Source organism: Aedes aegypti, chromosome 2 (genome assembly GCF_002204515.2).
Source record: "Aedes aegypti strain LVP_AGWG chromosome 2, AaegL5.0 Primary Assembly, whole genome shotgun sequence".
In the NCBI taxonomy this organism is placed as follows: domain Eukaryota; kingdom Metazoa; phylum Arthropoda; class Insecta; order Diptera; family Culicidae; genus Aedes; species Aedes aegypti.
This window is the reverse complement of record NC_035108.1, coordinates 101,399,844-101,471,932: the sequence shown is the minus strand read 5'-3', so window position 1 is coordinate 101,471,932 and position 72,089 is coordinate 101,399,844. Positions and strand designations below refer to the sequence as shown.

The window sequence follows — 72,089 nt, the reverse complement described above, 5'->3', positions numbered from 1 at the left end:
GGATCATTTCTTTGACACATAAAAAAAATCTGTTCACTCAAATTATTCCCCTGGAAACAGATGGTGTGAGAAAAAAAACTGAATCATCTAACCTTGATCGATTGAAAGCATTTTTCGTAGAAATAAACATTCACTCAGCGACAGAGAGATATTTTTGATTCTTTGATCAGTAGATATCCGATTGGGGAGAAAGGAACTTCACCATAAAGATTGACTAAATATGTTTATTCCATCCTTAGAACTCCATGTGTGTTCTGGATTCCACCGCTGCAACTTGTGCCAGAAGCACAGGTTCATTGTCTACCAAAGTAGCTTAATTTCCATAACGAGACGACCACCCACTGTTGGCTGCACTATCCTCGAAGACTGTGAGACCCTTGTAGGAAACATGACACCGAAAAAGGAGGACTTTTATGTTGACGGCAGCAAGTGGATTCTCGTCAAGTTGTTTCTTAGATATATTTTGCACCAGACAGTTGTCACCGAACTGTCGTCCATACTGGAGCATCCTTTGTTTTGCTTCGTATCTGTAAGCAATTCAAAGTGATGATTCTATGGGATGGCGTTTGCAAACCGCAGTCAAAACAAATGATAAACATTTATCGCCCGATGGGCGTTTTAGTTTTATGTCATTGTTTTATCCAAATGATCAAGTCTTACAAATTTCATAGTACCTAGTATGCTCCGATAAAAATATTTTAAAACTACAATAGGTTTGATTGCAACAGGAGCGGAGACAGGGTAGACTTGACTCCAGGGAAACTTGATTCCGCTCTATTTTCTCGAAATCTGAATTCCAAAGTAGTTTTATGCAATTTTTCGATTTTTTTCCAAAGTAGTTTTGTGCAATAAGGTACAGTGGGGGAAGGGCATATTAATATTAAATACTTGAATATGTTGAATGTTTTTGCACCATTGCTTTGTTTAAGGTTATATTCTTACGTCCACACTAATACTATTGCAAAACTGGTACTACACGCACACTAACACAAGCAAACTTGTGAGCCACAAAAATTGATTTATTTTAAAATTGTTTTCTATCAATCAAAAATCCATTGTATCTCTGTCTAAAATCGAATACTATTAGTTTTTTCAACACATGGTGAGCATTTCAGTTCTAGTTGAATGAATCACAATAAAAAATATTTGATTTTAATAAATAAATACAAATATATTGGACATGGTAAAACTAGGGGTAGTTTTTAATGGGGTGGGGTAAGTGGATCAAGTATTATTATCATTTATTGGCACACTGTTTACGAGAATTTTAATAAGTTTTAATATCCGCAATAGACTGGCCCACCTTAGTATGGGAGAAAAATAAAGTTGTATAATTCCACGGGGCAGGATTATTCTTTAGGGTTAGAGGAAGACTTCCTGAAAGTTTCAGCTTATTTGGTCGTTCCATGAGCTGGCGCAATTGAATTGAAGTTAATATGGGATTTTCAGCTCCAACACATAGGAAACAGCACATCATCTCATGTTTGAGTCAGGAAAATTGTTGATCGCGTTCAATTGAACCCAGAATGTCAAAAACACTACTTGATACTATAGCAAACAATATTGTAGAAGGTTGTATGATGATTAAAATTGATAAAGTTGGTGTTTTAACTATCTGAAGTAGATTTGCAATATTGCTTAGTATTCCTTCAACTTAGCTGGGTGGTAGCCACTAAGCGCATCATAGCCACCTATGACGCTGGGCGAGCTGCGGCAAATGGTGCATGCACATGTTTGATTGTACGGAATGCTGATCCAACAACTGGCAGCTTAATGAAAATGAGCTTAAATCCAGATACAACCTTCGGCAACAATGTTCATTAGCGTATCAACTAGTGAATTTGTCATTTTGGGCTCAATTAAACGCGATTAACTAGTGTACGAGACGAAACAGTGACATAGGGTCAATTTTCAATATATTTGAGACGAATATTCCATACAAACTTTGAATTGAATGCGCCAGCTGGGGGAGCAACCAAATGAGTTGAAATTTTGAGAGAGCTTTTTTCTTACCCTAAGGCACATATCTAAGGGGTGCCCCGTTGAATTTTACAACTTTTTTGCTTAAGGGCCGCAAATGTTGTTTTCCTTTAACTTTTTTCATTCCTAGCTTAATTGACTATGAAAAATTTGAATTAATCCACCTAACAGTTTATTTTTAATCTTTCTGGTATAAAACATAAAAAATAATGAATATTGCAAAATTTAAACAAAAGTTTACGTGGTTTATCTAAGCTGAGTTTCAAGTCGCTCATACTCAATACATAACAATCAGAAAAATCGAAACGAAAAACGATTTGAAGCACATTAGTCCCTCATTTGTTATCCACAGAAAAAAGTTTGAATTACATTATTCACGTTAGCTGTACATAACAATGAAGTTGACTATTGATTTTTCTGTATCCACTTACCCCACGATGCCTTACTTATTCTATACGAAATATGACGTCAAAGCTGCAAACCAATGAATCGGTATAAAGTATAATACTTTCGGAGCAGTTTGTTTGTATTAACAACAAAGATCTTTTGAACAACCTAGAAATCGTCTCATATTTTCAGAACTTGGAGATGTAAATATTTTACTTATTTTCAAATGCAACATATGAAATCCGTTTATATTAGATGTTTTTGTTGATTATGATTGTCTTGAAAGATAAGTGTAGGCTAGAAACTATACAATATGCATCCATTATAGTTATGGAGCAATAACATTCTGTTTGTAATGTATACATTTTTCAGAATAGTTATTATTGTTTTTTTTTTTTTTTTTTTTTTTTTTTTTTTTTTTTTTTTTTTTTTTTTTTTTTTTTTTTTTTTTTTTTTTTTGAGACGAATCAGCCACCGTATAAAAGTCTCGATAGTGAAGATTTTTTTTATTTTGCGATAAAATGTGTTAAAGTTAATAAGTTTGCTTGCTTTCATACATGTAGTAAAACAAAGGGATCATGTGGCCGGGGTTCTGCTAAACCGCACCAAGTGCCTAAAAGCTTTATTGGATATTTTACTTTAAGACAAAGTAGCCCGTCATTCGTTTTGGCAGTAATGATGACTTTGCAGCGTGCAATTTCAAAGTAAAAAAAAACTCATTCTTGATAGTTTATATTGACTTGAAAAAGTATCACTGTACGCGCCAACATACATAAAGTATGCTGATACTTTATGTACGAAACCAACTGATTTTCTTTGATTCGAAATCGTGAGATGAATTAGCAACAATCAACAACGACGCGTACAAATTTCAATGACGGTCTACTTCGCCTTAAGGTGAAGATGAATCGAAGCCAAACCTCAAAATTTCAAGAGCACAAATCTGGAGAATCAAACAACCGTTTGTGCTGAAAATTTAACTCACTGGTCACTAGCTGGTGGTGACCAATCGATTAAGTTTTCAGCTCAAATGGGCGTTCAGTTCTGTAGATTTGTGCTCATGAAAATTTGAAGTTTGGCTTCGATTCATCTTCACCTTAAAGTTGCTCCAGTTTGGTGCACTTTATCTGAACAAATTCACAGTTCAATGCGTGAAGTAGGTAACGTAAAACGTAAAACGTAAAACGGGGTAATTTTGATAGTTTTTTTCGAAGAAAACTTGAATATTTATGCAAGCTATTTCAAAGAATTATAATTTATATTTTTAAAACAAGTACTGGCATCCTAGCTATCGATTGCAGTCGAAAAATTTATTTTGAATGGATGATATAATTTTTCATATAATCGAAAGTTGGTTTTCTGTTTTGGGGTAACTTTGATAATGGAGTATGAGCAGGCTTGATAATTCTCCTCAACATCATCAGAGTTCGGTGACATACTCTAGAGCAGCGTGCTGCCAGTGCCTCTTTGCGAGGGAGCCAAAAAATGCTAAGCAGCGAGGCAACGAAAAATGAGCGAGGAAGATGCAGCACAAAAAAAAGCCGAGTTAAATTCCATCAAAAAAGGGTGCTCTCACAACTCCCCGAGGACTGTCTGTTCGGGCGGCAGACTCGAGAGTTCGTTTGAAGTGTGAGTGATGGTGAGCATCGCAACGAGAGAGAGAGAGTGTCTGAAAAAATCCTCGCATTTTTCTGCACTCTCACTCGAATCGCTTGAGGATCTGTGTTGAAAATTTTGAGTTTATTTTTTTCTCCTCAGAAAAACGGCAAAATCGCCTCCTCTTTGCATCGCAAAGGAGTTTCTATCAAGCCTGAGTATGAGTCAAACAAAATTGAATGAATAACGAACATTTGTAGGGCATTGCATACCTCAAGGCGTTTAACGTTATATGGAAATTTTTGACTTAGATTACAAAAATGCTCCCAGTTTGTGAAAATGCTCTTCGCTAAGAGATTTGAGACTGTATTCAACTTCTATGATAACTAGGCTGTCAAAAATAAGTAGCCAATTATTCAAAACTACACCAGATAGTGATCGTAGAGCAGATTGTTTGTAAGCGTTTCGAAAATGATAAAATTGTGTCATTTTTTAATATTCGTATAAAAAGCCTCAAATGTTCTTGATTCAAATGAAAACCACTCTTACATGAAGTAATCCTTATTGGACACCGTCTTGGGAAAAAACCTCTCGAAGGTCACGTTTTCTTTCGTTTATTAACTAAACATTAGAGTGTTTCAAAAAATCGTTTTTGCTCCACACCGCTCATTCAATCCTAGCTCAAATTCTGAGTGTCCTCCCAAAATTTGAGTTCATTCGGATGAAAACTGAGACTGCACAAGTCCTTCGAAGTTTATATGGGAATAACTATGGAAAATGCAAGCAAATCATTCAATCGGTCATAGTTTTTTGACCATGAGCTCTTGAGGATTAGAGCTACATTAATACTGTGAGATACATTCATCAGCTACAACTTTGCTGAAGACCTTTTTCAAATCGGACGCCTCAGTAATTAGTTATTGATTTATATCCAGTCACAAATTCTTCAGCAGTGCTCATTTAACTTCTGAACAGGCAACATTGCTGCACCTGGCGCAAAAGATAGCACGCACAAATCATGGCTACTATGTTTTACGGCATATATCCAGTGATGCCCGCAGAACAGCCCAATAATTATAGCCAAAGTTTTACAACTCAATGAGTGCTGGGAATGGTAATAGTAGTAGGCTTGAATTTCGCGAAAATCACGTGGACCTCTCACTACAGTAGTTTAAAATCGTGAATCTCATCAAGTAGCCTATATTGGGTATATGAATTTCTCTAAATCAGAAGTGTCATTGAAGGCTATAAATGCGGGAAATGCAGCGGGAAATAGAACATTTTTCTACAGTAATTTTGGGTTGCCCTTAGCAACGGGTGTTTTGCAATTTTCAAGGCTCTTTGCCTACAGCAGCGATGGGCGTGAGTTTCACTGGCTTCGCTGACTGTGATTGGCTTTGTTTGACTACTGTAGAATGAATTTCAGATTTTTTCCCAACCCTGCAACTCATTCAAAAATTAATAACTAATTACTGGGGCGTCCGATTTAAAAACGGTCTTCGGCAAAGTTGTAGCTGACTATTGTATCTCACAGTATCAACGTAGTTCTAATCCCCAAGAGCACATGGGCAACACTATGACCGACTGAATGAACTGCTTGCATTTCCCATAGTAATTCCCATATAAACTTCAAAGGGCTTGTGCAGTCTCAGTTTTCATCCGAATGAGCTCAAATTTTCGGAGGACACTCAGAATTTGATCTAGGATCGAATGAGCGGTGTGGAGCAAAAATGATTTTTTGAACCACTCTACTAAACATGGTATCAACAACAAATAAAAGGAAGGGTGAATCTCTGAATTCACTACTTCCTTCCAAAAAAGTGGGATTTAAAACTGTCACTAAACGTGGCAAGAGTGGAAGAAATGACGTTTCTCCGGAATGCGAACTTTCTTCCTGATGATTATGAATCCTCGCATTTCATTGCTCCTTGTAACAAGTATACGCTTTCTAATTTAATATTTATCCATGTATTATATTCGTTAAATGGTTTCCATTAAATAGTATCGCATGTCTATTCGTTTTTATCATTTATTCATATATAAATTCACCGCATTAGATCGTCCCTTCTGTAGAGTTGCAAATGGCATACGCTTGCACAAATGAGTTCCCTACAGCAGTTACACGTGCCTAAGAAAAGAACCCAAGCCAGCCCAAATTGTCAACGCGCGCATATTTGCGATGTCTCTCGGCGGACATCGACATGCCCAAAATCTTTTCAGGATCCAATGACCTTTCCCGTTCGGCTTAGCACACTCCTACCGAACTTAGGGAGAGAATTTGCCTTAACGTGCTAATGCGGCCGTTGGAAAGAGAGGTCGCAATTCCATTGAAGTTTCGGGTCCAGATTCTGAGAATTTTGCACTCGCGAAATTGAACTTCGTCCCATTTCGCGACCTCGAAGCCGAAGGTCACAATATAGCGGGTATCTGATGACAATTCCCAGCCTTGATCGTCCACTTCGTTTCGAACTGTGCACTGTGCTTTATTTTCTCGATTTCATGCGCTTTTTGAATAGCGCCCAAACCGTTGATTTTAGCGATATAGTTTGTTCGGAGAAGTTTCTTGGTATATTAAAGCGCAACTTTTGACGAAAAAAAGTTTTGTGATCAATCCACCTAGCAGTGAGATAGAAAAACTGTTTTTTTTTTCAAAACATTTAGATAGACATATGGTGTCTTCGGCAAAGTTGTAGAATTGTCAATTTGAAACAACTTTGTCGAAGACACAATTTTTCTATCTCTTATACTTTTTGAGATATATGCCGTTGTATTTGAATGGCCCCTAAAAATCATATTTTTTATCATAAACTTTTTTCCAAGATTTTTAACATTTTTTGTGTTTTCTACAAAGTTGTTTGTCATGAAAAAACCCCGTGTTTTTGCTGAACATATCATCACCCTATCTTTTGAAATAAACAAAGTTATTCATGAATTACTCTTTTATCAAGGGGTAGTTTAGGCCTCTATAACTGGCTTCGGCGCAAAATGGCGCAGACAACTCTTACAAATCATGAAAGTACCATATCTCCCCTCTCGGCAGTTGATAAAAACTTTTGTCTATAAGCGTCTTTGCATGGGTTTTTACTATCAAACAAATAGGCGTTATTAAAACAAACTCGACTGATAATTCTTTTTCCTTAAGATATAGAGAGGTGCGATGTTCAGCAAAAACACGCATTTCAAGATGTTTAACAACTTTGTAGAAGACATGAAAAATGTTAAAAATCGTGTAAAAGGGTTACGAATTTTTTAACATAAAGTACACAAATTTGTATGAAAAAACTCGTTTAAAATCATTTTTGTTCGAAACTTTTTACTTAAATTTTTAACATTTTTCATGTCTTCTACAAAGTTGTTAAAACGCGTATACAGTTATCTCCTTAACTTATTTAGTTAATTATTGTGAATTATTTATCGTGTTAAGCAGGGAGGTTTAAAATTAAAAAATAAATCTTTGCTCCATATCTTCCTCGCCATTCTTACGATAAAAGTAATGTTCTGTGAAATTTTCAGCATTTTCTGTGGCGATTTATACTTAGTCTTTTACGAGTGCCTTGCAAAACAACTGAGGTTACGTATGCAAACTATTTAAGACCAATTTCATGACCTACACCAATCTAACATAAACGTCCTATTATAAATCATCGAAATCTCAATAATCACAAGCTTCGTTGGTATATACACAGAACTCGTTGTGTTTGGGAGGAATACTCCTAGCATGTTTGCCAGACTTATGGCATAAATATTTTCCCCATTAGTTTCAGTGAATGAAAACTCTCCAGTTTATTTGTTAGTAAACAGTATTCCACCCATCATCACGAAGTATAGAACTCCCGTCCATAGACGGATACCCGCGGGTAAGTTTACTACACAAGTAGTGACCGCATGCGATCAATGAACTACGACAACGATGACGATGGATTTGCCACACAATTCTTACCTCAATTGTATACAAAACTTCCCCGATGAATGGACGCGTATGCTGGATGACTCCACTGGACCACTCACCGGAACCGGATTACTCCCGCACTCATGATGATAATATTTAATTCTGCACGAAAGAGAGGGAGCGACTTTGTAAATGTTTATGATAGCCAATAGAGTTGTTATGTGCACGGTGCCCCCGAAGCCAATGCCAGGGCTGGTAACGAGTAAGTGTCTAAAGAATAGGAACTTTAGAAACCACTTGTCCAAAAAATTGAATGAGATGCCAAGCTGTCACAAATAAAGAAAAACAAAGATTGAGACCTAAACTAATCAGAACCCAAAAAATGGGAAAAGACCAAGACCCAAGAAAAATATTATAAGGATTTTATTTCGCTTGTAAACATTTACAAGAGATTTTTTGAAATTTCATCAGAAATTACCTATACATTTGCCCTACATTTTCTTCACCCAATGGATTACCTGTTTCTTGCTTTGCTCTTGCCCACAGTTGATCAGCAGAAGTTTTCTCGTTTCATTTTATATGGGGAAAGGCATCTAACTTCGAATTTCTCGTAAATGAAAGCATTAATCGAAAAAATATTTAGTAGGCGTGATAGTCATTACCAATACGTACAACCAGTACCAAACATTTTTTCGAAAATCGTTCTCAATTTGGGAAATAATTCGTTAGATGCATTTCGCCGTACAAATATGTTTCGCGTTACTTTTAGCGATTTTTCGTACATACACACCAGCGCATGTGCGTTACTATGTGGTGAGTAGCGAATTATGACAAGCATGTAACCCATTTCTTGTGGAATTCATCCAGTATTTTTTCACGGAATACCCTTAGATTTTTTTTTCATAATTTTTATCAATAAAATAACAATAGTATTCAATGTTTCTATAGATTGCTTCAGAAATTATTCCAGCTTTTCCAGTTTTTCAAATATCAGAAGTAAGTTTCATCGAGATACATATAAAACGAGATGAATTAAGAAACCAGTTTGCTCAAAAAGTATTTAAGAGACCCTTCCATTAAAAATATAGACTTGGATCCAAATAGTGACCAAATCTCTCAAAAGAGACCTGCTACCAGTCATGTGATGACCGAGGGCTTTCCCGAGCTATTTGATAAACAGTTTTATAATTTATAACAAAATATAAACTGTTTATCCTCCGGAGTGGAGCAAATTTGTACACAAAATGCGTATCGCCGGCGGTCCGGAGGGAGAGCAACAGTTTGGACTTACCGTTGTTGTTGTTTACTAGCCAGGGATATGCATATGATTGTTTGTGATATCTACACTTTTGCTTATATCTCGTGGTGGAAACAAATCACTATCGCGTGCCACCATCATCGGGCACTTGCAATCGGTTTACCATCCTGGCGAGGAAGATCTTTTGTTTAGTACATATTGGTTGAGGGTAAGTTTGTATGTAACCGACTCGTAAACAGCCTTCTCCAAGATTGTTTGTAAACAGATTCCAGATTTTACAATCATAGAAGGAGTCAAGGTTGGCACGAGAATCAAGAATTTGTTTGCGTAGCTGAAGATCAAGGACACTCAGAAGAGTTTTAAACTATTAACGATCAGCGTTCTCTTTTGATGACATATGGTCCAAACGGTCTAAGTTCAATGACAAGAATACAATGCGTAAATGAAAGTTTGATTTTTTTTTTAAATAAATTTATTTATTTATTCACGTGATGTTAAATCAATTAATTTGATAAAACCTCGTTAGCGATGTTACGCCAATTTACTCGGTCCATGACTGTGTCCCTCCAGCTACGATTTGTCCCACGCTATCCGGATCCTGTTGCACCTGATCAAGCCACCTCGTTCGCACTTCATCGCGCTATTTAACACACCGTCCATCGTTGCTCTCTGTTCTTGAGCTGGTTGATGTCATCCTTAACTTCCCTCAACAGGTTGATTTCCTTCATCCGCCTTGTTATTCGTGATCCTCTGTACCTGTGATGCTCTGTGCTGTCATGATTATCTGCGCCTGTGTTCTCCGTGCTTTTCAGATGTTCGTCGAAGTGTTGCTTTCTCCTTTCAACCACTTCATGTCCGTCCATCAAGATTCCATCCTTATCCTCAATTTTTCTACACAGTTCGCTTGTTACAAGTGGCGTTTTTTGTACTAGGAAGATTTATTCTATCTCGCTGTAGCGGTGCTTTCTGCAGTATTGCAGCCCGCACTGCATCCTTCTACTCTAAAACCTGCCTGCATTCTTCGTCGAACCAATTGTTTCATGTCCTCTTTTCCAAGTACCCTGCGATGCTCTCGGCTGCGTTGTTGATGGCTGCTTTTGTGGTACTCCAGCAGTTTTCAAGAGGGGTTTCGTCAAGCTCACCCTCTTCCGGCAACGCTACCTCGAGATGCTGCCCGTATGCGGTGGCGACATTCGGTTATGTCAGTCGCGTTAGGTTATACCGAGGCGGGCGTCGATACCGTACTTTGTTGATGACGACCAATGCCCGTTATGGCCCAAGTAAAAATGGTGCAAAGGTCAAAACTGAAAAAGCAGTTTTCTCTTTTTGAATAGACAAATCGAAGAAAATAAAAACACACAGCTCTTTCATTTGCCAAATAAAAAGGCTGTGTGTTCTTATTTTCATCAATTTATTTTTTTAAAAGGAGAAAACTGCTTTTTCAGTTCTGAATTTTGAGCCATTTTTTCTTGCACCTTATGTGCAACGATCGAGATGGGAATTTGATGACCAATAAACGACGGGGCCTGCCAAGTGGAAAGCGCACTTTCAGCAGTTGTTGAACAATGCACTCGGAAATGTAGCGAGCAATAGGATGCACATTGATGATGACGAGCAAGCCTACTGACTAGTTGGATGGCCTCATACGCCCAATGCAAAAGAAAGGGCACAGGATGGAGCCAATTTACGAGGAACTGCTATGCTGAATTCGGCGTAAGAAATGCTGTCGCACATCCTGTTTAATAGACTACGACCGCTCTACGAGTCCTTCGTCGGCGAATACCAAGCTGGTTTTCGTGAGGGCCGCTCGACAACGGACCCACTGTTTACCTTGCGAAATTCCGGGAGTATAACTTGCCGAATCACCATCTGTTTGTTGATTTCAAAGCGGGGCGTACGGTTTAGTAAAAAGAAAAGAGCTGTGGTAGATAATGTCTACACATGGTTTTCCGGCGAAACTAATTGGGCGCATGCTGTGTCTGAACCAGCAGATTATAAAATTCTAAATACCTCTAAATACTCAAGTCGGGAGAAAGAATTGAGAAAATATTATTCAGCAGGGAACCAGGTAGAGGTAGACAACTTTGTGGAAGACCATGATTACGCAGTGGAAGAGACCCTTCGGGGCAACTAGAAAAGTGTCGCCCAGGACCGATGAAGCTGGACCTCTACAATACGCACGGCAATGGCTTGATGCTACGCTGTAGCCATCAAGATACAAGGAAAGTACCATAAAACGGGGTAACTTTAAAAGGTTTTTCTTAGAAACCTTAAATATTTATGCATTTCAAAGAATTATAATTCATTTTTAAAACAAGTACTGGCATCCTAGCTATCGGTTACAGTTAATATAATGCCAAAAGATTTATTTTGAATGAATATATAATTTTTCATATAATCGAAAGTCGGTTTTCTATATTGGGGTTACTTTGATAATGGAGCATAAATCGAACGAAATTGAATGAATTACGTAACATTTATAGGGCATTGTATACCTCTAGGCGTTCAACGCTATATGGAAATTTCTGATCTCAACGACAAAAATGGTCCCAGTTTGTTAAAATTCTTCTCGCTAAGAGGTTTGAGACCATATTCAAGTTCTATGATAACTAAGCTGTCAAAGATAAGTGACCAACTGTCAAAGATAAGTGACAAAACTACATCAAATAGTGATCGTAGAACAGATTGTTTATAAACGTTTCGAAAATGATGAAATCGTATCAATTTTTAATATTCATACCATGCCCACACAGTTACGGATCACCCACAGTGACGGATCACTTTGGCGTTCAACATCGGATAACTCGCTCAAAACATAAACGTTGACGTGAAACATATTTTTCCCATGTTATACTATTTGTCTTCTACCATTTGTAATGTTGCACGCTGTAGCCATCAAGGTATCAAGGTATCAGGTATAGTCGTTTTCTGTAAGAAGTGCCGTCAGCATTCATAAGCTCCCACAGGTGGTAAAATTCAAATGTTATAGCATAAAACATGCTCATTCGCTTCGATTTAGCATGAATTCATCTTTGGAAAACATTTTTCTTTATTGTTGATTCTAAATACCGAAATATTAGCACTTCTAACTAGTGATCCATAATATGGACCAGGAAATGATTTTCCAAAGAATGTAGATTTCTGCCATTTTAAGGTGCAAGAAAAAATGAGGCAAATGTCGAAAATGAAAAAGTAGTTTTCGCCCTTGAAATCAACAAATCGGAAAAAAAGAACACACCGCCTTTTTATTTTGCAAATAAAACAGCTGTGTGTTTTTATTTTTTTCGATTTGTCGATTTTAACGCCTAAAACTGCTTTTTCACTTTTGACATTTGCTCCATTTTTCCTTGGGCCTTAAGCGTTGGATTCGACATTTTCAGACAATAGCACTAAAAAAAGGTTTGTAAATTTCATTATTTAGCAGACAAAAATGTGTCGAGAACTTGATGTGGAGCGAAAACTGTTCATGTCTCAGTAACTACAATGCAGTATCACACAAAAAAGGGAATTTCACCCTTGTTTCTAGCTCTAACACTGCTATTTTTTGCAGTAATATGTGACACATTGTTAACTTTCGCCAAATCATGCAATACAGATGCATTGAGTTGAAAATCTCTTGATTTTGCGCACTGATCCGTAATATGTCACAAATTGATCCATAATATGACAATCGATCCATAATATGGTTCTCAGAAACCGATATAGTTTTTAATTTTTATGCAATCCTATGTAAAAATTACACTCAAATCAGTTTACTAACCGAAGTTCCAATTTGAAACGATTCAATTCATGCTTTTAAATTACAATTTTACGTTTTCCATGTCGTTTAATTGAATTTTATAGGTTGGACACCACACTGTTTGATCCATAACTGTGGGGTCATGGTATATAAAGCCCCAAATATTCTCGATTCAAATGAAAACAGTTCTTAGATGAAGTGCCGATTAACAGAAATTATGATATTTCATTTAGTATGTGGTGGGTAACGCACTGTCAAAGTTACCCGCATTATCAAAGATACCCCGTTTTACGGTACACTTAAAATGCAGAATAAGTCATCCAAAATTAAAGTTTTACCACAGTTTTGGACTATTTTCGTGTATAATACAATAAACTTCAAGCAAAAATTCCTATCAAAAATGTGTATTTTTGAACAAACATCACTTCATATTGTTTTGACGTTAACTATGTCTTTCGGCAATATACTGGGTGTCAATTGAAAATCTAAAATTTTGCGACCGTCACGAAATTATGTAAGATTTTGAACGCTAATAACTCAGTCATTTATCGATAGATTTTCAATATTTTCCCACCAATCGGTTGGAAATGTATACAACAATTTTCTCGAACTATTGATTATCGACAATAAACTATTGAAAATTGGGAAAATGTCGACCCCTTTCTTACGCAACCAATCACGTTCAAGCAGTTTTCCACGCTTCTTTTGCGTTCCGCTTCGCACTATAAAAGCAGACCGATTCCTATTTCTTCGCTCATTCTTCTTTTTGCCGTCAGACTGTGAACATGGTCGGCGAGCAAGTCCCGAGTCTCGAGTGCCCTTCGCATTCTCAGCTTAGTTTTCAATGGGACGCGAATGGAACAACAACACGCATATCGAAGCTGCCGCGACTAAAGCCATTTTTTGAAGCACACATCGTCATCGCCACCGCAAACCTCATCGGGCGAGAAGGATTTCAACCTGTGCGCCGTCAAAATGTGTCCGTGTTACGAAAATTCAACAATTTAATCGGCCCTTTTCAGGGCCAACAAATGTGTTTTAAAGAGTTATTTGTGTAATATTCCCTAATGTGTTTACCACATACTTGCTAATATCTCATAGTTCATCTCATAGCATCATACAATAACTGATTTATTACGAATAATTGACAATAGGATAATTAGGGGATGTTTCCGAGGACGCTGCTGCAGTGCCGTCAGGATGCAATAACAGCGTAATGCTCATATTGTGCATCCCTTGCCAAGACATCAGTTTCATATAGCCTATTTCCCAGATAAGAAAACGAAGAATATGACAGGAGGAGCATCATCTGCTATTCTAAGGGCTATTCTAAGCATACCTCCTTCGTTGAACTCGATTTCGTTCTGTTTTCGCTTGCGAGCTAGTAAGAGCTCCTCCAAATATGCTCAGCTCCTCGCTACCAGAGGCACAAAACAGTGGATCATCATGCGGATTGTGAAATTGCTCAAGATTTCTGAATTGACTCGCGCTTCCAGAATTGGCCCTGCGGGAATCGGTGCTCAAAGGCAAGATTTGTACGAGATGGCTGAAGAAAATCGTCCAAAGCTGCTTGTTGGAGCGCCCATCGTCATCCCTACCGCAAACCTCATCGGGCGAGGAAGATTTCAACCAGTGTGCCATCAAAATGTGTCCGTGTTACGCTAACTCAACAAATTAATCAGCCCTTTTCAGGGCCAACAAATGTGTTTAAAGAGTTATTTGTGTTTACCACATATTTGCTATAATCTCTTAATTTATCTTATAGCATCATACAAGGCCAAGCGTTATTACGCTAGAGCTGCCGGTGTAGTAATACATAAAAAAAACAACTCTGCGTCTACCTTGGCCTTACCGCACACGATCCGGCTTGTTTGTACCAGTCATGATGTGGAGCTGGGCCGGTCAGACCATTATGGTGATATCTGCGCTGTAGAGATAACTATAATGGGCTAGCGAACGATTCTGTTTTGCGTGTTTATTGAGCCGAATACCACAACGAAGCAAAAGAAGTTCTTCATGACGCGGAGCTTATTCGAGTATCAGAAGGAAAACATACCAATGATCGTGACAGGAAATTTAAACGCCGATCTTACCAACCAGGACAATATCGAGTTTGTGGATTTCATGGAGAAGTACCTGAAACTCAAACTAGCTTCGGATTCCTCTAAGCCAACCAATCTCAGCGGTTCTTCCCGAGCAGAAGAAAATAACTACTGAATACCAAATTGAGGTATTCCATACCGGATAATTTCCAATACTACATACCTGAATGAGGTATGAATTAGCCCTGCATAAGAGGTAAAATACCTCAAATAATATCTCAAGCATATTCTACGAACACCAAACTGATAACTAGATCAGGTATTGTAATACCTCAATAATACTTGATGGATTTTCATATAAAAATGAAATTTTTCAATTGTAGTTCAATACCTCCAGCAGACCTCAATAGCTGTTTAATACCTCAATGGAGTATTTTTAATTGTTTTAAAGATTTTTTTCAATACCATTATAATAACAAATTGAGGTATTGACAACTGAACAATACCTAATTTTGGTATGATACCAAAAAATGGTATGCAAAAGTTATTGGGGAGTTATTTGTTCCTCCTCGGGTTGTGTCCACATGACGTTCACGCGCAACATTCGGGTGGAAAACAAGAGTTATTATTCTTGTTTCTTCTTTCATAGACCGATTCTTTCGGTGCTACAGTGTTAATCTAACAAAGGGCCCTTTTCAGGGGATTGACCCATTTCGCATAAAGACGTTTCGCATAAGGACGTTTCGCATAAGGACGTTGGGCATAATGGACGTTTCGCATAAAGCAGTTTCATATAAGAACAGGTAGCATTTTAAAGAAGGCATATAATTCTCTTTATGCCAAACGTCCATTATGCGAAACGTCCATCCATAAAATTATGCGAAATGTCCTTATGCGAAACGTCTTTATGCGAAACGTCCCTCCTCCCCTTTTCAGGGCCACTGAATTCTTCAAAGAGAGTTATTAAGCATTGATAAATTGCATTAAGCAAAGAAACAAAACTGCACACATACATCTCTCTTTAATTCATGAACCATTACATTCTGAATTATAACTAAAGGAAGGTTGCAATTATGACAATTGACTATAATACAAATGCAGCAAATCACATGGCGTAGTTACCGTCATGCGGTCATGTCTTGTACACAACCCCTACTGATTTTTTTTTTTTGGCGCTACGTACCAACTGGGGCAGAGCATGCTTCTCAGCTTAGTATTCTTATGAGCACTTCCACAGCTATTAACTGAGAGTTTCTTTGCCAATTGACCATTTTTGCGTGTATCATGTGGCAAGCTCGAAGATACTCTATGTCCTGGGAATTCGAGAAATTTTCTTTTCGAAAAGATACTCAACCGGTGGTATTCACCGGTTCCACGATCCTCAGCTTGGTCTTGCTGAATAACTGCGTGTTTACTGCTTCGGCTTCAACGTTATACATGTTAAACAAAATGTATTTCCTGTTGTATTAATTTAATCTAACAATTAGGTACGTCTCCAGCAATATTCTATCAAAATTAAAAAAAAATGAATCCCTTTACTGTCGACTAACAAAATGGCAGCAATCAATCTCTCCCTTCGCATCAGCCCCACATCCAGATGTTTTCCATCTCCTGAGATCAACTAACGACATCATCCATCAACCAGCCAATCGTTGCTTGTGGTGCACCGTTCGCCTCTACTCATCTCTGATCGAGACTCGAGAGCATGTTACGCGAGGGAAAACCGTCCTCGTTTGCCCGTTGAGTGATCTCTTCTTTAGCCAGGGGGGACTAGGACTGTATCGAAAAGTAATGGATCATTACAATAACCAAAAGGGCCGCTATGGAAAGCATCGATAGCGCCACCGCACTGTGTTTTTTTTTCTCGTTTTCATGCGCTTTTTGAATAGCGCCCAAACCGTTGATTTTAGCGATATAGTTTGTTCGGAGAAGTTTCTTGGTATATTAAAGCGCAACTTTTGACGAAAAAAGTTTTGTGATCAATCCACCTAGCAGTGAGATAGAAAAACTATTTTTTCAAAACATTTAGATAGACATATGGTGTCTTCAGCAAAGTTAAAGAATTGGCAATTTGAAACAACTTTGTCGAAGACACAATTTTTCTATCTCTTATACTTTTTGAGATATATGCCGTTGTATGTGAATGACCCCTAAAAATAATATTTTTTATCATAACTTTTTTCTAAGATTTTTAACATTTTTTGTGTTTCTACAAAGTTGTTTGTCATAGAAAACCCGTGTTTTTGCTGAACACATCATCACCCTATCTTTTGAAGTAACAAAGTTATTCATGAATTACTCTTTTTTCAAGGGGTAGTTTAGGCCTCTATAACTGGCTTCGGCGCAAAATGGCGCAGACAACTCTTACAAATCATGAAAGTACCATATCTCCCCTTTCGGCAGTTGATAAAAATTTTTGTCTATAAGCGTCTTTGCATAGGTTTTTACTATCAAACAAATAAGCCTTATTAAAACGAATTCGACAGATAATTCTTTTACTTTAAGAGATAGAGAGGTGCAATGTTCAGTAAAAACACGCGTTTTTAGATGTTTAACAACTTTGTAGAAGACATGAAAAATGTTAAAAATCTTGTAAAAGAGTTACGAATTTTTTAACTTAAAGTACACAAATTTGTAAGAAAAAATCGTTTAAAATCATTTTCGTTTATAACTTTTTACTTGAATTTTTAACATTTTTCATGTCTTCTACAAAGTTGTTAAACATCTAAAAACGCGTGTTTTTGCTGAACATTGCACCTCTCTATCTCTTAAAGTAAAAGAGTTATCAGTCGAATTCGTTTTAATAAGGCTTATTTGTTTGATAGTAAAAACCTATGCAAAGACGCTTATAGACAAAAGTTTTTATCAACTGCCGAAAGGGGAGATATGGTACTTTCATGATTTGTAAGAGTTGTCTGCGACATTTTGCGCCGAAGCCAGTTATAGAGGCCTAAACTACCCCTTGAAAAAAGAGTAATTCATGAATAACTTTGTTACTTCAAAAGATAGGGTGATGATGTGTTCAGCAAAAACACGGGTTTTCTATGACAAACAACTTTGTAGAAAACACAAAAAATGTTAAAAATCTTAGAAAAAAGTTATGATAAAAAATATGATTTTAAGAGGTCATTCACATACAACGGCATATATCTCAAAAAGTATAAGAGATAGAAAAATTGTGTCTTCGACAAAGTTGTTTCAAATTGCCAATTCTACAACTTTGCCGAAGACACCATATGTCTATCTAAATTTTTTGAAAAAATAGTTTTTCTATCTCACTGCTAGGTGGATTGATCACGAAACTTTTTTCGTCAAAAGTTGCGCTTTAATATACCAAGAAACTTCTCCGAACAAACTATATCGCTAAAATCAACGGTTAAGGCGCTATTCAAAAAGCGCATGAAAACGAGAAAATAAAACACAGTGACCGTAGCCTTGTGTGTTTGACAGAACATCAATGCTGTCACAATGTTAAATCCCATATACGGTGGCGTCGCTGTTCTGATGCGGTGATTGCCGAAAACATTACCTTCTTTATTCATCCTTTAGCAACAATTTTGAATGTTTCCGAAAATTTGGGTCGATTGTTCAAACATTTGTATGGTTTTGAGTGTGCTTCATATACAATATCACGATGCTATTTTTCCATTATTTGACATAGTATAAAGCCTTTCAAAATAATTAGCATGTGTCTCAAAATGATCGAACGCAAATTACAAATACTGTGCAAATATGTCTCAAAAAATAATAAATTAATTTTGACGTATATGGCGAATGCAATGAATCATTTTTGTACAACAAAGAAAAAAGTTCTCAAAATAGTATCATCTTTTTGCTCAAAGAACAAGCATCATGATCGTTGCTAATTTCTTTCCGATACAGTCCTTACCAAACCAAATGTGGGAGCGAATCGAGTGATCAGTCGACCGACGTCACAGAGTCAGCCATGGTGTGAAACTCCGCCCTCATTTTTCATGCCTTGAATGATGAACATGTGCGGAGTCACAAACACATCTCAATGGGTGTTTGATTCGCGTTTGCGCACTTTGAAGGTAGCGAGGTCTGAACGAGGAAGGGAAATGGAAATTCGCTGTCGGTTCATTTGGTGCTCGTTAATCGATGATCGTTTTCTTTGTGTTTTATTGCTGGTTGCTTGAGGCAATGGGGTGTTCTGTTTCACGTTGGGTGCATATTGAGGTTTGAACGCGTTGAACCAACATGTGCTCTTAGGGTTTCGAGTATGCATGACTTACTGTTTGTTTTGCACAAAATCAACCACCAGGATGCCGGTACCAATCTTTTATTAATATTATATCAAACATTACATTCATTTCTTATATCTTGGTGTTCTCTGTTAGAAAACACTATCATCCAAATTTTGTTAAACTAAATTAAACTCGTATCAACATTTTGTTAAGAACATATTACATTTTATTTGCCATAGCAGTTCAGAATTTTTACTTGGGCGTTGATTTCACCTGCATATAAGAGAAAAAATACGCTTTTAATTAACTCAACCTATGTTATCTTTAATATATAACGCATTATACAGACTACTACAGTAGTCTAGTGACACCAATCTCTTTATGCTTTCGGTGATAGCTTGATCTGTTTCTTTTGACATAAAAAAGGTTTTAAATATGGTCACAATACTTACCACAACCATCTTGGAATGCCTGTAGCAAGGTTCGATTCTCACACGGCCATAAACGAACGGGTTACGTTCGTTGAAAAGAGTTAAAAAAAATCTCATAAAACACACTGCGCTGCGTCGTCCATCGATTCAGCATTCAAGAATCACACAGTCTATACTAGACGGAAAGCCACACACGCATCCAATGGTTTGAACCCCGTGATGATCATCTACGAGATCTTCCCACCGAGCGCAAGTAAGAAGACCAGACTCTCTGCTGGCTGGATATTTTCCTGGTCAGTTTGGTCGATTCTAAACGCATCGCGCGATCCGATACTTTATTCCTCCGCAGAAATCTTCGGAACGTATTTCTAAAAATAACAAACTCATACACTATTACAAATAAACAGCGAGCAGCGATCTCCGGGAAGTGTAGAACTAGCCCTCGTGTGTTAAAATACACTCAAATAAAGATTTAAAAAAAAAAAAAAAAAAAAGGGATCTCCGGGAAAGGGTTAACTCCTGTGCGTGTGATTGCGATCGATTCCCGGAGATTTTTTTTTGTGCTGGTTTTTATGCTGCGATTGCCGAAAAGCGGCTTCGTGTCGCCGCCCGCAGTCGGTGTGAGCGGCAGTGGTTCTCAATTTACCTGTTTTGTTTTCAATGGCAATACAATGCTTTCTATCAATGCATCTGAAAACAAAAAAATAAAAAAAGGGTGCCTACCGTTTTGTCTAAAATTCCGAACAGACTCATATTCCGAATAGTCGGTTTTTGTATGGTTATTTGGTTGAAATGTTTCGCTGATATACAGTGCTGTTCTGAATAAAAGCAGCGCATGTCGATTTTCATACAAAATGCTCAACTTTGACATGCTGTAGTTTTGTTCCCTTTCAAGCAATCGAGTTGAAATTTTCTCCACAGAACTACAAATATGCCCAATTTTGTAACAACAAAATTTCAAAATTTTCTAAGCCCCTGCCGGAAAGTGATATACTAGGTGAAATTGTTCGAAAAAATAGCAGTTTTAAAAATTTGAATTTCGGCTTGACATTATAGTTTTAAATTGTACATCACTTACCATTGGAACAATCTTCTCCTACTTATCAAACCTACACCTAAACCGAAAATGTTTAAAATATTTGTAGAAGAAAAATTTTAAAATGAAAAACTGCTATTTTTTCGAAAAATTTCACCTAGTGTCTCACTTTTCGGTAGGGACTCAGAAAAAACTGAAATTTTGTAGTTACAAAATTGATCATATTTGTAGTTCTGTGGAGAAAATTTCGGCTCGATTGCTTGAAAGGGAACAAAACTACAGCATGTCAAAGTTGAGCATTTTGTATGTAAATCGACATGCGCTGCTATTATTCAGAACAGCACTGTATGTCATCAAATCAGGGCTGGGAATGGTAATAGTCGTCGGCTTAGTTTCGCGAAACTCACATGGCTTTCCCGGCTCAGTAACGTGAATCTCATCAAGTTGTTTATTTTTGGTGCATGAATTTTCTAAATCTGAAGTGTTATCACAGGCTGTAAATGCGGGAAATATAACATTATTCTACAGTAATTCTGGGTTGCCCTTAGCAACGGGTGTTTTGCTACTTTCAAGGCAGTTTGCCTACAGCAGTGATGGGCGTGAATATTATTGGCTTTGCTTGGCTATTTTTTATTTGTTTAGTTAACATCTAAACAGATAACACTGAATCTACAATTTCACGCCACTATACTCTATTTGTGGTCGCATCTTTCCATCTTCGGTTCTGCCCCACGCTCGCCATCGATACGCACTTGATCCGCCCACCTAGCTCGCTGCGCTCCACGCCTTCTTGCACCAACCGGATCCGACGTGAACACCATCTTTGCAGGGTTGCTGTCCGGCATTCTTGCAACATGTCCTGCCCATCGTATCCTTCCAGCTTTGACCACCTTCTGGATACTGGGTTCGCCGTAGAGTTGGGCGAGCTCGTGGTTCATCCTTCGCCGCCACACACCGTTCTCCTGCACACCGCCGAAGATCGTCCTAAGCACCCGACGTTCGAAGACTCCAAGTGCTTGCAAGTCCTCCTCGAGCATCGTCCACATTTCATGCCCGTTGAGGACTACCGGCCTTATGAGCGTTTTGTACATGATACATTTGGTGCGGGAGTGAATCTTTTTTGACCGCAGCTTCTTGTGGAGGCCATAGTAGGCCCGACTTCCACTGATGATGCGCATCCGTATTTCACGGCTAACGTTATTGTCAACCGTCAGCAAGGATCCAAGGTAGACGAACTCGTCGACCACCTCGAACGTATCCCCGTCTATCGTAACACTGCTACCTAGGCGAGTCCTGTCACGCTCGGCCCCACCAGCTAACATGTACTTTGTCTTGGCCGGCTGCCACCTTTACAAATGTTCAGCCGACAACCCAGACAACCAATATATACGTATAACGAAATCATCTAGAGGCTTTGTATGTGCAACATTTCACTTATAAGACGCCGCGAAAAGGCCTTCTACGTACAAAAGTGGAGGCGATATGCGTGCATATATTATGTGATGAATAATAACATACAATGCAAGTGTATAAATATTCTACTGAACTAACCTGTGATCTTATGCGACTTAACTTATGATAACAAATGTTGATTTGACAGCTGCTACGGATTGATTCGACTTACTTTGTACGAGTGTACGGGACGAAACAAAATGTACAAATGAACTCAGAAAAGAAGTGTTTTATGCGAGGAAGCTCATCAATCTGACGATTTTATCCTCGGTGTTTTGCGGGTTTGATGTAATTAGTAAGAATAAACGAGTTGTAACGTGAACTTTCATGCAATTTCTGGTTGTCTGGGAATATCCATATCATCCGCAAAGCAAACAAATTGACTGGATCTCGTAAAAATCGTACCTCGGCTGTTGAGCCCGGCTCTCCGCATAACACCTCTAGCGCAATATTGAACAACAGACACGAAAGTCCATCACCTTGTCGTAGTCCCCGGCCTGTTCGCCTAAAACCTTCACACAATTTTGCACACCTTCCATCGTCGCTCTTATCAATCTCGTGAGCTTCCCGGAAAAGCTGTTCTCGTCCATGATTTTCCATAGCTCTTCGCGGTCGGTGCTATCATAAGCCGCTTTAAAATCGATGAACAGGTGATGCGTTGGGACTTGGTATTCACGGCATTTCTGGAGGATTTGCCGTACAGTGAAGATTTGGTCCGTCCTCGAGCGGCCGTTGATGAAACTAGCTTGATAACTTCCCACAAACTCATTTGCTATTGATGATAGACGACGGAAGATAATCTGGAATAGCACTTTGTAGGCGGCATTCAGGATAGTGATCGCACGATAGTTTTCACATTCCAGTTTGTCACCCTTCTCCACTCCTCCGGCAGCTGTTACATTTCCCAGATTCTGACAATCAGCCGATGCAGACCGGCGGCCAACCTCTCCGGGCCCATTCTGATGTGTTTCAGCTCCAATACCATCCTTACCAGCGGCCTTGTTGTTCTTGAGCTTGTTGATGGCATCCTTAACTTCCCTCAATGTGGGGGCAGGTTGGTTTCCTTCATCCGCCGTGCTGACGTAGTCACTTCCTCCGCTGTCGTGACCCTCTGCGCCTGTCTTCTCCATGCCATTCAGGTGTCCATCGTAGTGCTGCTTCCACATTTCAATCACCTCACGTCCGTCCGTCAAAATGCTTCCGTCCTTATCCCTACATATTTCGGCTCGCGGCACGAAGCCTTTTCGGGAAGCGTTAAGCTTCTCGTAGAACTTTCGCGTTTCTTGTGAACGATGCAGCTGTTCCATTTCTTCACATTCCGCTTCTTTTAGGCGGCGCTTTTTGTCCCGGAATAGGCGGTTTGTTGCTTTCGTTTTCTTTTATATCGCTCCACGTTTTGTCGCGTTGCTTGCTGCAGCATTGCAGCCCGCGCTGCATCCTTCTCCTCCATAACCTGCCTGCATTCTTCGTCGAACCAATCGTTTCTTGAACTCCGCTCCACTTACCCGACGATGCTCTCGGCTGCGTTGTTTCTCGGCTGCTTTCATATTTCTCCAGCAGTCCTCAAGAGGGGCTTCGTCAAGCTCGCTCTCTTCCGGCAACGCTACCTCGAGATGCTGCGCGTATGCGGCGGCGACTTTCGGTTGGGCCGGTCGTGCTAGGTTATACCGAGGTGGGCGTCGATACCGTACGTTGTTGATGACTGATAGTTTTGGGCGCAATTTCACCATCATCAGCTACTGGTCGGAGTCAATCTTAGCGCCATGATAGGTTCTGACGTCGGTTATATTGGAGAAGTGCCGTCCATCGATCAAAACGTGGTCGATTTGTGATTTCGTCTGCTGTGGTGATCTCCAGGTGTATCGATACGGGAGGCTGTGCTGGAAGTAGGTACTGCGAACAGCAATGTTCTACAAACTGCTATATACACACTTAGTTTTTCTTCTCGTTGCTCGGTAAATATTCTTACCGGAAACTTACTGTAAATAGATATTTTACTGAAGTTTCGGCATTACAGACTTAATTTACGAATGTTCTTGAATAAATGAAAAAATCAAAACAATGTTTGCAAACTTTTACCGAAATCGTCGTTTCATTTACCGAAAAACGTGTAAATCGTTTCGATTCACCGTAGACTGTAATTTTTTATCATACTTCAGTTTATAGTGCTACAATGCTTTTCCAAACAAATGGTAATTTGAAATTTCTGAGGCTGCCATATTTGTTTCGGAGTGCTCGATCGTATTGTATCCGGTACTGTCTAATACAGTGTTTAAAAAAACTACAGCAGCCGGATTAGTGTTTGGTACTTCTTTCCCGTAAGTATGAGACAAGATTGATGGAATGAAATGTTTACATTATGATATACAAGTGCGAAATTATGTTTCCGGATTGCAGCGTCACATGAACGAGCACGGATGACGGAATCAATGGCACCGGTTTTGTTTGCAAGGGGTGAAGAACTGCAAATGAGGATTGTTTCCTTAACTAGCATAACTAGCATGTTCCTGTGGCGCTAGATTTGAAGCGTGTCCCACCTTCACCAACAGACAAGCAGTTGTATCTGATTAACAACGGGGCAATATGCCAGACGGATCCTCCATAGGAGCGAAACTTTTGTACCACTCACTTAACTAAATGGCTCTGCATTGCTGTAACCTGATAACAGTTGATTTTTTTGTAAATAATTCCAACATGTGCAATAGCAATAGATTTGAAAAACAAAACGCGAAATAAATCGATTTATTATATTTTATATCAATATGAACTTCATTGTTTTTGTTTTTTTTTTTTAATAAGCCCGTTCGTTTTCGACTGCTTGCTGTTACGAACAATGCGTTCGGTAAATTATTTAACAATTCTCTCGGTAATAATTCACGAACATATTGTAATTTTTTGACAGCTGCGTGTCGTTGAAAATTACAGATTGTTCAGTAATACTTAACTTTACCGAAAGCATTACCGAGCGCTCAGCGGTTTATATTTCGGTAAAAAAAATACCGGTGTCGGGGATATTTTCTAAGTGTGTAAGCCATCCAATTTCTGTTCCCTTGTCAGTTTAAAGTCCATCTTCAATAATGAAACAGTTAATCTTCAAACTAGGCTTATCAATATTTTACAATAACATTACAAAATGGCGCAAGTAAAATAATTTTTTTCTCGCTTTTTTTCATGTGTTTTAGCAAACTTTGATAATGACAGTTTTTTATTTTCGGTAATTCATGCATTCTAAATAATGCCTTGCACACTAATGAAAAATTAATATTACAGATGACGCCAGCTTCATGTTAAACCAAATACTCGATGAACATAAAAATACGTCATTTTTGTAAAAATCCGTCCGTGGTTGAACATGTGTATGATCCAAACCATATTTAGTTCAATATGATGGAAAATTACGTTTACTGTAACTTGATGTCATTTTACTTGCTTTAATGTATCAGTCGACACACAGCTTTCGTTTCGTGAACACGTATCATACGAATAGCCGAGTGAAGAGTTTTTATTTGAATTTCTTCAACCTTTTCCGAACGGAACAAGCTCATCCAACTAGCAATATGGAACGCCGTCAAAACTGCGCTGTTATTGACTTCAGCATCATACCAGCAAATCCAAAACCATCACGTGTACATGAATTTATCATCGGTAAAGTGCAACTAGACTGGGCGCAGGTGAAAGGCTTGCAGCTCAACAATGTCATGTCGTGTGTGTTCCTGAAGATGGACTCACCTGAATCAAAGTAGCAATTCGTAGAAAATAACAACATGAAACACACCATGGAATACAAGGGAACAACATACGAAATTCCATTCTTCGTTGTTGATGGTGCAGTCGATGTGATACATGATTTGCCTTTCGACATGGGAAACCAAACCATTGTCAAACACATGAAAACGTATGGGGAGGTATTATCCATCAAAAATGCTAGCTGGCAAACACTTTTCAAAGGCTTTCCAAATGGTGTGAGAATTCTCCGAATGCGCATTACAAAACCTCTGCCGTCGTATGTGGTAGTGGCTGGAGAAATGACTCTATGCACACACAAGAAACAAACTCCCACGTGGCGCCATTGCGGACGTCGCGTACACTACACCATGAAATGCTCAGAGTGCGCCAAATCGCTAGTAGCAAGCACTCAAACACACTGCATGACCAACACAGCATCATCTGGACCTGTACAGCAAGCAAGAGAGTTGAGTGACCATGCACGGCCGATCTCTCCGGTGCCAAGTCGCTCTTCATCTGTTGCCCACGTTAACACCTCTGCCAGCACCTCTGCCATCACCACTGCCGTCGCCACTGCCGCCACCAAGACTATCACTACAATTACCGCTGACACCGAGGACGATCAACTCTTCGACGAAGTAGAAACAAGAAATGCGTCTACGTTTCCACCATCTCGTTCTTCATCCCCACACATCGTCTCTAGACGTACAAATGATATCGAAATTGCATCCGAGATCAGCGATACCGAGATTGATGAGATCAATCCAACTCCGTCTTCTTCCCTAGCCGAGGTAGCGAAAAGGAAAATCAGCCGTATGATGAGGTCGCGAAATACCCCACAGGAAAACTTCAAACGTCCTGGGTCTCCGGGTACTAAAAACCTTGACAACAAGCGTGCATCTAGGTCCAGAAATCAGCATTAGAATGGATTTCGTAAGCTACAATGTAGGTACGATTAACATTAATAACATTACCAACCAAACGAAAATCGCTATGCTGCAGTCGTTTGTACGATCAACTGAACTCGACGTAATCTTCCTCCAAGAAGTGGAAAACACTGACTTGAATGTACCAGGTTTCGATATTGTATTTAACATCGACGACTGAAAGCGTGGAACCGCAATTGCTGTTAAACATCCTCTGCATTATGAAAATATACACCGTAGAATCGATGCGCGTCTGATTTCAATTAAGGTAGGAGGTGTCACGTTTATTAACGTATACGCTCCGGCTGGTGCGCAAAATAAGTCATCCAGAGAATTTTTTTTTCAACACGACTCACTATCTTCAACAGTCATCCGAAACAATCGTGCTAGGTGGAGATTTCAATTCAGTTGTGAATGTAGCAGACTCAACTGGATCAAGCAACTACAGTCCAATGCTAAAGCGTCTTATGTCAGCATCCAAGCTCATTGATACGTGGTCGATACGCAACAAGAATCGTGTCGAATTTTCTTATGTTAGAACTGATTCTGCCTCAAGGTTGGATCGAATTCCAGCAGAGATACAATGTAACCTTTGTTTAGAAATGCATATTTCACAGCAAACGCCTTCAGTGACCATAAAGCTTATGTTATGCGAATCACATTGCCAAGTATTGGACGTACTGTAGGCAGAGGAGTGTGGAGACTAATGCCGCAAATACTTGACGAGCCAGACACGATGACTGAACTTGAACGCAAATGGGTCTATTGGGTTCGATGTCGCCGACAATATCAAACATGGATGGACTGGTGGGTAACTTTCTGGAAACCGAAGCTGCAATCGTTCTTGAAGTGGCGAACATCGATCTTTTACAATGACTTTCGGGGCACTATGGAGATCTATAATGGATGTCTGAACAGAGCATATGTCCAACTACTAGGAAATTCGGAGCAACAGGTTGTGATCAATCGCATAAAAGCACAAATGCTTCAATTGCAGGTGAATTTCTCGACAACCATAAGGAGGTACAACAGTACTTACATAGCTGGTGAACAAACAAGCGTGTTTCATCTTCAAGAAAGTTCATCGCGTCGTTCTAGGACATGCGTTAAGAAACTCTCTACGCAAGATGGACGTATTATGACGACATCGAAGGACATCGAAAGGGAAATAGTCAACTACTTTCAAAATCTCTACGGAAACAGTGAACACAGAATGGTGGAAATTTCGTCCCTCACCGTTCGATTCCTCGTGACAACATCTCAAATAACACCATCATGAGAAGAATAGAAGAAGAAGATGTTCTGACTACCATGAAAGCCAGCTGCTCCAAGAAATCCCCTGGATCAGATGGACTCCCCAAGGAATTTTACCTTGAAACTTGGAGAATCATTTCGAGAGAAATAACGCTAGTGCTGAACGAGGCTTTGGAAGGTAACACTCCTAAAAAATTTCTCGATGGAATCATCGTGCTCGTTAAGAAAAAAGGTAATCGAAACAACATGTTGTCTGGGTTTCGTCCGATATCCTTGCTTAACTTTGATTTCAAGTTACTGTCCAAAATAATCAAACATCGTATGACTCCGTTGCTACCTCTTGTTCTTTCTTCACACCAAAAATGTGCGAATGGAAGCAGAAACATCTTCGAAGCAACCACAAGGATATTCGACAAAATCTGCGAGACTAAGCACCGCAAAGAAAATCGACTGCTGATTTCCTTTGACTTGGACCATGCCTTCGACCGCGTCGATTATCAGTTTTTTTATGCTCGACGGTACATAACATGAACCTCAACCATGACCTGATAAACCTGTTGAGCAATATTTGGAGAAACTCCTTCTCAAAAATTATGGTGAATGACCGATTATCTTCGGACATTCACATTCAACGTTCTGTGAGACAAGGCGATCCACTCTCAATGATATGTTTCGTTCTCTACATTCAACCACTTATTGACAAGATCGTCAACATTCCCGAGGGCCATTATTTGTGCGTATGCCGATGACATCTCGATGTTCATAGACAATGAGAGGATGCTGGAACGTCTAACAAACATATTCAATGATTTCGGTATTGTAGCAGGAGCCTGTTAATCTATTACTGGTACAAAAAGTGATACTATTAAACACGTATGTGAACTCCAAGATCTGGTACGTCACATTAAACGTGTGCCTTCTCAAGAACTTCGAGGCACGAATCGTCACAGAAATTCGAAAATTTCTATGGATAGGTCATCCTGGAAACTTCAAAATCGCTTTCCAAAACTTATGTCTACCAAAATTGAGAGGCGGGCTGAATTTGCAATCACCTGGAATAAAGTCGAAAGCGCAACTGATCAATAGAATTTTGCAGATGGCTAACGAATTACCGTTTGCTTCACAGTTTCTAGAAATGTCGTCAAATCCCCCGTGCCTATCCAGCATCCCTGCCGAATTTCAACATATAAGACTCGTCATTCAAGAAACTGCTTACTTGCCCCAAAGTGTGTTGGACTGCATTTCGGGATATGACTTGTATCAGTACTTTGTTTCGCTGTTACCGAATCCGACTGTAGTGATGCAAGCTCCAAGAAATTGGAAATAATCAGTGTTCCAAACAATCCATTCAAAAATTCTCACGGCGGAACAGAAGTCAACGTGGTATCTTATCATTCATGAGACAATCCGGCATAATGTTCTTCTGCATCACCAGAATCCTGACAACAGCCAATTTTGTGATCGATGTCCAACGGAAGAAGAAACAGTTATACATCGCTTATCTAAGTGTAATGGTAGTAGACGTATTTGGATGTACCAAAAGCGCCTCTTCCATTCGTTAGAACCAAACTTTTGAAGAACAGAACCAGAACGATTCATGTACCCAGACTTTCAGAGAATTTGCCGAACTATGAAGAATAGAATTGTTAAATCATTGGGAGCGTTGTTTTGTTACGTCATCAATAATGCACAAGAAGATCAAAGTATTGAAGAATATCAAATTATACATATATATATATATATATATATATATATATATATATATATATATATATATATATATATATATATATATATATATATATATATATATATATATATAATATAATATAATGCTCAATAATGAATCATTCGTAGCGTGAACGAGGATATTGTAGATTGGCTGGACGATCATTTGCATAGAACAAAATTTAATGTATTTGTTATAACAGGCAAGAACTGCATAATGAAAGAAGATCATAAACATCTGATGAAACCGTCCGATTGATTGCTCTAAAAGATTAAAGATTCTTTGTGGTATAAAATCTGTGACAAATTTTTAAAGAAATTTCTGCAGAACCAAACTTTTCCATAACTTTTTTTTTTTTTTTTTTTTTGCATTTCTTTATTAGTATAATTTCAAACATTACATTCATTTCTTATATCTAGGTGTTCTGTGTTATTAGACAACACTATCATCCTAATTTGGTAAAACAAATTTAAGATTTAATTAACATTTTGTTAACAACATAATACATTTCATTTGCCGTAGCAGTTCAGTTTTTTTTTTTACAGGTGAGTTGATTTCACCTGCTTATAAGAGAAAAAAAATTGTTTTTAATATATTTAACCTAACTTAACCTAAACATATAACGCATTAATCGTGGCAATAGAAGATTGTAACGATTTTTGCCTGAAATTATCAATGATTGTATTTGACATTTGTTCCAATGTTTCAACATTGGATATTCTATGTAACTCATTGGTACTATACCAGGGAGGAAGCCTCAGAATCATTTTCAAAATTTTATTTTGAATTCTCTGCAGAGCTTTCTTCCTGGTATTACAACAGCTAGTCCATATTGGTACAGCATACAACATGGCTGGCCTGAAAATTTGTTTGAATATCAAAAGCTTGTTCTTAAGATAAAGTTTTGATTTTCTATTAATAAGGGGATAGAGACATTTTACATATTTATTACATTTGGCTTGAATGCCCTCAATGTGATTTTTGAAAGTTAAATTCTTATCTAGCATGAGCCCTAGATACTTAACTTCATCTGACCAATTTATTGCAACCCCTCTCATCGTGACAACATGTCTACTTGAAGGTTTCAAATAAAGAGCTTTTGGTTTATGTGGGAATATTATTAGTTGAGTTTTGGAAGCATTAGGAGAAATCTTCCATTTTTGCAAGTATGAAGAAAAAATATCCAAACTTTTTTGCAATCGACTACAGATGACACGCAGGCTTCGTCCTTTGGCGGAGAGGCCTGTGTCATCCGCAAACAAAGATTTTTGACATCCCTGAGGTAACTCAGGTAAGTCAGATGTGAAAATATTGTATAATATTGGTCCCAAAATGCTGCCTTGAGGAACACCAGCTCTTACAGGAAGTCTTCCAGATCTAGAGTTCTGATAATTAACCTGAAGTGTACGATTTGACAGATAACTTTGAATTATTCTAACAATGTATGTTGGAAAATTAAAGTTTTTTAATTTTACAATCAAACCTTCATGCCAAACACTGTCGAATGCTTTTTCTATGTCTAGAAGAGCAAGACCAGTAGAATAGCCTTCAGATTTGTTGGAACGGATCAAATTTGTTACACGTAAAAGTTGATGAGTGGTCGAATGTCCATGGCGGAATCCGAACTGTTCATTGGCAAAAATTGAATTTTCGTTGATGTGGGCCATCATTCTGTTCAAAATAACCTTTTCAAAAAGTTTACTGATGGAGGAAAGCAAACTGATTGGACGATAGCTAGAAGCTTCTGCAGGATTTTTGTCTGGTTTTAAAATTGGAACAACCTTAGCATTTTTCCATTTGTCAGGAAAATATGCCAATTGAAAACATTTGTTAAATATATCAACTAAAAATGATAAGCTACTTTCTGGAAGTTTCTTGATGAGGATGTAGAAAATTCCATCATCGCCAGGAGCTTTCATATTTTTATTTTTTTTAATAATAGTTCTCACTTCTTCCAAATCAGTCTCCCAGGCATTTTCGAAAACGATCTCTTGATTGAAAATATTTTCGAACTCCTGAGTAACTTGATTTTCAATTGGACTAGTAAGTCCTAAATTAAAATTGTGCGCACTTTCAAACTGCATAGCAAGTTTTTGAGCTTTTTCGCAATTAGTTAGTAATAATTTGTTTTCCTCTTTCAATGCCGGTATTGGCTTCTGAGGTTTTTCAAGATTTTAGATAATTTCCAAAAGGGCTTAGAGCCAGGGTCCAATTGAGAAATTTTATTTTCAAAATTTTTGTTTCTTAATTGAGCAAAACGTTTCTTGATTTCTTTCTGCAAATCCTGCCATATAATTTTCATAGCAGGATCGCGAGTGCGTTGAAATTGCCTTCTCCTCACGTTTTTAAGACGGATCAAGAGTTTAAGATCATCGTCTATAATCACGGATTCAAATTTTACTTCACATTTTGGAATTGCAATGCTCCGGGCTTCAACAATGGAATTTGTTAAAGTTTCAAGAGCATTGTCAATATCAAGTTTAGTTTCTAAAGGAATGTTAACATCAAGATTAGAGTCAACATATGTTTTATATATATTCCAGTCGGCTCGTAAATAATTGAAAGTGGAGCTGATAGGATTGAGAATCGCTTCTTGGGATATTTGAAATGTAACAGGGACATGATCAGAATCAAAATCAGCATGAGTAATCAGTTGGCTACAAAGATGACTAGAGTCGGTTAAGACCAAATCAATCGTAGATGGATTTCTAGAAGAGGAAAAACATGTGGGGCTATCAGGGTATTGAATTGAGAAATATCCTGAAGAGCACTCATCAAATAAAATTCTGCCGTTGGAATTACTTTGAGAATTATTCCATGACCGATGTTTGGCATTAAAGTCACCAATGACAAAAAATTTTGACTTATTGCGAGTCAATTTACGCAAGTCAGTTTGGAGCAAATTAACTTGCTGCCCAGAGCATTGAAAAGGCAAATAGGCAGCTATGAAAGTATATTTACCAAACTGTGTTTCAACAGAAACACCTAAAGTTTTAAAAACTTTAGTTTCAAATGATGAAAACAGTTGATGTTTTATACGCCTATGAATGATGATTGCAACTCCCCCACATGCCCCATCAAGTCGATCGTTACGATAAACAAAAAAGTTAGGATCTCTTTTGAGTTTAGATCCAGGTTTTAAATACGTTTCGGTAATAACTGCTATATGCACGTTATTAACCGTAAGAAAATTAAACAGCTCGTCCTCTTTACCATTCAGAGAACGAGCATTCCAATTTAAAATATTTAAATTATTATTTGGATCCATTAGAAAAACGTAATCCAATAACAATTTGATTTGTAAATTTTACACCTACTTGGACTGCTTCAGTCATAGTGGTGGCTTTGAACATTGCATCAATCATTAGATTCAATTGTTCAGTTAGAAAATTAAAATCAGAGGCAGATATGTCATGTGATTTCCCATTGGAATTTCCGGTAGACGAAGAAGCGGAATTACCTGTGGCGGTAGGGTTTTTTCCATTTGATTTGAAACAAGTAGAATGGGTACCCATGGATCGAACAGGGGAAGAGTTCGAATTTCCTGCTACGATATCGGCAAAGGATTTACCGTGGGTAGATACATTCGAAATAGAAAGATTCGAACGGCTACCCGACGGATTAAAATTAGTTTGTGAATGAGCATGATTATGATCTTCCTGATGGGTATGATTCATGATCAAGCGATCGTTAACTGAAAAATGAGCATTGTTCGATACTCTACCAGGCAAATTCCGGAAACGACCGTAATCGTAACGGATATTATCTTTCATCTGCCTGGCACGAACCTCAATGACCCTTTTGCGTGAAGGACAATTCCAAAAGTTGGACTTATGGTTAGCCCCGCAATTACAACATATGAATTTGGTGGTATCTTCCTTCACTGGACAGACGTCTTTGGCGTGAGAAGAACCTCCGCAAATCATGCATTTAGCATCCATGCGACAATTTTTTGTACCATGACCCCACTTTTGGCACCGACGGCACTGAGTGGGGTTCTGGTAATTTCCTCCAGGTTTCTGGAAATGTTCCCATGTCACACGGACATCAAACAAAAGTTTTGCTTTTTCTAAAGCTTTAATATTATTTAGTTCTTTTTTGTTAAAGTGAACTAAATAAAATTCTCGAGAAAGCCCTTTCCGAACAATGCCAGATTGGGTTCTCTTTTTCATAATGATTACTTGGACTGGGGAAAATCCAAGTAAATCATTTATTCCATTTTTGATCTCTTCAGGTGATTTATAGTCACTTGAGAGACCTTTCAAGACAACTTTGAACAAACGTTCAGTTTTGTCGTCATAAGTAAAAAATTTGTGCTTCTTCTCTTCAAGATATTTGAGAAGAAGTTCACGATCTTTAAGAGTTTCCGGCAAAACGCGACAGTCTCCTTTCTTTGCGATTTGGAAGGAAACCTTGATTCCCCTAATGGAGTTCAAGATCTCCTGCCTAAATCCCCCAAATTCGGAACAACTGACCACGATAGGCGGCACTCTTTGCTTCCTCACTTGAATCAAAGAGCCTGGGCTAGAGGCTGCTTCGATTTGGTGTTCGGAAAATTTGTCTAGAGCATCAAACTGATTGCTCATTTCGATACAATTATTCATTTCACCCTTGGAAGAAACTTCGCATTCCGGGGAAGCGTCCTTTCTTCCATTCTTGCCACGTGTAGTGACAGTTTTAAAACCCACTTTTTTGGAAGGAAGTAGTGAATTCAGAGATTCACCCTTCCTTTTGTTAGTTGTTGATACCATGTTTAGTTAATAAACGAGAAAGACGTGACCTTCGAGAGGTTTTTTCCCTAGACGGTGTCCAAGAAGGATTACCACCGCTAGCTTTCGCCAACGGGTCCAACGAAAAATCGAAGGCACGGGTCCAAACAAGGATCGTAAAGGGATCAATAGTAGAAAAAATAGTACTGAAAAGTACTGTTTAAGTAGCACTGAAAAGTACCGTTTTTAATTTTAGCACTGAAAAGTACTGTTTTTGTAGCACTGAAAAGTACTGTTTTATTGCTTTAGGTAGTTTTTAAGAAAACTTCCGAGAGCAGAGAGAATTCGTGTACGCACAGCACGAAGGTACGATGCGCACTGTCCATAACGTGTTAATTTGTTGATTCTCTAGGGGCTCTTTACTAAATATTGCAGAATTTTGATAGCTCAAGGGATTTGTCATGAGCAATGATTTTTTTTTTCAAATTTCTCCAAAATTATTAGCATTATTTTTGTAAGATTTTCTAACGGTTTCGATGGTGCAACACCTGATAAAATAAGGTTGAAAAACCTAATTTGGAAAATTGAATCTCTGAGGACTTTTTTTGAGAATGTTTCATATAATTTGTCTAACTTCGTTCTGTCAAACAGTAATTTGAAAAAAAGAGATATAAAACGAAAACTTGTCCTGCCGAGATTTTTTTTCCGTTTTGGAATAAAGTTAGTTCATTATGCATAAATTAGTATCGAATCAATTAAACGAGAGACAGTTCATTTCTCGAATTAAAATTGATGTGAAAGGTAAAATCTATTTGAGAGCCCCTCCTGTTTCCAAAACGAGGCCCCGAAAGCTGGCAGAGCGGCATGCGCTCGGGCTTGAATAGGACACGGAATAGAACTGCCATCGATCGGACGATCGCGCAGCGGAATGGTAGAACAAGTGCACCATACAGAACAAGTGCGTGGGCTGGCTGAAAGGAAGAATGCCTGCGCGCGAGAAGTATGAGGAAAATTTCAGCTTACCGAGGCGAAAAACAGAAAACCGAGCGGAGAGATGGAAATCGTCTTGTTTGGTTTTTTGTTTGTTCGAAAGGATTTCTCAAATTAGTTCATCGTTACGCTTCGTCGGGCTCAGTCGTGTGCGCAGCCAACAGCTGTTAGGGTGACCCGAACCGAGACTCAAGTGTGACCTCTTGGAAAAAGACAAATTAACTGCTGTCTGGTGGTTGATTTTAATAATCTATTAAAGCGAGGAGCAAATATTTATTTTTTGTTTGATTCAAGTGGCCTAAATATTTATACCAATAGCCATTCGGATTGTTTAATCTCCATGTGCGTGAAGGCTAGTGCGGGTGTTTACAGGATTCGTCCGGTGTCTAGTGAGGAAAATTGTGTTAATTGAGTGTTGTTGTGACTGATAGGTAAATTTATAGTTTTTTTTGTGGGAAAAATGATCAAAACGGAAGAACACGTGGATTCCAGTACGGTGGCTGTTTCCGGTGGTTATCACTATCGGAACATCTCTTCAAACATTGTGATGGCCACTCCGCATATCATTGAGAATCCGGCACTTCAAATCATGGATAATCACTATCATTACCATACGAGCATTTCGTCGTCTCAAATAGACGTGAAGAACGAAATGGATGATCGCAATTCACCAGCTTATCACGTCAACGACGTGAAAATGGAAACGGACAAAATTCCTTCGATGTATCACCACTTTGATAAAATTTCTTCATATTACATCAATCGATCGCCGTATCTGATATCGCAAATGAACGACGATGCAGATTACGGTGAACCTCGCGCCTCATATCTGTCTCAACTGGACAACTCTGTCAACACCATGAAACTATCGGACGCCGTTCCTATACCTCCGTTGATTAATTACCAGTCCATAACGCATCCCGAAATGTCCGTACTGCAGCAACGATGTCGAAGCAATGGCTCCAGTGGGGGTCATATTTCGCCGACCTCATCAATGAACTCTGCGACACTTCCCTTGAGCAGTGTGCAATCGATAGCTACTAGCACTAGTGGCGGTCACATAACGATCATGCCGAATCCTATGCTACAGAAATCCCAATCCTCCTCACCCATAACACCGTCGGCTTCGCCAACTCTGTCCAGCTCGTCGCAACCGGCGATGATGAACGGTAGTGTTGGTGGCAACTCAACGACCAATGTGGCCCAAAAGAAGTCCCCCAGTGGCAACGGCAGTGGGGAACAGCAGCTTACCAGTACTACAGAGGGCGCGGGATCGAAGAAGACGAATGGGGGTCGGAGGCAGGAAAAACCGCAGCTCAGCTACATCAATATGATTGTGATGGCCATCAAGGACTCGCCCCATCGGAGGAGGACTCTAAGTGAGATCTACAAGTATCTGCAATCGAAGTGAGTTTTTCTCTGAATGTTTAATGTGATAGAATGGATAGCTTGTGGATAGAAAAGATTTCAGCAGATAAAGCTATCATTCTAGAAATGTGACAAAGCATGGTTAAGCATATTGTTCTTATGAGCACATTATTTGAACTCACGACAGCATGGTCATGCTGAATGGTTGTGCTTTTGCCACTACGGTGTTTGGGCCCAGACATGCACAGACTCATGTATATAATTTCACGTGATAATTTCGTCAGAAATCCCTTAAAGGATTTCATTTTAGATTTTTTTGTCAATTTTCTCCAAAAACCTAATGAACAAATATTTCACACATTCTTAATACCTATCATTTTTTTCAAGCGTTAGTTCAGCTATGAATCTTGGAATATTTACAGGATTTAGAAAAAATCTTCAGGTTTTCTTTGAGAAAGTATTTGTTTAAGGATTCTCATCTCGTGCATGAAGTGTCTTAAAAATCTCTCTCAGAATTTTCTTAGAGTTTCGCCCTTACACGAAAGTTAAAAAAAAGGTTTAAAAGTAACGAGGCAGGTAACCAACGATAGTCCGAGAAAAAGGGAGATCTTGAACTCCCAAACACAATGGTCATACTTTTTAAATCTCTTATTTTATACTTTTTAGAGATCCCTACCAGTGTTTGTAGACTCACATTCAAATTTCAATCAATGAGCTCTCCCGCTAGAGCACACTCATTGGAAATCTGCTTCGCCAATCTCATACTAGAGATTTTCATGCAAAATCACTCAATCGCACGCAAGCTGTCAAAAATAATTCACCCATTAAAAGTTCATGAAAACTGAATGCTGTAGTTTACGTTAAAAAGGATTACTATAGTTGCACCAGACTAGCATGAAAATATTGCTTTGTTCGAGACACCTGTGGAAATACGAGACAATTAGTGAAACAGATGAGCCAGGTCATCCATGATTTTTTTTACTGTTGAGCTGCATGATTTACAACTCACGCAAGGAAAATCATAAGCGTGGGTTATGAGTGTTTTTGAGTTTCTCACAAAACTGATTCCAGCATTGATCCATAAGAAATATTTCAAAAAATGCTTACAGCAATTTTTCATACAATTCAAACAAGGGCTTTCTTAACCTTATAATTCTTCCAAAACCGAGATGAGCCAGCCTCGGGCTGCAAATCTCGTTAATAAAGATAATAATAATAATAATTCTTCGAAAACTCTTCTAGCGTACATTGAAGCAAGATGTGCATACACACGGGTAGAAATCAGAATCCAAAAACAAGATTATGACTCATGATATCATGATTCTAGTGTGTTTTCATCTTATGAAAATACACCATGATTTGGACTCATGATATCATGACTCAGATTGCCGTAACGCAACAAACGCGTTAGAGCAACCGTAACGGTGCGCGACTAAACTAAATTACATAGCGCAGTATCATTACGCTGATCCGTACCGGACGCTGCTAACCGGGGTAGCAAAATGACAGCGCTGCTTTCGGAAAGCATCGGGTGAGCAAATTTAGCAGCGCGATAGTTGCGCTGCTATTCGATTTGAATTCAAGCATACGGTGTGGGATATGAAATTCTGGTTAGAGTTTTGGAAATCTGATGCATGATGCGCATGAAGTAGAAATTTCAAAATTTTAGGAATTCGGGTAAAACTTCAAGATTTTGATAAGAATACTAAAAATCTGATGCAATTATTGGAAATCCGATAGCAGTTTATGAAGCATTCGAAAATCTTCGTAAGAATCCTCGTATCGATTTCGGAGAATTATGGGATTTTGGGATTCCAACCGGAATCTTTGGGATTCCGATTGGAATCCTTAGAGTTCCGACTGGAATCCTTGGGATTACGACTGGAATCCTTGGAATTCAGACTGGAATCCTCGTGATTTCGGCTGGAATCCTCGGGATTCAGACTGGAGTCCTCGGGATTCTGACTGGAATTGGAAAGAGATTTTGATAAGAACACCGACTGGAATCCTTGGGATTCCGGCTGGAATCCTTGGGATTCCGGCTGGAATCCTTGGGATTCCGGCTGGAATCCTTGGGATTCCGGCTGGAATCCTTGGGATTCCGGCTGGAATCCTTGGGATTCCGGCTGGAATCCTTGGGATTCCGGCTGGAATCCTTGGGATTCCGGCTGGAATCCTTGGGATTCCGACTGGAATCCTTGGGATTCCGACTGGAATCCTTGGGATTCCAACTGGAATCCTCGGGATTTCGGCTGGAATCCTCGGGATTCTGACTGGAATTGGTAAGAGATTGTGATAAAAATAACGACTGGAATCCTCCGAATTCCGACTGGAATCCTCCGAATTCCGACTGGAATCCTCCGAATTCCGACTGGAATCCTCCGAATTCCGACTGGAATCCTCAGGATTCCGGCAGGAATCCTTGGGATATCGTCTGGAATCCTCGGGATGCAGACTAGAGTCCTCGGGATTCTGACTGGAATTCCAGTCGGAATCCCAAGGATTCCAGTCGGAATCCCAAGGATTCCAGTCGGAATCCCAAGGATTCCAGTCGGAATCCCAAGGATTCCAGTCGGAATCCCAAGGATTCCAGTCGGAATCCCAAGTATTCCAGTCGGATTCACAATAATTACGGTCAAATTTGCAATATTTCTTGTAGGATTTACAAGGATTCCGGTAGAATTGGCAAGGGTTCCAATCAAATTAGCATCCAGTCGGATTCATAAACAATCTCAAAAATTTCCGATGAAATTCTAATAATTCCGCACCAGAATATATGAATAGATATTCCAGCAGTGTTACAAAAATTCCCAACCTGAATTGATCATCATTATTTTCACAACTCATATGTTAACCCAAAAAGCAACGACCGGTACGGAAACGAGTTACTAAATATAGTAGCCACCGGTGTGAGAATGAGTGACTAAACTAAAATGACAACTCTGGAGGTGATCATTTTAATCACCCAAATAGTCGCCCCCGTTAAAGATGCTCTTAGGTTTTTGTAGCTGACTGCTCGGAATCATGATTCAAATGCCAAAAATGCTGAGTCGCGCATCGGTTTATGATCGACAAAATAAAAAAAAAATAAAAATAGCATACATTGAGATTCAAGTCAAGAACCTTCGGATAGGAAGCCACGTACTCTACCACTCAACCGCTTCGTCATCTTGAATTGAGAGTGATCGATACGAATGAGATGAAGCAAAGTGCGCCGCTTAGTGTTTTCACACTGGATGTTACGCTTACGAGGAATCATGATTATGACTCCAGAAACCATGATTTGTGATCCTGATATTATGACCTAACCAAATTATGAATTTCATGATTTGTAAATCATGGTGTGGGGATCAGATTTTTATCCGTGCATGTATCTATTTTGAAAATATTTGGTATGATTGAAGACATTGGGGTTCCGGTTTTTAAAAAAAAAACAATGAAATATGTATCTGAAGGAGGAAACTATTCTTTCCTAGAGAAATATTTTATAAAATTCCTGCGGTATCATGTGTGTTAAGATTTCATTATTTGTCGACATTGCTATCTTTCTATTTTTTAATATTTCATTCATCTCTAAAAGAGCAAACTCTAGCGTCTGACTTTCATTTTCGTGAATAATATCTTGTTCAAGTGTAATTAATGTTTTCTTCATATTTTGATTCATTATTTTTATTACAATCATACTCTGTTGCACGCTTATACTCTTCTTTTGTAATTTTCTTATTTCTGCCGGTGATTCGGTTTCATACACAAGAAGGTGATCAATCTTCGCTTTTGGTGAAACAATATGGTTTTTGTCATGTCCGTGTTGTTTCTTGGTCATAGCTCTAGTATGTACCATAAGAATATTATGGTTTTTTATCTCCTCCGATGATACTATTCTGGATAATGCACCTGCACCAATATTATCCCTTCCTTTTATATAATGTATTTCAAAGTCATAATCTTCAAGATCTAACCGCATCTGCGTTAGCTTTTTGGTAGGTTCTTTCATACCAAAAAGATAAACTAGAGGGTGATGATCTGTTTTGATAATAAATTTTCTTCCGTACAGATATGGTTTGAAATGATCTATTGCCCAATGAATAGCAATCATTTCTTGCATAATTGTAGGTTTTTTCAATTCAGCGTTAGAAAATGCTTTACTCACAAAAGCAATTGGCAAATCATTTCCGTCATAATCTTGAGACAATACTGCTCCACAAGCAATGTTGGATGCATCTGAGGTTTTTGAAGAAACAGTATACTTCAAAATTGATGAGGATAGTAATTTGTTACGAAGAGTTTCAAAAGCTGTTTGACAATCTTCATTCCAAGAAAATGTTGTATTTTTCTTTAGAAGGTTATTTAAAGGTTTAGCAATTTGTGCGAATTTTGGGATAAATTTCCTATAATAATTACAAAAGGCAACAAATCGACGAATGTCGTCTGCATTTGTTGGCTTGGGATAATTTTTAACAACTTCAAACTTTGAATCGTCTGGTAGTATACCTTGATCTGTAATTTTGTGTCCTAAATATATAACTTCTGTCATAAAAATTTGGCACTTTTCTGGATTGAGTTTTAAATTATAATATCTCAATCTGTCAAAGACTCTTTTTAAATTATTTATGTGGTGATTGATGGAGCATCCGATTACCACTATATCATCTGTATAAACGAATGCACATTCAGGTGTCAAACCTGCCATGGCAATCGTCATCATGCGTTGAAAAATATTTGGACTTATATTTAGTCCAAATGGTAAACGCGTGAAAGCATAATGCCCAGAGGTTGTCGAGAATGCGGTGAACCTTCTGGAATTAGAATCAAGAGGGATTTGATGGAATCCTGCCATTAAATCCGATGTGCTGAAATATTTGGCTCTCCCTAACTGATCCAATATGGTATCAATCCTGGGAAGCGGAAATCGGTCAGCTAAAATCTTTTTGTTTAACTGTCTGAAATCTATTACTAATCTCCATTTTTTTTTTTCATTTGTGCTCGATTTTTAGGTACCAATAAAATTGGTGAATTGTAAGCTGATACAGAATGTTCAATAATTTTGTTGTCTAGCATTTTTTTAACTTGAGATTCAATTTCTTCATTGTGCGCATGAATACTCCTGTAATTTGGAATGTAAACAGGCACACTGTCCCTTAATTCGATATTTTGCGTATAGAAATTGTTGGTAGTCAAATTATCTTCTCCTAATGCAAAAATATCATTATATTCTTCGATAAGGGTTTCAAAAGGTTTCATGGCAGTTAGAGGTAAATTTGAAACACTTATTTTCTGCTTAGTTTTTTCAACTCGTGTAGGAACGTTATTTTTATCAATTTTTGCTACGTTGAAATTTTTTAAAGGTATCATCATAGGTGTGAATGGTCTGATTAATGCGGGCTCATCAGTTGTGTTTATACATTTTACATATTGTGCTGAAGGTGATACTAATGTGTTTCCACAGAATATTCCTGGTTTCTCTTGAGAACATTCCAACATGTCTTCAGTTATATTTAGGTAATTTAAATTTCTTATAACTTCACTTCGTTCGTGGAGTATGATTCCTTCATTTAAATTGTCTTCAATTGCGATATTTACTTCTTCATTGTTGTGTCTAAAATTTAATGTCCATGATTCATAATCTATCGTACATCTAAATTTTGCCAAAAAGTCTCGACCTAGTATGCCATCAGTGAATATTGGAAATTGTTCATCTACTAATTGGAATTCATGTTCTAATGTAAATGAATTCTGAAATGTAAGCTGAGTTGTTTTTGATGCAAAGGTTTCAATCTTATTTCTTGAGATCGTGCATTTTTGATCTTGGTGTAATAGTTGATTCTTTCTTTTGTTCAGTTTAAATATGGCTATTTTGTCTATTCTATGTTGGTGTTAATGGTGCATTTTGTTCATTATCAGTATTTGCGTAGAAGATACATGATTGCGTGTTGCCACGATACGATCCTCTACCGCGTTGGAAACGTGGGTTTTGGAAATTATGTTGGTAATTTCCTTGACCACGGTAGTTGGAAAAATTCCCGCGATCATTAAAATTGGAGTGATTTCCGCGACTGGAGAAATTTCCGCGATTTTCTATTGTAGTTTTCGTGGCCTCCTTGACGATTGCTATCGAGTGCAATGTTGAACAGTAAATTCGAAAGTGCGTCTCCCTGCTTCAATCCGTCTAACGTCACGAACGAGGTTGACACCTCGTCTGCGATCCGAACACTTTATTTCGAACCATCCAGCGTAGCACGTATCAGCCTAATTAGTTTCGCCGGAAAACCATTTTCAGACATTATCTGCCAAAGCTCATTTCTTTTCACTGAGTCGTACGCCGCCTTGAAATCAATAAACAGATGATGAGTCTGCAAGTTATACTCCCGGAATTTGTCTAGGATCATTCGCAAGCTAAACATCTGGTCCGTTGTAGAACGGCCCTCATGGAAACCAGCTTGGTATTCGCCGACGAGGGACTCCTCGAGCGGTCTCAGTCTGTTAAACAGGATGCGCGACAGAATTTTGTACGCCGAATTCAGTAGGGTAATTCCTCTGTAATTGGCACACTCCAGTCTGTGCCCTTTCTTGTAGATAGGGCGGATGAGGCCATCCAACTAGCCGGTGGGCAATTCTTCGTCCTCCCATACCTTCAGAAGTACTCGGTGGATCGACTGGTAAAGCTGCTCGCTTCCGTGCTTGAGAAGCTCGACCGGGATCTCGTCCTTCCCAGCAGCCTTACAGTTCTTCAGCTCGCTGATAGCTTTTTTAATCTCTCCTATGGTCGGTTGGTCCACAGCTTGATCGTCGTCATCAATGTTCATCCTGTTTCTCGCTACATTTCCATTTCCAACGTTCAACAATTGCTGAAAGTGCTCCTTCCACCTGGCAGTTTTATCGGTCAGCAAATTCCCTTCTCGATCATTGCACATGGCGGGCACTGGTACGGTATTGTGCCGCGCACCATTGACTGTTGCATAGAATCTCCGCATATCATTCCGGTTCATGCTTCATGAGCGTCAGCAACTTATGGCAACTTATCAAAATGAAAAACAATCACCTGAAAAAGGTCAAGTGGAACCCCAACGACCAGCATGCAAAATCTATGTTAGATCATGTATCGAAGAAAGTTGAGAGATACAAACAAGTTTACAAGAAGGAATATTATGAGAAAATTCGGAATAATACACTGAAAATAATCCACACGTTCGATCCATATTCTTTTCAACGTGGATCTGTCGTGTCAAACGGCAAGGTGAAATAACGTGTAAAACTTGTAATTCCGTTAAGGTTTGACTTTGGTTCGATAGCAAAGGCTTTTACATACAATTTCAACATGTTTTACGATTGCGATATCAATCACTAGTACAACTAGGTTGCCTAACATCACAAGGACTTACATTTGCCATCTACGCGTGACATGTTTATTAAAATGTTACGTTTTGGGAAGCCGTGCGCCCATTATGGGTGCCTGGTATCAGGAAATCAAAAAATCGCTAATGAATTCTACAGCAATTTTTTCGAAAATTTGTAAATTAACGTGTTTTAAATTTGAATTTCGATTGCCGATAGCGACTGGTTTTACACCATCGATTGATGTGTTTTACAATTAGTGAAAATTCACGTGTGAAACACATTGATCGAGCTTGTAGATTTTTTTCAGTGTACTACAGTCGACTCTCCACATCTCGATGTTCTACAACTCGATATCTCTCCCTATGTCGATGATATTTTCGGTCCCTTCAGCCTGCATACATTTTCACTCTCCATATCTCGATATCCTCCTTATCTCGATACCTACCTCTCTCGATGTGATTTTCGTTCCCAATTTTCTCTCCGTATGTCGATATGCCCATTATCAAAGGTTACTAGACTAGATTTTAGAAATTCAAAACAATTTGCAAAGACGAAATGACATCTGTTTGTTGTTGATTTTCCTGGCAACGGAGTGATTTTCAATCTAGTATTCGTTAAAAATTTGTTCTATGTCTCGATCTCTCTCTATCTCGATGGTCCCTTCGATATCGAGATGTGGAGAGGCGACTGTACATACATATGGCAAGTTATGGAAAAACATAAATAAAACATTTGGTCGTGACAAAACTTCACGTTCTATAACTTTGGTTATAAATGGGAGGAAAAGAGAAAATGACACTGAAAAATGTCAATTATTTAATGAGTATCAAACATAGGTAGCAACTTGGCTTGTAGGATTCCTGTTGAAGGAAGACAGAATCCACTTGCCAATCTGAATCCAATCAGATAATCTCTCTACTTACAACCAAGTCCATCGAATGAAATTATCAATATAATAAAAACCTTAGCTCCAATAAATCTCTTGGGCCAACATTCCTGCTAGTGTAATTAAAACTAATGCCACAACATTTTGAAAAAATTAAAAACGTGTTTCAATCTAATTATGGCATCTGACCAGCATCCTAAATGTTTAAAACAGTTCAAAGTTTGTCTAATTTTTAAATCTGGTGACGCTTGTTTACTGGACAGCTACCGTCTTCTATCAACACTTTCGGTGTTCAATAAAGTTTTCGGAAAACTATTAGTTAGCAGGTTGTTGGACTTATTTGAAAAAAAAACACGATTTGATTTATAAATATCAGTATGGGCTTAGGCAGGCGTGTATCCGAAGACAGCCGACCCTGTGCAGGCCCGGAAGGTGTTGGATTATTTCAAGCGTAATCTGAACCTTTCGATACGCGACACGGCTCTTAAGGCCAAGTGTTCCGCTTGGTTCGTTCAGCAAATCATGAAACGAACTGAGCTTCGTGTATTCAAGGTCTGGAAGGCACCGAACGCCATCAACAAAACACGGCAGCCAAATCCCGCGCAAGGAAGCTGTATCGATAGCGGTTAACCAGGTCCGTCTCACTCGGGTTCAGATTGGGTATCACTTCTAGTGCTGCATTTGGTTCCTTCGGTAGTGCAAAAGTTACCCAAGTTTGACAGATCGCAGTATACTTTTCACGGCATTCTAGATTACCTTATGAGCCATAAAATTTTAGGCAACTGCAAGGGACATGGAGGTCTTTAATTTGTCTTTGGGTTAACGAAACCGAAATGTGTGGTTATGGATGACGAAACCTACATCAAGGCAAGGCAGATACCGGGGCATGAGTTCTACGTTGCCAAATCACGGTTTGATGTTCCGGAAGACATAAGGAAGAAAAAATGGACAAATTCGCCAAAAAATACTTGCTCTGGCAGGCCATATGCCAATGCGGTAAACTGAGTAAACCGTACATTACAACGGGTACCATCAACTGCGAAATTTATCGTACCGAGTGCCTGCAGAAGCGTCTGTTGTAGAGTGTCCATTCCGGGACATTCCGGGACAAAAAATCACGGGATTTGAGGAATTTCTGGATTTCACGTTTCCCGGGATATAAGATCTGACGTCCAGGAATTCTCGAAATGAACGTAAATTTGGATAAAAATAACTAAATTTTGAAGCAAAATTTTGACATTTTTCCTCAAACTCAAGCTTCACGAAAAGCACCATGAAAGTAAATGAATAAATTGAATATTAATACAGGTATGTTCCGTTTTTATCACGTTCCGATTTTGTCACGCTCCGATTTTGTCACGATCCGATTTCGTCAACAAATTATTCCGTTTTTATCAACACACAATTTTTTTTATTTTCTAAATATTCGGAATATAAACTATATACTTATTTTGAAGCAGTTTAAATGCTTTCCAATACCTTCAGAGTTTTCGACATTATGTTAATGTAGAGCACCTATGATACATGGTAGGTGACAAATCATATACGATTCAATAAAGTGTGACTCCTTCTTATCGGCTAATCAATTGGAGTTTTAAAACTTAGCATGGTCTGTCGAACAAGATTGTCCCATCCTTCAACAATCGAGAGTTGCTCTGGCAACGTTCTAGCAACAACTGGAATTTGTGATCAGTTGAATACGTACTTAAGAGAGTTGCAGAGACCTCTCCATTTTCTTATACAGTGGGATTCCGTTTTTGGCATGCTCCGTTTTTGGCATGCTCCATTTTTGGCACCCCCCGATTTTGGCAACAAAATGGATCCGATTTTGGCAACATTTTTGATTACCTTTGAAATTTTTGTTTTTTTTTAAATATCATCGTATCTTTTGTTCTAGTCTTTCCAAAAACCAAGTCAGCTTCAAGCTTACCCGTTCCAGAGCTAAATTGTTGTCGATATTCTCTTAAATCGCACCAACCGCTAGGAGTACTACGGTGCTGTTATTTAGTTCTAGATGGTCGTGTGCTAACAACGTTCTATGAAGCCATTAATCTCTATGAGTAGATACTCTTAGATACAACTAGAGTTCCAAGATCTTTGCTTAGGCATTCACGTTGTAGGTCCAGCCCACTTGAGTATGCTGGTAGATGATACAGGTAAAAAAAATATGTTTCTTCATATTTGGAACAGCTCGTTTGAACAAAGCACAAGAATTGACACAAAAGCAGCAAACCAATCAAAAAGTCGTGTCTCTTAACTCCCTATGAAATTTGATGAAGTAAATAACGTATTTCAAGTGTCAACACAATACCTAGAGAAATAAATGACCCACCAACTTCTCATATAGACTCCCGTGCATAAGTTTGGGTTCACCCCCTAAAAAACATATAAAAGTGTTCAGTCCATATCTCTGGGATTACACGTCCAATCAAGGATGGAAAAAAACACCTCTAACGACAAACAACACGGTATTTGAAAGGTCCAAGAGGGCTGTCGCTCTTGCAACAACATGATTTCAACACCTCGCCACACGCGCTGATCATAGATATATCGAGCATCCGATGAACTGTTTGTCGTAGGACAAAGGGTTTATCGGATATTGTAACATATTGCGATTAATGCGAATAAATTTAAAATTCGCGGATAAACTCTCTCACATACCATGTACGATTGACTTTCAGATTGAAGACGACAAGTTAGGAGACAAATCATGGAGTGCAATCAGAAATATCCTCCAAAATAATGACTTTGATTGGCGAACAATTGATCGTCAGCTCACAGGCCAAGCGATTCATTTTTCGCGGAGTGGATCGCATGATAAAGAACAACCACGATGCATCATTTGTTTTATCATGATCACTAGATTTCCATCCTTGCGTCCAATTCAAACTCTCTAAGCCGCCTTCGAAAGGTAAAGAGTTATTCTTACTTCGTATGTATTTTTCCAAAAAACATTTGTTGAATTCTGTGTACTAAATTTTTACTCAAAGTTGTGACATTTTTCAAAAAACACACTGAAAAAACAAAGCTGATTTCCTCCGCATTGGATCGACAAAAAAAATAAAATAAGGTGTCATTAGAATCGTAATCTTATATTCTTTGGAGAGCACTCATGAAATTTTTGCGCAAAAATCTGAAAACTATTCAAAATCAATGAAACAATCATTCAAGTCATCATGCAAAAGTTTGGGTTCACCCCTCAGTATGGTGTATCGTGCAAAAGTTTGGGCTCACCTGAGCCACACGCAATTGACATAGATGCTTGGGAAGAGTTTTTTGAAAACTTCTGAAAAAATTGTGTAAAAATATCGAGAAACAAAAAATTAGGCTGATACAAATATTAATTTTCTTTTATGTCACCCCCCCCTTCGAAAATCCGAAAATTTTGAAGGGGAGAAAAAAAAATATTCATGATTTTTTTGACATTAGTTAGATTTTTTCAATTTACAAAGTAAAAAACAAGTAAAATAATGATCCAGAGGACGACTAAAAACAGTTAAACAACTATCATTAAAAATAAAAATTCGAAAAAATAACTTTTTTTTTCATTTTTATTTTTTTGTTCCTTATTTATTTTTATCCCCCCCCTCGTACCTTCCAAGTGGTCTCGGACATAAAAGAAATTTAATATTTGTATCAGCCTTATCAAGGTTTGAATATTTTTATTGCGGTAAAAAAATAAGCTGCCGGTAAAGGGGTTAATCAAGGATGTGAGCCTCATGAATAAATCAAAATGTTTCTTACGAGATCCTCGTTTCAGCGGAATTTGGAGATTGTTAGTGGTACTCTAGGAAGTCCTTATGAACTTTAGAGAATTTCCGCGATATCACAGCGGAATCTTGCTATTCCAAGCGATATTCGCAAAATTCCTAGCAAGTTATTGGATAGCCTAGCGAGACACTTCAGAGTTCTAGCGGGTTCCTGTGGAATCTTAACGGACACACGAAGATTCTTATCGGCTCTCGAGGATCCTGTAAATTTCTGTTAAATATATATGATTGATTTATAACGTATAAGCTCAACTTCTAAATACAATTAAATATCATTTCAAATTGAAGTGTTTCTCATCACTAATTTGTGTATTCTACGAAATAATGGTCTTCAATTAAGGGGTGCTCTTGCGGCTTGCGGGCCGCATTTTGAGCATCACGGTTCTGTTTTTTTTTGTAATTAATTCTAGAAGAATCCATATTTCTATGGAAAATCCTTTTGAAGGCTTAGTCAATATTCTGTTTCGAAAATTATCATAGTCTTTGTGTACAGCAATTGATATTAAGCTGTTTCTGAGATGCCTTAGTATGCAAAAAATATAATCTTTGAGTCACTGACACTTGAGCTTAAAATATGAACTGATTTGTTATGTTCAATGAATTAGAATTATCATCCAGTTCTGTAACACCTAGAACTGTTTTTGTAAATACATTCCTAAAGAAATATATTGCATTTCTGTATTCTTATACTATTAAAGGAATTTTTCAGTTCTTGAATAAACGTCACTTATGCGATTATTGTTTTTATATTGCATGTGTAAACACATAGTTAAAATAAAGTTTACAAAACGTCATTGAAGATATTTCAGCAATGAAAAGTATATGGAACGTCTGTCACAATTTATATGACGGGTTTATAGATAAATAGAATAGTCCTATCCCACGAAAATCTGCTTCGAAATGGATTGTTCGCAAATCTGGTCATCATTTGGTTCCATAATGATGATATAACAACGCCCAAATGATATTCTTGAAATAAAAAATGGGTTCCGATTTTGGCACGGTTCCGTTTTTGGCAACTGAAAATTTCGACTGTGTTGCCAAAAACGGAATCCCACTGTATAACATAGCATCAAAGAATTTATGTGAATTTGATAGACATAGAGGCGTCCATTAATTACGTTAGATAGTTTTGGCGGTATTTCGACCCCCCTGCCTATGGTATTAATTTTTGTATGAAAATAAAGAATAATTTGTATGGCACGTTAAATATCTCAAACCCTCGCACTCTCGCTTTACTCCTTGCATGATTAATGGACGATCCCATATATGTTCAGTTCTTTTTTATAAGAGATGCAGTTGGGAATGAATTTAAGAATGTTTGGGCAACGGCAAGAGATATGATCGAGTTTACTTTATTTTTGATAAGACTGTCGACCCCGTCATATTTTGGACATAATCTTCTATCTCTGAAACTCGATAGTATTGCACGAATTATAGCAAACAGCCATTTATTAAATCCTGTTCCAAGGGAAAGGCGAAGAGGTCCAGCAAAAATAAGCAATCTATAGAAAATTTTGGAATCTCCATATAATAAATTTGCATCGAGGAAGCGGTAAAGGGCTGAAATGGATGACGATTTAAGAAACTGTTGATACTGCACGTTACCACGTCACGCACGTTGCCATCCCAAATTTGCTGGATTCTTGATCTTTGAGCAGATATGAACTCCTTCTCCACATGGAGACTAAAAGGTTAATTGGGAGACTTATACAAACAGCTATAAGTTAAGTCATAAAACTTTACAACAGAGTTTCTTATCAACAAGTTCTAATATGGTGATGCTTGTTCTAAAGTTTGTACACTTTTGTGTTTTTGATGAACTTTTATATAAATAAAAATGGAATGGTGTTTGTATGTCAATAAATGGCTTAAGAGCGTGCTAATATACTTACATGATTATTTCACTGTTGCATTGGCCTGAGTGTACCTACGTGTTTGAGTGAAATATTATATATATCAATTGACTTCTTATCTTGGAAAATTTATTTGTTTATCCTTATATTTCATTTCAAAAACATTGTATTGATGAAACTTTACTTTCATTTCAATAAAAATACTGGTTTAATTAAAAATGTGAAAAATCCCGGGATTGCGGGATTTCCAGGGACAAGCATCAGTTTTTGTCCTGAATCCCGGGACAAGCAAAACGGCCGGGAAATGGACACTCTAGTCTGTTGCCCTTCCTGCGTTGTCACGGCGAGACATTATTTTGGCCGGATCTGGCATTACGTGCGATCGACGTTGGATTGGAACAGAAACAATAACGTTGTTTCTGTACCAAAAACTGCCGATCCCCCAAATTTATCATAAATTCGTCCGGTGGAAAAATTTTGGGCTATGATGAAGGCCAAAGTTCGAAAATCGTCCAAGGTGTTTAAAAACGAGCTGAAATTGAAGAAAGCATGAATGAAAGTGACCAAAAAGGTTGGCTCCAGCATTGCACAACATGTAAAGAGGGGTCTTAAGGGAAAGGTGCGGGCGTTTAGCGATGGAAAGGACATTGAATAAAGTAATAATGCCGAAACATAATCCATATGTATTAGTTCATTCCCTGAAAGTTCCAGGAAAGTCCGATTTAAAATAAATTTTTGGCAAACACTTTTGTCTGGTGCAATTTTTTCGAGTACAGGCTTTAATCATTGAATACAAAAGAAATGCTTCTCCAACAAATCACGTGTCTTGAAGGTCGTTAAATGCTGCTCCAACTACAAGATTGTTAAAGCTCCGGTTGTTACACCAATCACCTGTTAAGAAATTCAATATAGCCACATGTATGTTTGAAAAACATATGCATGTAGTAAATTTATCGTTATAAGTGAGAAAATTATGTTTTTATAAAACTCCTCAAGGTCTATTAATAAAGAAAACACAATCTAGAACAAAATAACTGTTATTAAAACCTACTGCTACGGTGTTTGTAAATTTCAGTATGGTAAGTCATATATTTTTTTGTCCTCTGGGAGGAGTTTTTACCAACAATACCCCCCCCCATGATTGCGAAACTGACACATGTAGTTTGAATACTGTGGTAAATTAGGCCATCAAATTGCTATACAATTTGTCGAATAGGACAGGACACCTGCTTCTCTGCTTAGTGTTTTTTTGAACATTTCCACAGTTATTAACTGAGAGCACTCTGCCAATTGACAATTTTTGCATGTGGGGAAAGTGTACCAGTTATGGCCATAGTGGTTCCCTATTTGGCCATAGGGAACATTTTGATAACTTTCACAGTTTTAAGTCTTTTTGAATGCTTTAACATCAAGATACACCTTAAATTTAACTACTACAACACACAAAAAATTTCAAAATTTGAAGACATTAAAGTTATTACGTATGGCGAAATAGGGAATCACTATGTCTATAACTGGTACACTTACGATAAGCACGAAGATATAACGACCTAGATATTCATAGAAAGAAAAAAAAATCCGTTACGAAATTATCCTTGACCAGATTCAAACCCATGACCCTCAGCATGGCCTTGCTGAAAAGCAGCTCGTTTGACACTACGGTTATTTAGGGTCCCTTGTCGTTGTCCAGTTTTCTTCAGGTGAAACAAGCCAAATTTAAATATTTTAAATAAATTATAAGTTGTTTATTTATTTGGTAATTCTCGGCTAAATTAGTTATTGCGGTAATTTTTCTGGCCTGCAGTCTAAATAAATGATTATTCTCGTTCCAACGTTTCGATCCCGATTTGGATCTTCATCAGGGGATAAAGAATTATTGGTCACTCCTTGTTTATTTATCTTATTTTGTGAATCTTCTTTATTCTGCTACATGATCAACCGTTTCCAACCCACAGGTACGACTTCTTCAACGGGGAGTACAACGGATGGAAAAACTCCGTCCGGCACAATCTAAGTCTGAACGAATGCTTCAAGAAGCTGCCCAAAGAGTGCGGCAAGCCGGGCAAGGGTCACTACTGGACCATCGACGCCTCGGCTGAGTACATGTTCGAAGACGAGGGCAGTTTACGGCGAAGGCCTCGCGGTTTCCGGCGGAAGCAACAGCTCAAAGCGTATGCCGGTGGAAGTGCCTTCTATCCGGCCGGTACGAGCGGTTACGAAATCACGGTTCCCGAGCTTCCAAGTGGTTACATTTCGCAACCGTACAGCTCGTATGATTATCCCAGCGCGAATGGACAAGGTTTTGGTGCTGACACGTGGCATTATCCGTCGGAGGGGCTGAGCCAGTACTCGAAAATTACCCACACGTCACTGCACGATCATCAACCTCCGACGGGTTCCCCAGGCCAGCAGGGCCAAAGCTCAAGTGTGCTAGATTATGGCAACTACTCGTTCGGCTCCGGTTCCTACAACATCGATAATGGTAAGTGTTACCATAACCCTACAGTTATGGATCAATCTTTCCTTGGCCCGATGTAAAGTTCAACTAACAGGTTATCGTTTATAATAAAGTTCAAATTACAAATTACAAATTATAACATATTGGGTGAAAAGATCATAGGATAACCCACAAACGGTCAACAATTTAAAAACTGCATTTGACTCTTAGATAATACCAGCTTATTAAAGTGTTTTGTTTTTGATACTATTGCATAAAAAAGGAAGTTCTATGTTGAAACTGACAGAAATCTACTCTGTTTGAAAGTGATCCATAATTGTGAAAAACAAACAGTTCCTGGAATCACTTGTCTTCTTCTTCTTGGCATTGACGTCCCCACTGGGACAGAGCCTGCTACTCAGCGTAGTGTTCTAAGCAGTGCTGGGAATGGTAATAGTAGTAGGCTTGAATTTCGCGAAAATCACGTGGCTCTCTCACTACAGTAGTTTAAAATCGTGAATCTCATCAAGTAGCCTATATCGGGTACATGATTTTCTCTAAACAAGTAGTGTCATTGTAGGCTCTGAATGCGGGAAATGCAGCGAGAAATAGAACATTTTTCTACAGTAATTTTGAGTTGCCCTTAGCAACGGATGTTTTGCAATTTTCAAGGCTTTTTGCCTACAGCAGCGATGGGCGTGAGTTTCACTGGCTTCGCTGACTGTGATTGGCTTTATTTGACTACTGTAGAGTGAATTTCAGATTTTTTCCCAACCCTGGTTCTAAGCGCTTCCACAGTTATTAACTGAGAGCTTTCTTAGCCAGATTTGCCATTTTCGCATTTGTATATCGTGTGGCATGTACGATGATACTTTATGCCCAGGGAAGTCAAGGAAATTTCCATTACGAAAAGATCCTGGACTGACCGGGAATTGAACCCAGACATCTTCAGCATGGCTTTGCTTTGTACCCGCGGACTCTAACCACTCGGCTGAGGAAGGCCTCAAGAATCTTGTAAGTTAAATCTGTGAGAGCTTATGCATGCTGATGATATTGTTCAAGGAAAACGACAATATTTCGATAGTCGTGTAATACCAATTATTATGCTTATTATTACAAATAATAGGAGGCAATTTGTATGATAACGCAAAAATAGCTCACATCAATGTATGATATTCGGTGATCCATAACCGTGTATGATTTGTAACTGTACAGGCATGATACTTTCTTACTTGATGAATGGGACTCTTTGTTTCTGGTTCGTTTCGAATCGAACGTTGTTCTCGGTGCTACTTTAGGAATCTTAATCGATGTCGAATGTGCCCTGTTGACAGTTTCACTTATTGTTGCCCCGGCCTTAGAGGAGAAGCGTGTATAAATCATTTTTCGGCGTGAAGAGTAGCAGCATTTGTTGCTGACTGCAGAAAGAAGGTTCAACAAGTTGTTGTACACGCGGTTTCGGTGAAAGAGAAATGAATAATACAGTCTGGTCTCCAATCAGGTCACCAATGAATTACGAAGCTCGATTTTAATCACCTCTATCTCCTCCACCGACCACATGATTTCTTCTAAGAGCTAGTAAAATTTGTTATTCGGTTCCAAATTCAATCACATTCCCAAAATCTTGGTCTACGTGATACAATTAGAGATTATGTTTGCTAACAAATTTCCATAAGCTGAAAAAAACTACCCGTGATTCACCTTCCATCCCCCCTTAACATCTACTCATATTTAATTGCAGTCGGTTCACGATTCTATCTCTGATGGATCTTTGTTGGAGGATACCTAATAAAAACCAAATGAAGAGAATTAAAAAAGTAGATTTGACTACCTTTTAATTCTTATCTTTGATTATCTTTGACAGATACGCGTATTTCGACTACCACTTGTAGCCTTCTTCAGTGTCAGTTACCCGTATCCATTGAATACGAGTAACTGACACTGAAGAAGGCTACAAGTGGTAGTCGAAATACGCGTATCTGTCAAAGATAAGTAATTATGGCGGAATGGAAGGGTACAAGGTACTCAAATCTACTTTTTTAAATTCTCATTATTGAGATTCTTTTCAAAAGAGCCAAAAAATAAACTTTCTGGGATTACTGTAACGCAAACTGAACATTTACACACATCTCTAATCATTTTTATAAGGTACCGTGGGGCAAGTGGGTAATGGAATTCGCATAGTTGAGATTCTTCAAATTCTAGAGACTTTAAATTGAAACAAATGAGGTCGTGTATATTTTTAACTTGACTCCCACCAAATATAAGCAGCATGCTGAAATTGATTTTTATGAAAAATTTAAGAAAAAAATACAGAAAAAGTTTTTTGAAAAATGTCTCCTTAATTTTCACTTGCCCCAAAAGTGAGGCAAGTGAAAAGTTTACTGCTTTGAACAATAAATTCAAAAACAAACAGTTATTTTCACGATTTCTATTAGCTTTAACATTTGTTAAAACTTCCGAATGAACAATAACATAAGTAACATGTAAACAAAGAAAATGTTATTCTTTTCACTTGAATTTTCTTCTGTTCAGTTATGTTAGTTGAAATGAATCGACACCATTATAACTGCAACATTTCCAATGCTAGTTCTTACATTATAGGACAGCAATTGCATTTCTGCTCTGTAAAATTTCCACCGCTCGTTATTTGTTTTTTAAAAAGTCGGATATGACGTCCGATAACTCTTCGGGAGAAATCAAACGGAATCCTTCAATAACGTATTTAGAATCTTTTTTATGTGAATAGACCTATACCCCATTTTTATGTTTTGAACTAGCTTTACATAGACATTCCACGAGATTTCCGTGTGTTCTCTAATATTACAACTTTTCAGTCAACGTCTTCCTTTTAATTGAAGTAGACATATTAATGTTGTAATGTTTGGCAACATCTTCTAGAGAAGTTCCATGATTTCTAATAGCTTTTAACGCTTGAGTATAGAGTTTCTTGAATTATCAGCACGTTATGTTTTTCTATGATAATTGCGAACCATGCTTACTTATGGCTACTTAAAGAGAAAACACAAATTCAATCTCTAATGATAAACTTTTCACTTGCCCCACCTGATAAGAAAATTGACGGTGTTTAAATTAAGTTATTTTTAGGTCTAGGTCGAATTAATTCTAAAACTTTTTTTTATTGCAGTTTGAAACTGTCACAGAGGATAACTAAGAAGTGGTACAGGAAATTATTTTCCGCAACTTTTTTCCACTGAAAATATTAAAATAAGATTGTACGCTGCCAACTTGTTACGGAGTAACAGTTGACAGGTTAACAATTTTTCGCTCTATTATGCAATAATGGCTGAAACATCTCAGAAATCTCTTACCTATCGTAATGTTCTCAATGGCCTAAAAGGTTTACGCATGAGTTTAAAATGTTAATTCACATATTCAGTAAAATATATCAATTGTTTTCACTTACCCCATTTACCCACTTGCCCCGCGGTACCTCATAAGGAGATCTGACTGTATATGTTAACTTTTACTGGAAGATTTTAAAGACGAATCTCGTTTCAACTTGATACCAATGATTAATAAACGCTGTGTCAAAGTAGGTAATTTGAGTCATTCCTCCGCGTCACGATTTTCACTCCTTTCTTTTCTCAACTCCAAGTTCCAGTTTTTCGAAAAGCATTGATTCCCATTGTCAACAACGAGCTGCTCTTTACCGAACCGATGAAACCTTAAGCGGAGCAAAAGCAAGTGTGAAGCGGACGAAAATCTGTTGAAACATCACTTTGGGCATCGATTAAGATTGTATGATTTATGAGCCGTCGAAAATATTCGACTGAAACATTGTCCCACCGACCCACATAGGCGTGACTGGAGCAAAATCCTAGACCTAATTCAAAATTAAAATTTTGGAAATTTTTAAGACACCTTTGTATGTGTTTTTAATGGTATCAATCGTGAAACGGGGTAACTATGATAGTGTTTTGGAAGAAAATACAAAAATGTCCTTTTTAATTTGTTTTAAAGATTTTAATATTATATTTTCAAATCAAATACTGGTATACTTATTTTTAATTATGAATCGTTGTTTACGGCTAACCAGCCGAGTGGAAGTTTAACAACTACCGAAAAGCTAAACATTACATATAGTTTGCAATTGGATTAAATGGACAAATTGATGTGAAGTTTTGCGAAAAAGTTACACGTCTTCTCAGTGAGAATCGAAATCACGACTCCCTGATCTCTAGTTAGGGCGCGTTAGCCCTACGCCATGAGAGGACTCATGAACGCAGAAGTTAACCTGAATTCGATTTCAGCTCAATAATCACGTGGTCCTTTTTCGCAAAGTGCACCTCTTTCGGAAGAATTAGATGCCCTTCCAAACACAACGCTTCCAAGATGAATTGGAAGAATTAGATGCCCTTCCAAACACAAACCCTTCCAAAAACTTCACATCAATTTGTCCATTTAATCCAATTGCAAACTATATGTAATGTTTAGCTTTTCGGTAGTTGAAATACTGGTATATTAGTTATCGATTACATACTAATATACATACATTTTGAATGCACCAATGATAATGAACATATAAACGCATGGAAACCCATAACCGGGCTACTGTTTGACATAATTGCTGTTGAAATTTAATTGGAGAATATTGATAGAGAACGTGGATTCGATTTGATGCATTAAAGTACAGAGTTCATAAGCATGATTAACCACCCGCAATAGGGGCCTAAAGCCCTGTCTTAATTTTAGTACCAAACGATTAAGTTCAGGCCAGAAACACATATTTACTCAATTTGTGTATGACTTTCGTTGGTTTAAGGCAAAAAAAAAAACAGATTTTGTCACACCCCTTGGTTTAAACTCAAATTTTGGGTGTATTTTGTTTTCCGTGTCCCTTCCGAAATGTTAAATATAAACAACCCCAGTTTTAAAAAGATGAGCCCCTGTGGCGTTGTTGCCGACTTAGTGAATGTCAAACATGATCTAAAGTGTCAAGGTTCAAAATTGAACCAATTTTTAAAATTATATTTTAAATGTGATATAACCGTTATTTTAACAGGAAAAATTGCTAAAGTGGTTGCAAGAACATGCTCTTTCGTCTTTTTAAATAAAAACAAGATTCCAAAAATTTTAGGATTTTATTACTACTCCGTTATTACAGTACTTACACAGGGAACCAACAGATGTTGCTCAGGATCAGCAGCATCTTCAAAGTATAAGTACTAGTGCTCTCATTATTATGACAAACAATACCGGCGCCATCAGCGTCCGAATGCAGGTCAATTTGGGGATGGGAGGGAAATGTTGACGTTTTACTAGCTTTATGGAAGCCGAAGAGTCCTCTGCATTTCCACAAGAAAATTTTAAGAGTTTGGATATGGGAAAGGATTCGTATTGGTAAACGATAAAGTTACAGTTTTGTCTCAAATCCCGAACACTCGGTTTTTGTATGACGATTTGTTTGAAATGTTTCGCTGAAATATGTCATCAAATTTTGAGGAAATGGCAGTCAACTGCAATTCAATTTTAACGTATTCCAATCTATTTTATACCTCGAGAGTAGAATTGATTCTCTAGTTTTAGACCAGTAAAACTAGCTCAGATGAATTTAATTGGGAAATTATTCACTTGAATACGATTTATTCGCGCTGTTCGGAATTTGAATCAAGGTGTTCGGAATATGAGACATAATGAACACAGTGTTCGGCATTTGAATCAAAATGTTGTTTCGAGCTTTTACGTAAAAACAATTCTAAATAAGTTTAAATGAGCCACTTTATCGGCACACCCAATAGCTAACAGTAAGACCTTGCGGAGAAATTATAATTTCCGCAAATGTCAGCTAATTTATGCCTTTCAGATGCATTTGAAGTCACTGTTGGCCTTAAGTGTTCGGAATATTCCCTATATAGAAATTTCTGATTTTGATTATAACAACAACGCTCAATTTTTAAAAATGCTTCTCTTCTTCTTATTCTTGGCATTAACGTTCTCACTGGGACAGAGCCTGCTTCTCAGCTTAGTGTTTTTATTAGCACTTCCACAGTTATTTACTGAGAGCTTTCTTTGCCAAAGTTGTCATTTTTGCATTCGTATATCGTGTGGCAGGTACGATTATACTCTATGCTCAGAGAAATCAAGGAAATTTCCTAACGAAAAGATCCTGAACTGATGGGAATCGAACCCAGACACTTTCCGCATGTTTTTGCTTTGTAGCCGCGGACTCCAGCCACTCAGGATGCCCCAAAAAAGCTTATCATCAAGAAATTTAAGATCGTATTCAAGTTCTACAATCTTAAAAATAATGTAAATTACTGTGGACGTAATTGTCGTTAGGCGGCATCCATTTATTACGTAACGCTAAAATTGGAAATTTTCGACCCCCTCCCACCCTTCGTAACGCTTTTTGTATGGAATTTTTTTAAATTTTGTATGAGTCGTAACGCTCGAGCCAACCCCCTCCCCCCTTAGAGCGTTACGTAATTTGTGGATACCGCCTTATGACTGATGTAAGTGATGAAACGACACAAAAACGCACTCTTGAAGATGTATTGCACAAAAAATGGAATACAGGTCGGACTCGATTATCCGGAGACTCGATTATCCGGGGACTCGATTATCCGGGATTCGATTATCCGGAATTTTAGACTCGATTATCCGGAATTTGTTTTTTGATGTTCTTGTTTTTCTATTTGTATGCATAAATCTGAGATAATTTGGTATTGCAATATACAATATGGATGGTTTTGCAGTTTAGTACGTATTCAAGAAAAGGGGGTTTGAAAAAGTGGTTTTTTGTGTACGCTGGTCAAAATTGTTTTTTTTTCTTGCAAAGACCCCTGTACTGCTCCTAGAAAAAAATTCTGGCTGCGCCATAGCATCATATAAATAAAATAACGAAAAAAGATAATATTTAAGTTCTTTTGTCATAGATTTCAAATTTTTCTTAGTGATTCGAATATCCGGATGATTCGATTATCCGGAGAGAAAAAAAAATGATACTACGGATAAACGAGTCCGACCTGTATTACATGTTGCAAAACACGAAAACGATGGAAGTGTGATCGATATTTCCCCAGACATTAACGTATCTTAAATTCGACACACATTTACATCATTCGGTTTGTGCACCCAAAAGACGTAGAATTACATGAATTTTTATTCATTACCACAGATAACAGACGTTGAAGTCCGATTGTAATACTTGTCATTACTTTTGTATTTGTTTTTCTTAACTGATTAACAGAAATTATATTATTTCGTTTAGTATGTTGTGGCTCTCTCATTATCAATGTTACCCGCATCATAAAAAAAAAACCCGTTTTATAGTTTGATCACAGATAACAGATGTTTATGCTAGAACAAAAAAAAATCTGGAAACCTATGTAAATATTCAAACTGAAACTCCTTGCAATCACTAGCACTGCCATGCCACACAGCGAATTGCGTCAATCAGTGGTGAATATCAGTATCTTGACGTCAGAACCTATCGTGGCGCCAACATTGACTCCGACCACTACCTGGTGATGGTGAAACTGCGCCCAAAACTATCCGTCATCAACAATGTACGGTACCGACGCCCGCCCCGGTACAATCTCGAGCGGCTGAAACAACCGGATGTCGCCAATGCGTACGCGCAGCATCTTGAGGCAGCGTTGCCGGATGAGGGCGAGCTCGATAGGGCCCCTCTTGAGGACTGCTGGAGGACAGTCAAAGCAGCCATTAACGACGCTGCCGAAAACGTTGTCGGATATGTGGAACGGAGCTCAAAAAACGATTGGTTCGACGAGGAGTGCCAGAAGGTTTTAGAGGAGAAGAATGCAGCGCGGGCTGCAATGCTGCAGCATGGTACGCGGCAAAACGTGGAACGATACAGACTGAAGCGGAAACAGCAAACCCGCTTATTCCGGGACAAAAAGTGGAATGCCAAGAGATGGAGTACCGTTCTCAAGAAACGCGGAAGTTCTATCAGAAGCTCAACACATCCCGCAAAGGCTTCGTGCCGCGAGCTGAGATGTGCCGGGATAAGGATGGGAGCATCTTGACGGACGGACGCGAGGTGATTGAAAGGTGGAAGCAGCACTACGATGAACACCTGAATGGCACAGAGAACACAGGCACAGAAGGTCAGGACAACGAAGGCGATGGCTACGTCAGCGCAGCGGACAGCGGAAACCAACCAGCTCCCACGATGGGGGAAGTTAAGGATGCCATTCAACAGCTCAAGAACAACAAAGCCGCTGGCAAAGATGGTATCGGAGCCGAACTCATCAAGATGGGCCCGGACAGGTTGGCCGCTTGTCTGCATCGGCTGATAGTCAGAATCTGGGAAACGGAACAGCTACCGGAGGAGTGGAAGCAAGGCGTTATATGCCCTATCTACAAAAAGGGCGACAAACTGGAGTGTGAAAATTATCGTGCAATCACCATCCTAAACGCCGCCTATAAAGTGCTATCCCAGATTCTCTTCCGTCGTCTATCACCTATAGCAAACGAGTTCGTGGGAAGTTATCAAGCAGGTTTCATCGACGGCCGCTCGACAACGGACCAGATCTTTTCCGTGCGGCAAATCCTCCAGAAATGCCGTGAGTACCAGGTCCCTACGCACCATTTGTTCATCGATTTCAAGGCGGCATACGATAGTATCGACCGCATAGAGCTATGGAAAATCATGGACGAGAACAGCTTTCCCGGGAAGCTCACAAGATTGATCAGAGCAACGATGGACGGTGTGCAAAACTGCGTGAAGATCTCTGGCGAACACTCCAGTTCGTTCGAGTCTCGGCGGGGACTACGACAGGGCGACGGACTTTCGTGCCTGTTGTTCAATATTGCGCTTGAAGGTGTCATGCGGAGAGCCGGACTTAACAGTCGAGGCACGATTTTCACGAGATCCGGACAATTTGTTTGCTTCGCGGACGACATGGATATTATTGGGAGAAAATTTGAAACGGTGGCAGATTTGTTCACCCGCCTGAAACGCGAAGCAACAAGAGTCGGGCTAATGGTGAATGCGTCGAAAACAAAGTACATGCTGGTTGGCGGAACTGAGCGCGACAAGGCCCGTCTAGGAAGCAGTGTTTACGATAGACGGGGATACCTTCGAGGTGGTGGACGAGTTCGTCTACCTCGGATCCTTGTTGACGGCTGACAACAATGTTAGTCGGGAAATACGAAGGCGCATCATCAGCGGAAGTCGTGCCTACTATGGGCTCCAGAAGAAACTGCGGTCAAGAAAGATTCACCCCCGCACCAAATGCACGATGTACAAAACGCTCATAAGACCGGTAGTCCTCTATGGGCATGAGGCGTGGACTATGCTCGAGGAGGACTTGCAAGCTCTTGGGGTTTTCGAACGCCGAGTGCTAAGGACGATCTTCGGCGGCGTGCAGGAGAACGGCGTGTGGCGGCGAAGGATGAACCACGAGCTCGCTCAACTCTACGGCGAACCCAGTATCGTGAAGGTAGCTAAAGCTGGAAGGATACGCTGGGCAGGGCATGTTGCAAGAATGCCGGACAACAACCCTGTAAAGATGGTGTTCGCCACGAATCCGGTCGGAACAAGAAGGCGTGGGGCGCAGCGAGCTAGGTGGATTGACCAGGTACACCAGGACCTGGAGAGCGTGGGTCACAGTCGAGGATGGAGAGAAGCGGCCATGAACCGAGGGAATTGGCGAAATATTGTTGGCGAGGCTTTATCAAGATAATTGATGTAAAGCCAAATAATTGAATTGAATCAGTATCTTGAAATATTTCATATTCACCACAGACATCGTCATGGGAACTTATCGATGACAGCGCCACCACGATGTTGCTACTTGTGTTGCCATTTAAAATGACCGTGAATGGTCTTACACAGTTTTACAATCGGACTACAACGTCTGTTATCTGTGGTTTTATTTTACTTGTACTGGGCTTTTGAGGGATAGCCCTCAAGATTTAAGTGGTTCGTTCTCAGTTGGGGTTCAAAGATGGTATGTCCGGGATGGTGCCTTGACCCTCCCCCTTTTTCTGGAGGGGAGGTAGGTCCCCCCATAATTCATGCCATCACTTGCATGCGAACGACACGTTGATGGCCTTCCTCCATCTGCACACCTGAGCATGACTCGCTAAGAGGAAAAATATCAACGTCATATGCAGCCCAGATTCCGCTGTATTGAAACGTCAAATGCAGCCCGTCGATTTTATGGCTGAAAAAAAAAATATTTAAAACCTCAGTTAGCGGAGCGTAGATGCCGTTTATACTTCGGCTTGATGCAAACGCAATGGTTTTCAGTTGAGATGTTCATGTGAGAGTTTGAACGGCTTGCGCATGATTGATGTAAACACTGAGTGGAACAAGACAGCAATCGCAGAAAAAGAAGACCGTCTCCGCGATTCTCGTCTCAGCTGCACACCTCTTTAATACAGTTGTTGTGGAAGCAATATGGGTATGATAGGCAAACAGTTTCAACACTAAATAAATAGCACTCGCTCTGCGCGCGTGTGTAGCAATCGCCTGAGTTGGATGGATATGGGTTATGAAAAGTGGTTTACGTGATCTGTGAATTCGAAACTTGTAACCATCTGAGTTATTGGGTCACCAAGTGGCTCGCTACTTAAGTTGGTAAAACGTTCGTCTAGCATACAAGATTCCTGAATTCGAATCCAAGTCGAACACGTGATTTTTTTTCACAATTTATCCCATAATTCATCCATCTTTACCACGCGTAATAAGTTAATTAATTTAAAAACCATGCGGATTTGATTACCGAACAACTCAATATATGTACTGCTTTGCGTCAAAACTTAGCGATTAATCATGCAAAAGCTTTTCGATTTGGATTATTTTTAATAATGAGTTAAATCAATCATTTTTAAATGGATGACACGTTCGTTGCATACTGCAAGGCGTTCAGAGCATCTCCAAAATCAACCATTCATTAGCTGACCGGAAGTATTGACTAGACGTCCTTAACTCGTATAGGCCTGAGTGAACACAAAATAAAAAAACTAAAACTGTTACCGCTTGACGGAATAAAATTATTTTTATTATTTTTTTCAGTATACTTGTACACGTATCTAAGTTTTAAATGTGGTCATAGGAACTCGGAGATATACCTGTGGCTGAAGTTATTCCGGAGGGTCACTATTGGGTCAGGTTGGATGGAAAGGGTGCTGTGCTTTTGTCCGCCTGGAGGTAGGCAAATTTCAAGTTACAGATAGTTTTACGAATTTGATATAATGTGACCACTATATCGAAGAATTTTAACCCTCTAATACCCAACCCCGCCTTTAGACGGGGTACACTTTAGAATTTTGTGTATTTTTTCGTAGCTCGGAAATCAAAATGATTTTATTTTTGGCTTAAACCTTAACTCATAACACGTATATAAGAAAAGCTTTTATGACTTTTGAAACTTTTTTGTATTTTTTAAATTGTTTGAAAAATTGTATTCTTATATAACCTACAAATGCCTGGCGTTTATTTAATGTGTAATATACAAAATCGTACATTTTACATTTTTCTACGATAAACCTATCACAGAAGAAAAGCTTGGTGGTATTAAAATAATTTCAAACCTGTTTTTTCCGTTATTCACACGGAAAATAAAAAAATAGCAGATAAAAATTGAATATTTAATATATTTAAAAGTACTGTAAAAATTTGAATTTTTATTTTTGGCAAAAATCAGTAACTAGAAGAGGCTTTAAGAAAAAATGAAAAAGGATAGGGATGTTCAAAAATAAAAATTATAAAAATCAAAAACCAATTTATAAATTTGCGAATAAAAATAAATCATTGCCCAAAAAATGTTTAGAACGATTTTAGATGACTAAAAATGATATTCAGATCTAAAATAAAAATTTGGGTATTAGAGGGTTAAGAAGTGTGAACGTTTTTAGAAACGATTAAATTGGATCATCATGCTTCCTGCATTTGGTTGATTTTGCAATAGGTCATTTTAGGATTCCCCGGGACACCAACAATTTATCTTAAAGTGATCAATTTGTTGGCAAACACATTTTTTGTGAACTATAATGATTGATATCTACTTTCAGATAAATGAAACGGTTTAGTATCCCACAAGTCTATAGCCGGTTCTTCGGGATTGTAAGTCCGAGTGGTTACATTCGGTACATTATAAACGGTCCAAAACTCTTCATTTATAATGTTGAATATCAAATCTTAATGATTTATGCAAATTAAAATGATTGCGATTGCAAATAAATATAGATAACTTGGCATGTCCCAAAAAATAGCCCTTTTCTGCTCGACATGACCCATTGACTCACCAGGATAACTCCGGTCACATGGACATTTCCGAGTTGCATTGGCCACTTCTAGAAACTAGATATGTGTTCCAATATACTGACACACAATATTAAACCCCCTTAAATATTAGCTGAGCGGTGAAGGTTTAGTAATTCGGTTTCACTCAGGCCGATACGGGTTAAATATGCTACTAATGGGTTATACATTGACTAACGATGAATATTTTTGATGATTATCGATAAATCTTGTATACAAATCTTTTTAAATGGCTATACTAAATTAATCAAAAAACGTGATTGGGTTAATGATTATAAGACTCAAGAATCAATCATTCAATCATCAGCAATCAGTAAACAAAAATATCATTTTGGCTTAAATTGAATGATATCGTTATGATTATTTATCATCGCATTTCTGACAGCAAATGCAACGCAATTATAAATTTTCCTTAAGGCTAAGTAGCCCGTCATTCGTTTTGGCAACAATGATGACTTTTTAGCTTGCTTTTCAAAGTGATAAAACTCAGTCATGATAGTTTATATTGACTTGATAAAGTATCACTGTACACGCTAACATGCATAAAGTATGCTGATATTTTTTCAGGTATGTCAGTGCAAAACTAACTGATTTTCTTTGTTTCGAAATCGTTAGATGAATTAGCAACAATCATCAACGACGGGTACAAATTTCAATGACGGCCTACTTCGCCTTAACATTGCTTTAAATTTGAGCAAACAAAATAAAAACTGAAAAAGAAATAACAAACCATTTAAGGCCGCACGGGACTTCATCATAATCATCCTATCCATTGTAAGAAGCAAATTTCAAGAATCAATCCATATATCGATTCGAAACACTTTTCACTATAATTCTATAATGTAGTGCACAACCCATTCCATTTTCAGCTTCATCGGTTCATTAAAACTCAAGATTTACTTTTGCCAAGTTTCGATGATTATTGTTAGAGTGAGACAAAAGATAGGGAAAATAACACGGTCTTCCGTGTCACTTTAAGGAGAAGAATAATCCAAATGTCAAAATTTCAGGAGCACAAATCCAGAGAACTAAACAGCCGTTGACGTTGAAAATTCAACCGAATAGTCCACCACCAGCAAGTGACTAATAGATCGAATTTTTAGTTTTAATTTTGAGGTTTGGCTTCAAATAATCTTAACCCCAAACAGCTTTTAAAATTTTGGTCATGAAATTTGCCCGTTTACCCCTATGTGCGACCCAGCAAAAGGCAATAAATAAAATCCACACTTTGTATGCTTCCTTTCATCCCGCAGGTTTGAAAATGGCCCCTCTCTCGCAGATGGTTCAACCCACAGGCAGTAGTGGTGGTGGAGGGACGCCATCGATCATCGGCTCATTGCCTTCGCAACCATCATCGTCGCCATCAGGTGGAAACAACGGACCGCAACAACCAGGTGGCGCTGGAGGAGGAGTAGTGGTATCAATGGCACCGAATGGCAGCCCTCAGCAACAGCAGCACTCTGCCATGGGAACCGGAATGACGACCGATGGCTGTGGAAAGGTGATAACCGGTTATGGTGGCTCGCCACTAGGAAGTAATCACCATTCGTCGATGCTCGCGGCTCAACAGCTGCACCATGCTCCTCATGCGCACCATCATCCGCATCATCATCACCAACACCATCATGCTGCAGAGCCCAATGGGGGACTGAATACGGTGCTGACGGCCAATGTGCAGTACGAGCATGGCAAATATGCTACGAATTGATGGCGGGTGAATATTGCGCACTAATCATGGAATGGATCAATGGAAGAATGTTCGAAAAAAGGCATTAGACCTCTGACCTCCGAGGGTGAATTGGATCATTACAGTACTAATAGCGATAAGTGTAGTTTTTAGGGCGTTTGCTTTGAGTAGAGAAACTTTTCTTGCTGTGTTCTTTCGATATTGCGGTTTCTTTGAGATTGATGTAAATAAATTATGCCAAAGATAGACTCATTTGAACTGTTTTATTAAGCAACATAATACTCTCCTGTTGTTCTTTTTCTTCTTGGTAACGTTTCATCTCTAATTCCGAAAAGACTCATATTTCGAACACTCGGTTTTTGTATGGCGATTTGATTGAAATGTTGCGCTGGAACAGTCAATTTAATTTAAATTTATTTCAATCTATTTTATACTTTGTTGGTTGTAATGATTCTCTAGATTGAGATCAGTAAAACCTGGGAGGGAGAAACCAATGCAAAATTTCTCTACGTCACAGTGAGCCGAGATTTTGCTGCCACGAACTGTCACTGTGAGCCCGGATCTTAAACAATGGACAAACATGATAAAAGTGCGTAATTAGCCAAAGCATATTTTTACATTTCATCAAAAGTAGCAAAAATCGAATTAGAATCAATTCACGCACACTCAAAAGTAACGTCACGAGAGCACCATTTATTCTAACTTAATATGATGTAATGAGGCTCTTTTTACTGTTAAAAAAAAAACTAAAAATTAAACGCATAGAAAACTGTGGCCAATGTTTGTCCAGAAAGATCGAAGGTACACAACAAATGAAAACTACCGATTTTCACCAAGCCTGCCTTGATTGTCGTTGGCAAACTGAAGTTATTTTGCAGTTTGGAAAAAATTGTATCAAATTTCGTGTGTAGTATCGGTGCCTCTCTCCCAGAGTAAAACTAGCTCAGATACATTTATTTGCGAAATTATTCATTTGAATATGATGTATTCGTGCTGTTCGGAATTTGAATCAAGTTGTTCGAAATATGAGACAGAATGTACAGTGTTTATGTGGAAACAATACTAAACAAGTTCCCAACCAGGTGTGGCTGGTCTTCTTTTGAAGGATGCACTTGGAACTCGTTGTTTTTGGGATTCTAATGCACTTTTATAAATCAATTCTGTTAGGAATCGATACTCATCCAACGGTGGGAGAGTGTTGAATGATTCGATACCGAAAGTTACCGCTGATGAAAATTTTTGCCAATCGATATTCCTAGTGAGGTCAAAAGGAACCTGAATTGACTGTTCTGATCTTTCAAGATTATTTCTGATAGAGGTTATTATGGGCAAGTGATCACTACCATGGGGATCATCGATAACCTTCCACATGCAATCGAATGATAGTGAACTTGAACCCAAAGATAGGTCAATGCGGCTTTCTTTGCCGTCGGATGAAATAAGTGTCGCTTCACCTGTGTTCAAAATGTTCAAGTTGAAATCGTCGCATAAGTCATAGAAAATAGCCGCTCTATAATCGTCATAAGATTCGCCCCATCCAGTACCATGTGAGTTCATGTCACCCAGTATCAGAACTGGGGATGAGAGGATGGACACTGCATTCCAAAGATGACGGCGGTTTACTGAAACTCTTTGAGGAATATAAACAGAAGCTACGCAAAGATCTTTACCCTTTACGTTTATTTGGCAAGCAACGATTTCTATGCCTGGATGAGTCGGGATGGGGATTCTGTAGAATAAATGGCACTTTTTGATCCCTAAAAGCACACCCCCGTAATTGTCATCTTGATCCTGGCGTATAATGTTAAAATCGTAGAAGTTGAGATTATCTTCGGAAGAAAGCCATGTTTCACAAAGTGCAAATATATCACAATCGGAATTGTGAAGCAAAAACTTAAATGTGTCTAATTTAGGTTTAAGACTATGACAGTTCCACTGTAGCACAGTACAGTATGGCCCATAAAAAAAATGCGAAAATCGTCATATCATGTTTTATGGTAGTTTTTACATGGAAAATGTGAATGGTACATAAATATTATTCATTACTTGTATTGTTTAATCTATTTAGACTCAGTTTTTCGCGTTAGCCATGATTTTTATCTGTTATTTTCACCTTACCAGAGAGGAATTGGAAACATCCCTTTAAATTTTATCATGTGGACGTCGAGTTCAATATCTGTGTGATGAAAGCTTCTAAAACATCAACGCTGGCGTGAGATTCTTCACAGGCCTTGTCTCCAGCATACGCCCATATCAAATGATAGAATTGGATCATACCTGGGTCATTGGAGACTATTTTCTAAAAAACGGCTCATTTTGGAGAGCTTTGATTGAACCTTCATATAAGTGTGAGAAGCGGCTCCGTTTTGCTCAAAATCTATGAGCTAGTATTGATATAAGTTGTCTCTAACCGAAGGAACAAATTTAATCCTAAAAAATCTGTTATAAGCCTCCGTATTTATTTTTTATTCATCTTTAACAAACAATAAAGGCTTATCAAACCTATAAGACGCAAATTTGCTCAAAAATATGACAATTACAAAATATTTTATTGCGATCATGAAAAACACGTTCTCTAAGAACTCCTCCTTCCTCTGATACCGAACAAACTAAAATTTTCAACATTAAAGTGTGATTTTTGAAAATGGAAAGTTTATCACCAGAGTATACGACAATCAGACGCTATTTCTAGCTTTTGGCGGACAAAACCTTTAAACTTCTTTGCTTTATTTTGCTTATTTAGGGCAGTAAGAAAAATATGATAAAAATTGTCCTGGATAGCGAAGTTATGTCAGAATATACTACAATAATCAGAAATTAAATTCACTAGCAAAAACAATGAAAATAACGCTTGTGGATGCTAAATTCACGCTCAAACAATTTTCGCATTTTTTTATGGGCCATACTATAATCATATCTTGTACCTCACTTGATGAATTAGCCATCGAAAGATATGATCGAAGCAAGGAGGGGCCACGAGATAGTCAATTCCCTGAGATATTCTTCTATTGCGGGGAGAAAATGGTCGACTATGCCTCTGAATGAGTCTGAAACTCCGAGAGCATTACATATGCGATCCACAAGGGCCGTAAAAGTTATCAGTCCTCGCTTAGCCCGGGGGGTTTTCGAGGAAGAGCGAGGGACTCCAGTAGCTTTTTTCTTGATATCTTGTCTAGAGCTTCTTTTCGAAGTGTATTTAGTCGGTGGAGGCGGGTCGGCAGATCTTTGCTGCAACACGGAACGGAAGCATCAAAGACCTGTTTCTTCGGGATTTTCAAATTTGCCCCACCTCCTTTGGAATTAGGCAAATTTCTGAGGGAAGATTTCAATACCTTACGGCGCAGTCCCGGAGAAGATGGAGACTTTCTTTTACCGGGTGCGTGTACTTCCGAAAAATCTCCCCCATCGGTTTCGTCGTCGTTCGCTTCATCGCAAGACAACTCTTGAAAAGAGTTACCAACTGGGATGGATGATGAAGACTCTTCTGCAGACTTTTTTAAAGACTTTACCATTTCCGCATATGTCTTCTTGGAGCGCTTCACGATGGAGCGACTCTCATTTTGAATGCGCCTTTTGTATGCCGGGCACTTCTGCAAGTCATGAAGATCCTCGCGACAGTAGCAGCATTTTTCAGCTTCCTGTGTGCAAGCATCTTCCAAGTGAGCTTGATTGCATTTGCCACAACGGGGCTTGTTGTCGCAAAAGCTAGCACTATGACCAAGCTGTTTGCAGTTGGTACAATTAAATACTTTCGGCACGTATAGGCGCACTGGGTAAAAAACACTATCGATGCAAACAAATCCCGAACGGAACCAGGAAAAGTTACACGAAACGAGGCTGACGGCGAAAACACTTTCTTATTTCCTTCCATGGAAACTGATTGCAATTGTTTACAATCCAGTATAGCCACATCAGGAATGGACCGGTTCTCAAAAATGCCTTTGCCAGTCTTAATGTCTTCACATGTCAGACTCGCGTCGCTAATTTTCCCTTCCACCTCGACCTCTCTGGCAGGTATGTAGATAAAGTACTCCACAGTAAAAGCCTCATGCTAAGCAATCTCATTCGCTGCGTTGTAACTAGGTGCAGTTACACGCAGCTTGGATTGCTTCACTTGGTGAATAACGGTCCCAGGATATTTACGCGTCAGCTCTCTAGACATCGAGAGCACATTCAAAATCTTATTTTTGCGCCGGAAATAGACAACCCAAGGCCCAGCCGAAGACGGTTGATAAAACCGCGTTCGAGCAACGAGATCTTTAGGAGGCGTTTCGCCTCCATCCGATTCGTCCATGCGGAAAAGAATTCAACCGCAACCGAATCAACAAAAATAAAAAAAATGTGGAGGAAAAAAAAGAAAAAGAAATGAGTAGAAAAACTTATCAATTAGTGAGCTATTTTGTACACACCTCCCCTATAAGGGCAAAAAATAATAATGATAATAAAAAAAAACTTTCGAAAAAATAACAAAAAAACAGTCAGTGGACTATTTTGTACACTCTTCCCCTAACAGAGCCAGCAAAATAGCTCCGGGAGAGAGACAGAGGCGAAGCGAAAAACAACTTTGAACTCAACACTGTTTGTCCTGGGAGATGCGAAAGCAGTATGGATAGGTATAGAAATTTGCTACTTATCCGTTCCCGTTCGATGACCGCAAAATAGCTAGCCTTCCACGTCGTAGGTAGGCAAAAAATCGTATCACCGTCTTCGCTGTTGATTTGCACGGGGGAACCAATCACCGGGGGATGAAGGTGACAATTTATTGTGGCACGATACCAGTTGACCCTTGTCAATCTGGTTCGCTTCCTTCGCGGTGCGTGGTTTTAAGCACTACTCTCAAGAGGCACAAAAACTGGTAAAAACCACACGGACGGTGGAGCAAAAAAACCAATGAATATGCCGACTGCGAAAAACTGAACTGACTTGTTCGAGCGCACAACGAGGAATGAGAATGCTCGGTTTACACGACTTTACGCTGAACAATCTGTCAAAAATAATGCACATGGATGGATCAGTGGCTTGGTAACTCCATGTGAATTTTCAGCGTAAAATCATGTAAACCGAGCGGTTTCGATTGCAAAATTCTTTGAGAGAATCTTGCAACTTCAGAATTTTCAACGTCTGGAATCTCTTTTTCACAAT

At 38.6% G+C, this 72,089-nt stretch overlaps 1 protein-coding gene across 1 annotated transcript; it reads left to right on the top strand.

Annotated features, from left to right (window-relative positions):
- Window positions 1–35,410: 35,410 nt before the first annotated feature.
- Window positions 35,411–67,192, top strand: LOC5571396 (forkhead box protein biniou). Its single transcript, XM_001653596.2, has 3 exons — window positions 35,411–36,756; window positions 52,520–53,046; window positions 66,514–67,192. The coding sequence occupies exons 1-3, from the start codon at window positions 35,810–35,812 to the stop codon at window positions 66,966–66,968; spliced, it is 1,929 nt and encodes a 642-aa protein (XP_001653646.2). The 5' UTR covers window positions 35,411–35,809; the 3' UTR covers window positions 66,969–67,192.
- Window positions 67,193–72,089: the final 4,897 nt, after the last annotated feature.

Excerpts from the sequence above, each read along its gene's own strand:
- LOC5571396 (XM_001653596.2), top strand. The coding sequence starts at position 35,810 with ATGATCAAAACGGAAGAACACGTGGATTCCAGTACGGTGGCTGTTTCC. Across the intron at positions 36,757-52,519 it reads TACAAGTATCTGCAATCGAA|GTACGACTTCTTCAACGGGG; the intron begins GTGAGTTTTTCT and ends TCCAACCCACAG. Across the intron at positions 53,047-66,513 it reads TTCCTACAACATCGATAATG|GTTTGAAAATGGCCCCTCTC; the intron begins GTAAGTGTTACC and ends TTCATCCCGCAG.